The 72089-nt window shown below is 43.4% G+C and overlaps 1 protein-coding gene and 1 long non-coding RNA gene across 4 annotated transcripts; both read right to left on the minus strand.

Annotated features, from left to right (window-relative positions):
• Positions 1-9545: 9545 nt before the first annotated feature.
• LOC311420911 lies at positions 9546-15712 on the minus strand. Its single transcript, XR_014684615.1, has 2 exons — positions 15297-15712; positions 9546-14622 (listed from the first exon to the last, which is right to left on the minus strand). It is a non-coding gene; the product is annotated as an uncharacterized lncRNA (long non-coding RNA).
• Positions 15713-23204: 7492 nt separating this feature from the next.
• Positions 23205-38127, minus strand: DYRK2 (dual specificity tyrosine phosphorylation regulated kinase 2). 3 transcript variants are annotated; one of them, XM_084514618.1, is made up of 3 exons: positions 37770-38127; positions 37279-37415; positions 23205-29061 (listed from the first exon to the last, which is right to left on the minus strand). In XM_084514618.1, exons 1-3 carry the CDS (start codon positions 37828-37830, stop codon positions 27460-27462), a joined length of 1800 nt encoding a protein of 599 aa, XP_084370744.1. In that variant the 5' UTR covers positions 37831-38127; the 3' UTR covers positions 23205-27459. The 3 variants fall into 3 exon arrangements, with proteins under 3 accessions (XP_084370744.1, XP_084370743.1, XP_084370745.1); XM_084514617.1 differs by lacking the exon at positions 37770-38127 and adding an exon at positions 37568-37641; XM_084514619.1 differs by lacking the exon at positions 37279-37415.
• Positions 38128-72089: the final 33962 nt, after the last annotated feature.

The following is a 72089-nucleotide window of genomic DNA, read 5'->3' on the forward strand; positions in this document are numbered from 1 at the left end:
GAGCCTGCTATGAAGCGCAGTGAAAGACAGGCAGTGCTAGGCAACAAAGAGGACAACACGCAGGGAGCCAGCCTTCAGGTTGGAACAGGCTGCGAGCCATGAACGCAACCTTTCCAACTTTCGAGGAGCTCTGAATTTACTCACACACAGATTAGTAACCAAGCATTATTCTTAAAAAGGCTTACAGCTAGCCGAGCTCGGTCTTGAAGGTCTTTGATGCCAAAGCAGAGCTTTCCTTTCCATCCACAACTGTGCGCAGAGAAGATGACAAATTAAATTAGCTATTGTTTGTCCAGTGGTTTGCTGGGACTAAGAGCATGTTTTTGAGGGAAAAAAAAAAAAAAAAAACACTCCAGAATTTAACAATGAAACAAAACCAGCCCCATTTCAATATTTGTACACATAAACTCCAAAAAAGAATTCACTTCCATTTGTGCATTGCTCCCTCCCTACTCCCACCCCAATTAATGAATATACATCAACTAGCTGAATGATCTGTTGTCCAAGGCTCTGGATTTTTGGCTTAGCACTGATATGCTTGGCATTGATCACACTAATTTAGAAGTTATTTGGATGTTCTAGCTTGCCATTATTCCATTATTTTTAAAGTGAAACCCTGAAAAATTGCTAATGCTCCAAGGAGAGGCTGAACAGCTTTAAAAATCTGACCAAAGAATTAAAAAACAATGAGATTGTTGCACTCTGAAGAGAAGAGCTCATGATGTCCTTGCCCAGGCTTGCTTCCCCAGAAAGAAAGCGCACATTGAAGCTGTTGACGTGGGTGGCTTCTTCCTCATTGCCAAGTCTCTGGGTTCCTGCGCTGAGAGAGTGGAGGTGGAAAGCACACAGAAGGAAACTCCAGCATTGCTACTTCAACTTCAAGACCCCAGAGACCTGGCAAATTACTACTACAAGTCAGAGGGCTGTCCCAGGAGACAGAAGAAGACCAAGAAAACAACTGTGGAAAGGCTTCTTGGTAAGGAAAAACAGAAAGGTAGCCAAGACCTGTAGATGAGGAGTGTTGGTGGGGCCAGCATTTGCTGCTCCACAACAACAAGCTCCTGCACAAGAAGGGCTGCAAAGCAGACGGAGGCTCCTCTGAACTTCTGGAAATTGTTCCCAAAGAGGTCTTGCCATAGACCTGTATTCCCCCATCCCATCTCCAGGAGGAACCCACATCTTGCATGAACTTCAGATGCATCTCCCAGCTCAGTTTTCTCCTGCAGCAGGGCTACAACCAGTCCTGCACTTATATTCTTGGCAGGAAGACTTGCTCTATAAACAAGTGCTTGAAAAGAAGAAGCAGATGCTCTCCTCCTGCATGTAACTAAAGTGAGGAGCATAATCAGAGACTGATTATGAGACTGATTTCCGCTCCGTAATTTAATACATGGTGCAGGTAATGGCATGTATTGTACACCATGTGCCATATAGCACGCGTTCAGGTTGTACCACATCACAACCTCAGCTCTGAGAAGGCAGGGCTTTTTCAGCAGCATTTCCCATTTCTGGGCAAGTTCTTTTCAGCCTATGAGCGATGGAATAATGTCCTTATTCCACCTGCAACAAAATGCATGTTCTGAGAACATAATCCATAGTTCATAGGCTTAGAAGATCAGAAACCCAGGAGGACCAGGCAATTTCACATTATCCACTGTGAAAATGTCAGCATCCGCACAGTTTGTTCCAATGGCAAGAAGCTAAACCAGGGTGTTCAAACATAGCGATTTAATCACTCCAATGATAACCCTCATTATATTGTCTAAACGGTGGCACAAGTTACACTATTGCAGGAGCAGAAAGGGTATTGAAAATGGAAGATAACCAAAGCTGTATTTTATTTAATCACCATTCTGAGCAAAGAAAAGGAGAAGATGAGGTGCAGTTTCTGTGGGAAATATTTGAGGTTGCTGTTTAGAAATGGACAATGAAATAATAAACAAAATATAAGCTCAACACAACACAGCCCTAGCACTGTAAATCAATGAGGGGCAAAGAGGCACAGTGCTTTTGAAGCTTGTTAAGCCATGCTAAACAGCCAGCCTGTTGCTGTTGTGCCTTGGTAGGGGGACCTGCATGAAATGTAAGGGAGCTGCTGTAAGGAGCAGAAATGCTTTGCCAGCAACCAGGCAGAGAAGCTGCACAAGCCAAAGGAATGTGAAGATAAATAAATGCTACTTAGAAAGAAAAGCTCTGGGTTTTGTTGCATTTTTAAACATATAATGCTTCAACAATTTAGGTCCTGCTCCACAGAGCTTGCTCTTCATTCTTAGCTTTTCAGATGCAAACGATTTCAGCAGGGTGGTTATGTCCTTCAGCATCTCTGCTTTTCCCCCATCAGGGCAGGAACAGAATTGTGATCCGTCTTTGAGGCCTGCATCCTGGTCTCATCTTCAAGTTCTCCCTTCCACCAAATACTCGCGTTCAGGCTGCAATATACAGCTGTTGTTTTGTCCAACTGCAAAACCGTCTCCCCTCAACCCACCAAATTTTCACCTCTTCCATGCTCTTGACTGTTATTTTTTCCTCCTCTGTGGCAACTGTTCTGGAAACACTGCTGTCCTTTCCTTTGACATCATGATCACCATAAGCATAAATATAAATATAAAAGATATATATATATATATATATATAAAAGAAATATTGCTGCTAAGATCATTTTTTCTATACTTCCTTCCTGACTCTTTCAAGTCACTCCACTGGTTTCACCTTCCACCACATCAAACACATGCTTTCAGCCCTCTCTCTCTAAACCCCTGCCATGTCATATCATTCAGAGCAATGTCATATCACCACTCCATAACCAGGAGCACCCCAGACACCCAAATCTCCATTCCTCCCACAAGCCCTTTTGCTTGCTTTCTCCCTCTTGACTCCTTATAGGTTTCCAAAATTCCTTCCAGCACCCACAGAAGCAGCTTTCCCCACCCACCTCAAAGCCTGCTGTCACCACAAACTATCCAGAAGAAACAATCTGAGGAAGGATGGTCATGCAGCGAGCTGGCTCTTCCACTCCCAAGAGAGGAAAAAGGTGTTCATGCTGTCCTCTTCCTGCTTCCTTTTTTTTCGCATGTTGCACACACAAGACTGAGAATTTGACTTGCTACACATTGCACATTGCGCGAGACCTCCACCTTGCCCAGCTTCAGCTAAGTACCTCTAAGTGAAAATATTGCAAGTAGATTAATTCTAGTAAGGAGACTTAGGTTAAGGAAAAAATTCCCTCACTTTTTACATCATCTTGCCACCTTGATCTAAGCCACATTAAGAATTTATATTCCCTTTAACCAATGTCTGTGAAAGACTTCAGAATTTAGAGTCACAGCCAAGGCTGCCACATGCCATCGGTGTATGTGTGTATGCTCATGCATATACACATCAAGACCTTCAGTACCGAACCTCATGTGTTCTCTTACTAAAAAATAAGACCCAGTTTTGATAAAGATTTTTCATCAGAATTCACCAAGATCATGCAAGAATTTTAATATTTAGTTAAAAGAACTGTGACCTTTTAGACTCTCATTCAGTGTTTATTACATTTCTCTATCTAAATTGTAATGGCTTTAATTTTAAGGGTTTATTGTTGTTATAAAGATGAGGAATGGGAGGGTACAGTCAATTGTAACACAGCAGAATGCAGTAAATATGGTTTAGTGCAGAGAATGAATGAGGTGACCCACCTACGTACAATGCAGAACAAAAGCTTTTTCAAAAAGAAAGAATAGCAACTCACTCTCAGCAAGTGAAAGAACTGGGGAAGGTGCACAGGGAAGTTTCAGTTTCCCTCTTTGTCACCCTCCAGAAAGCCAGTAAGGAAGGGGAAGGGTGAAGGCTTGGGCATCAGGCAGTTTGAGCAACCCTCATGGACATCCTGGTGTCAGCACATCCCAGGTGTGTTTGTGCCTGCATCAGCCAACCAATGTACGCACTGAAGTGCTTCATTAGATTTACAAAAATGGTTTCTCAAATATATATATATTTTTTAAATTCAATTTTATTTCCTCTTTCTTTCAAAACCCAGGAGGTTTGAGGCAGTCTGGCAGGAAGCCAGCTGGGTTTCTGGCCACGTTTCGGCAGAGATTCACTGACACATCTCTGCAAAGCATTTTGGCTTTCTTGCAGCGTTGCTGGGTAGCTCTGACCAAGTGCTACCTGCTTGCTTCCCTTACCACTTCCCACAGAAACTCAGCTCCATGTGGCAATACAGAGGGAACACATACTCATTCTGGCTACAGGAAAGAAGCCTTTCCAGGGGAAAAGGCTCTTGTGTGTCCTGGGAAGTCTTCCTCGCCCCTGGGAGAAGGCTTGGCCCCAAGACGTAGCTTGACCTCCCCTCTGGCTCTGGCTCTCAGCACAGCAGCTGTAGCCTGCTTTGGGAAGTCTTTCGCTGCAGATTGCCAGTGCTCAGGAGCTGCAAGTGGATCTGTTTACTGAATATTTAGAATCCCCATGTGCTACGCAGCTTGACTCTCCAACATCAGTACTCATTTGGTACAGAAGATAATAGCTTGCAGAGAAGAGAGCCACCCCTGACAAATCTAACAACTGGAGTTTCACCTCCCCTTCCATATTACAAGCACAATACCATATTTTTAAATTCTCATCTGTCGATCAGGATATTTGCTATGTTCTCTATTTATCCCCAGGGCTTCTGAGCACTCACTTACCAAAGCATTTGTCTGTAAAGTGGGAAAGGGATATCCATTTAATTCTGACCTTTAAAGAAAGGGGGGAAAGGCTTAATGGGCAGGCTGGATTGCAAACAGGGCAGAGAGCCCTTGCCCTTTGGACTGCCATCTGAAATGAGTAGCTTGCGGAGGTCTTTGGTGAACTCGGTCAAATTTGCAGCAGGCAGCTGTCTGGGTTGCATCAGGCACGTTGCAGTAGCTGTGAAAGGGCTGAAATTCAGCTATCACTCGTTCCTTCCTGAGGAGGGACTACTCCAAGAGTCACTGAGACTGCTCGGTGAGAAACTGTAAGATATCACTCTGAAAAACACAGAGCTGGGGCTTTGGCATTTATTTTCCAGAGCTCAGTCTAGGGGTCAAACAGCCCTGTGAAAGGACAGAGCAAGAGACAAGTTATTCCTAGGATTGTGAATGCCTTCTTGCATTTCAAAGCATGAAGTTTAATTTCCTCCTCACACCTCCGATATAATTTTGCAGCATTCAGCACTCTGTGGTGATTGTTGATATATAAATAACTAATTAGATAAGGCTCTGTTTATCTGAGAGAGCCACATCCTTCTGATGGCAGGCTCACAGCAGAGCTCAGACTGCACGAGCTCTATAATACGCTGCTGGTTTTTGAAGGAAAGCCAGGCCAAGTCCTGTATTGCTTTGTTGACTGAAGGCATACTTTTCCAAAAAAAAAAAAAAAAATCAAAGCTTAAGTTGGATTCCCGAGCCTGTGTTTAAGCTTCAGAAGTGCAGCTGGATTTTCAGCCTACCAACACCCTTGAAGTCAGCGTATGTTCCAAGAGTGCTGGAAGTCAGAGCAGCTATGCAGGAGCCAAGGTCTGGCAGCACAGCCAAGATGTCCAGAAAGCTCCTCAGTGTTTCAGAAGCATGCAGGAGGCCATAGCTACAAATCCCAGCCAAGACCCAGGGAATCATCATGTTTTGATTCCCTTCCCTAACACAAGAAGCATTTCAGTGAAAAGAGTGCTGTGACTATCTTCTGCACTCGTTGTCCTGAGGACATCCACCTCTGCTGTTGATTAGCCTGCAGGGTTTGTTCTCCATCAGTGTTTCTGATGGATTCCTAGGCTTGACCCTGGGACGTTAGAAACACAGGGTGCAATGGGAAAAGGAAAAGATGGAAAAGCATCCATTAAAGATGCTTTAGAAGACAAACCTGGCAGCTACCAAGCAAGATTAGCCATATATTTACGTCACAAAAGAGATTTCTCTTTCCCCAAAAAACAGTCTTGAGAAGACCCACCTCTTATTAAATGTCCTCCCTGCTGTCAGAAAATGGTGCGCTCAGTAAGAGGAAAAAATCCCTCCCACTCCCAGAGAAGAAGGTATTCCTTATGGAGAAAAAAAATTGCTCTGTTTATTTTCGTGGACAAGGCAGCAACTGATCCTCCCTCTGGTCTTTAAAGACAGGTCTATGGCAACAGGAGTGCCTGAAATCAAGGGCACTTTCTGTCTTTCTGTCAGTTCTCAGTAATGAAAATAAAACAAATGGTATTAGGTCCCAAGGATGTCTACCTAGAGACATTTTCAAAGGATCCAGAGGTGGAATGGGTCTCAAGGCAACCTACAAATACCACTTTTCATGCTGGAATCAGCAGAATTGGGGAAAGACCAGACACCTTTCTACAAAGGGCAAGTAGCCAAGAGACATCCTGCACCTTCAGAGCAAAGCTAATGTTGTCAGAGCTTACCCTAAGAAACTGTCCAGAATCAGGGCCTTACAGGCAAATGTAATTTTCAGTAAGAAAATTCTCTCTCCTGGATTTTCTATTTCCTATATAGACGCAGAACACTCACTCAGCCATGATGCCTATGTGCCTGGTGTACTGCAGTGGCTGTTGGTATCTACCTTCACATATTCCTTGAACATTTTCTAGAGATTATTATTTTATTTTATTTTATTTTATTTTATTTTATTTTATTTTATTTTATTTTATTTTATTTTATTTTATTTTATTTTATTTTATTTTATTTTATTTTATTTTATTTTATTTTATTTTATTTTATTTTATTTTATTTTATTTTAAACACTATGTTACCATGATGATGAGGGTATCCCATCCCTTGTTTTTCCTGTTTTGCGTCACTGCACAGTCTCTTGTTATCGTAAAGAACAAGGTAGTCTAAAGCTGAAGAAATGAGGACCAAATTTGTCATGGCAAAATTAAAATACAGTGTGACTGTGGTTGAACACAGCTGGACTGCAGAATCTGCATTGGTGTCTGTCTTAAGGGAATCTCTAGAGCCCTTGCATGTAATCATATGGCTAAGGTGAAAATATTGGGGTAAAGTTTGGTCCAAGAAGGCCAGTCCCATAATCTTCAAGATGAAGTGTGTGGAGTCATTAAAACACGCCAGAACCCGATGGCGTGTTATTGCTGGCACCCTTCCAAAGAGCAAATGAGGGTACTGGCACTTTGCAGAAGGCAGGCTGGTGGGTAGGTGGGGCACAGTGGGTCCGCAGCTGGTCTGTTCCCTCACCGCACAGAGGTGTGTGGGATGGGATGGGGAGGGTATTGCCAGCACCATGCTGGTGCTGGGCTAGTGCTGGGCCTGATGGATGAGACAGATGGGCTGGGAGAAGGGTCTGTGCCTCAGAGCACCAGTTTGGCAGCAGTCGCTGGGGCTCGGTGAGTGCACAAAGCCAGACTCATGTTCACACAGTGTGATGCGCTGGCAAAGGGCACCCATCCCCTTAGCAAGAGACAGAACTCAGGGCAGGCACCACCAAAGCACTGGTGGCTACCAGCCAGCATCCCTTGAGCCTGTCTGGAAAGAGCACTGTTGGTCATGAAGAGGCTGGTTTTGCTTGTCCTTTCAGCCCTTATCATCTTTGTTCGGTCTGCTCGAACAGATGAAGAGCTGTTCAAATGACCTTGGCAGCTCTGTGACACAGGTGCCATTCCTGGACTGAGACCAACCATGAACTTCAAGCAGTCCAAGCAGCCTATAAAAGTTACAGAACCTCTAATTTCACTGGTACAGACATAGCAAATGAAACCTGATGTCACTTTCATCCACACCTTTCATCCAGCAAGTTTACCCAGACGGTATACGTGAGTTGCAACAAAAGAAATTCCAATTAGGCATTAGGGGAAAAAAGGTGATGCTGAACATCAAGGGTGAACAAAATGGACCAGCCGCCCAGAGAGGCTGTGGAGCCTCCAGCCTTGGAGATGTCTAAAACCCAACCAAACACAGCCCCAAACAATGTGATCTAAGCTTGCCCGGCTCCAAGCAGGCTTTGGATCAGGCGATCTCCAGAGGTCCTGTCCAACCTAAACTAGTCTGTGATTCTGTAGTTCTTCTATAATTTCTTAAAGTCTCGTGATAAAATTACCTAGGCTTCAAGTAGACAGCTTGAGGATACTGGGGCTTTCTTGTACTCCTTTTTGATAAGTTCAGCCTTAGAGAACACTTATCTAGCCTAAAGGCAGTTATATGATGAGAAGGTCTGTGGTTAAACAACTGTAGTAAAACAAATAAGAATTATGCTACAGGAGAGAATCGAGAATTATCTTTTTTTAACATATGCTATTATAAAGTGTGAATGCTGATGGGACGATGCCTTCAATGTTATGTTCATTGTGTAAGTCACTGCCTCTCATCACAAAGTGGGGTAGAAAGGAGAGGGTCACAAAAGGAGGAAATTACTTCAGATACTGTATTTGGGATGCTGAGATGGGACTACACAGTAGGCGACATTTAACAAGCCACCCATCGAAACAGGGTGTTCACCCCCCTACTGCCACTTGGAGCTGCCTGCTTGTCAAGAAATTTGACCAAGCTCAAATTCTGCCAAAATGTGGTTACTTGGCACCTCTGGAGAATCAGCATCTTGAACTATTTAGTTTGGAGGAGAGCTAAGGGAATATGAAACAGGCATTGCTATGTGCCATTTTCCACAATAAAGGAGGGAAGAGGGAAAGAAATACTCCAAATGAGAGAGGGAGACAGTAAGAGTTTTTAAAAGTCCGTATACATCTTGACATGAAGTAACTAACCTATTGATTTCTCTTGTTGCATATAGTTAGGGATTAGGGATTAGTATTCATTTTTAAAGGTGCCTTTTTTCAGTCAAAACTAATAATATAAATGGGTCAAACCTTTGTGCACAAAAATGTCAACTTACAGACATGAAAAAACATCTGTGCAGAAAGCACTGCAAAATGCCATGCAGTTTTGACCAAAGGGATTTTTAATGTCTGCTGCCCATTGCTGTCCGATCCTCACAGTCAACACCTCCCACATCCAAAGTTAAGGATCAGCAATGCAAGCATCACAATAAGCTACATGAAATTATATACAGGACTCACAAAGTTACAGTTAGTAAACGCCTTGATTACAAAACACAGCATGAACAGCCTCTGGATGACGAAATCCCTTCCAGCAGAGCTATGCCAAAAAGCTAACCAGGACCTTGATCTGAGCAGTTAAAGCAAACCACAGCATAGTTTTATTGCACTCACCACCCTCAAAAGATTCAATTCAGTTGCCAAAAAGATTGCAGTGCTCAATGGATGAGAACATGTTTTTCCTCTGCAATTAAAGTGTCTTAAAAACAAAAGTTGCTCTGTGCCACTGTGTCATATACTGCTTTGATTCCACCACCCATCACTCATTACTAATACCTTCATTAAACTATATCAATCTGAGAAGCAGATTTGATGTTCATCTATTGAAAATAGGCTTAAGTGAAAAATTTAACAAAATTAATTTCATCATTTTGTGCCATTCCTAAAAGCTTATTTTCATTTAGTATCTTCTGAAAACAAGACATCCTGATGTATGGGACCAGAGGTCTAAGGTTGCCAGTTAACAAGAATCCACATGGTAGCCAATAGATGCAATACAGTTTATTTCCACTCCAGGTATGTACAGTCCCAAAAGATGCAACAGAAGCCCCAGCAGCCCTACCAGGGCAAGGGGAACAAGCAGATGTGGTGGAACATTACGTGGGCTAAGCTAGATGTGGTTGGGTACTTGAAATGTGCAAGAGAAGGTGATAAGTAAGAACAGCCCTTTGCCCATCACCTCACTCCTTGCAGAGTCTTGTGCAATGGCCCATTCACCTGAGCACAGATGTAGGTGGGAATTCACAGCAACAAAATGCCATCGTGTTTTGGTTTTCTTGAATCTGTTGTTTTTGACAATGCATTTGTGTTCAAAGAATCATCTAGGTTGGAAAAGACCTTTGAGATCAAGTCCAACCATCAACCTGACCTACTGAATCCCATCACTGAACATGTGTCATAGTGCCACAGTTTTGTATTGGTCTACCACATAGCTACAGACACTAAGGCCTGAGCTTGGTGAAAAACAGCTGTTCACATACATTCTGGCAAGAAAATTCCATATTTGTGCACATTTCAGTAATTCAGAGAGGGTTGTTTTTTATTGTTGATTGTCTGATATTTTAAAACACTTTGATCAAAAAATAGCATAGCAGATTGCAAAACTGTAGTTACGTAAACTGTGTAATATTTAATGGAATAATTATGCCACATTTTAGATATGATACTAATGAACAGCTAAAGATCAGGGTGATGAAGGGTGTCCAAAATTGTTGTTTGCAGCAGAGATGTTTATTCCATATACTTTTGTTTGTGTTTTTTGTTGTTGTTGGTTTGGTTTGGTTTGGTTTGTTGTTCTTTTTTTGTACCATCCTTATCATCAAAACATCGTTAAAAAGAAATTAACACCTTCCATGATTTTGCTTTTCTTATCCTCTCCTCACAGAAGATTATATTCATTTCATACAGTTTTGTTCTAATGATGATTATTTTTATGTTTTCTGCTGTTAACATTTTCCTCACTTTTTCGCACTTATGCTGATATAAGAAGGCAGTCACCTGGAGTGATCTGGTCCCAGGTCACTCACTTGGGTCAGGCAAGACTTGGGGAAGCTGAGGGTGAATGCTCAGTCCTGGAGCATTGCAAGCAGAGCAAGCGGAGCCCGTTGGAGCTCCTGGGCTGTCTGTCACAGGAGGTAAAGGTAGTGAGATGTTACATAATTATGGCTTCACATGAAGTAATTTCTTTCCACATTGAGAATAAACATGTAATGAGCATGATACACTTTGTGGAGTCTGGTTTAACACATACTTAAAATTGACTGAGTGTGGAACTTTAGGGTAATGCTAACATTACTATGAAATGCCATTACAATCCTAAATCCTAAGTACCTACTGCTTTGCAGAATGAATTGCAAGGTCTTCAAAGTACATATCAAAATAGCCCTGGGGGGAAAAAAAGTAATGACATGGTGCTATTTGCTGGTGTCTGTGTGCTCTCAGGTCACCCTAGCCAGTGTGCTAACATTCTGCGTGGCACACCAAGAACCTCGCTGAGTTTCAGATAAAATGTGGCACCACATTGCAATATGGATTTTATTGTCTCATCTTTCAGAAGCAGCAGGAGGCACTGAGAGAATCTGCCGTACAGTTAAAACCACTCGATATCTAATAGAGCACTTTATTAGATCTTTCCTTATGGGAGTCTTCTGTTAAACACTGGAAATATAATGTATTGCCTTAGATAAATATGTAATAGGAATTGGGAGTTATTAATGCATCGTAAAAAATCTATTCCAGCAAGGGCAGTTACCTTATTAATTAGGAATAGCAATACTGAAGATTCAGTTATTTATATGATTCTAATTTAGTTCCAATTCTAAATGAAAGTTTAATTATAATTGTACCTAATTCACCCAGAGGATGAAGGGGTCCATTTAACACAGGACACTCTGGCTTCATTAAATGATTACAAAAGGAATGAGGAATTGATGGTATTTTACAATATTGTTCCAAATCCCAGGGGATTTGCATCGGATATGCTACATAACATTTAGAAAGATCAATTCTGGAACCCTAGTGAATGAATCCATAAATTACCCTTTAATATCTCAAAGTGCTGCCTTCCCCAGGTGGAATTTGTCACTCCAGGGATCAATAGGGAGAGTAAACCAGGCAGCATCTTTATTCCATGTTCCAGTGGGTCACACCGGCAGCCAGCAGACACCCCTGTCATGGGGTGAAGCCTGGATAGACCACTTTGCTACAGGTTAATCCTAGGTTTCAGAGGAAATAATAGTACCATTAAACAAACCTGACAAATACGTGTACACAAGCAACACACATAAAAATTACTGAAGCACTGAACATTTTGTAGAGTGGCTGCCATGGTCTCAGCACACAAGTCAAAGCGAATACTCATTCTCAGCACCAACTCATTAAACAAGTATCAAAGAGGCTTGCTCTCTGGAGAATTACATGAGCAAAATTGCCTATGATAGATATCTGGACATTACTTGAGAGCAGGTGGACAGTTGGTATAAACCATAAAGCTTGTGGCATCCCTGTGTTTAGCAACCCTGGCAGCAAGAGCAGGATGCCACACGGGGTTTATTCAACAGGAGTGTTGGGTTTTTGATAGGCAGTCTTGTATGGGGACTCCAGAGAGAAACACTTCATGTCAGAGGCACTGCATGTGGGTGATGCCAGCAGCCCTGGTGGGGACAGTGGGACACATTGCCACCTCTGTGCTGGCACCGAGTCAGACAGCCAGGAGCATGGGATTCCTACACAAAAACATAAGATGGATCACATCCTGCATCTGGGAAATGGCAGGACATATCCACCTGTCTGACCCCAAAAGGAAGAACAGCATTGTGTTTCCTCACTGTGAGGGCAGAAAGGGAAAGGGTGTCATGGGCTGGAGAGAGATAAAAGAAGAAATGACCCCTACCCTGTGCACTGTGGGGTCCTGCCACCACCCTGTGCACCAGCAGGGCTGCACAGTGGTTTCCAACCTGTTGCTTTTGGACACCGCTGGTATCACATAAGATCAGCAAAAGCTGGCACTGCTGTGCCTTGTGGTACAAGAGCTGAAAGTTTCCATTCTTTATCCTCATGCACATCTGCAAAATTGTCAGTCAATGCCTGGTTTGTTGCATGAGAAAATGTGAGAACAGCTTGCTGGTGCCTTCCCAGCAAGCGGCCTTGCTTCTCTCCCTGCTGCATCCTTGGTCCAGAACATGCCCTCCTCATCAGCAACAGCAGGCGTCCCTTGCTCAACCTCCTCTTTCAGTCTGAAGAGAGATGCACAGCTTTTCCTGCTTCTTTATTTTCTGGGTTATACCACCACAAATGTGATGCCCAGTACAAAAGGCATTATTTATAATGCCAGTGTTTCTCATCTGGCTCTGGAAATTGCAGTACAGCTGACAGCAGGGTTGCTTTTTTTATGTCTTAAATGAAAAAACAAACAAACAAACAAACAAAAAAAAAACCTACTGTGTCCCCTGTGATTTTTCAGCCCCCTTTAATTATACCTGAACCCAGCATGGATTCAGTAGTGAGACAACATTAATCCCCCGATCATCACAGTTCACCAGGATATTCTTTCATTTATTTTTGGAAACTGGTGCCTTACCACACGTGCAACTTTTTTCCTTAAATCACAGTAAAACCTCTGCACGTAAGACAGAACATCACATTTTAACTTGTTATCAGGTCACGCTTCCCTGTGAAAAGGCAGTCAAGAGGAAAATGTGGTGAGAAAGTGGCAAGCTCCCTGCCTTTTGCAAGGTTAGCACAAAAAATAATTAAACACTTCAAACATTTTGTGTTCTGGCTGTTCTTCACCCTGTTCCCCTCATCCCATTCAGTTCGAAGGAGATTCCTTTGGGTTACTCAGCTAAACAGGGGTAAGAAGCACTGAAGTCAACTTTTTCATTGTGGCTCTGCACACAGCGAGGTTGCAGCCAGGCTCCTGTCACTGCACAACAAACACACGTGGCTGCTTTGGATAAGGGATCGTCTTTCTCCCGCACCACTCTGCTTTAAAATACTCGCGGTGGTTAAAGTGGCTCTCCTTTTAGTCTCACAGCTGTTGTCTGCAAGTGATTACAGAGGAAAATAAAGCCTTTCCTTTTTTTTTTTTCTTCTGAGCCCAGATGCTTTTGCATCTGTGGCGATAACAAAGTCAGTGGAAAAGAAAGTTTCCCAGAGTCAGGGAGCACAAAGCTTACAGCCAGGGCCAACGTTTTACCCAGGGGAACGAGCAGTCCCCGGCTGTGACCATGGAGGAATGCACAAGGCACAGGGCAAGGGCTGCTGCTCGCCACGAGGCAGAGCCCGCTGGAGAAGCTATTCCTGGGGCTGCCAAGCGCTCAGACTCAGGGGCAGGCGGTATCACTGCAGGGCAGCCTCCAGCCATCTAAATTTGGATACCCAAAATTAGAGACCGCTTTTGAAAATATGAGCCTGTGTGGAAAATTTTGCGCTGCGCATAAGCAACATGCCATTTTCACGGGCTTATAACAGCTTACTCCTAAGCCGGCATTTCTTCAAATATGACAAAAATACCCCTTTTCAGTCAGCATTTACAAAGTAAGGCAAACAAAACCCAAACACAAATAGTGGCAGAATTATAGTCTTGTATGTGGAAAAATAGCCACCTTGTGCTGGGCGAGCTCAAACAGAGCTCCACCAGGAGATGTTTTTGCAGGCAGGCTCGGAGCACCAGCCCTTACATTTTCTCAGTGTAAGTATGGTGTTCCTTGGGGAGCTCCTGCTGAAGTGCTGAACGAAGCGTGACGGCTTTCCTTGTCCTTGAACACCAGCTTCTGAGGGTGTTTTTGGAGGTAAATGGCCTCACTGTGGGGAACCCAAAACATTTTGGGAGGGGACACGGCACCCATCGCAGTGCACACTGCTGGTGCACCAGCTCAGCATGGATGGGGCACCTCAGCTCAGATGAACACTGCTGCCCAATTTCAGCTACTGGGTTTTCCTTAATCATCACTCCTTTTGTTTTTAAGTCTCATGTCTCTGTTATTTTGGCTCCAGGTAACAGGAACAACGTCAATTTCTTCATTTACATTTCATTTGCTTGCATTCCCTCCTCCCCGCCAGGAGGCCTGTACAAAAACAGCCCATCAATTCCTCCCTCAGAGAACTAATGCTCAGGCTCGCTTCAATTTCTTCTGACCCCTGCTATAAAATTCATTGTGATGAATTATTGATGCGTGAAGCTCCCCAGGGAATTATCATTTGTATCTCCTCTGGTCCCTGCCTGTCACCGGCTATGACTGAGTTACACCAGCTGGGCAGCAGCTGCCGCCCATCACACCGGGTCCCTCCTCTGCCCGTGCTCTTTGCATCACCCAGCAGGCACAAGCTGGCCAGCTCCTGCAGCAGGTTGTCCGAAAAACCCACCCCCTTGCCCATTTTGAAGGTTAAAGTTGGGTTGATTTCATTTCCTAATAGCCTTGGTGTGCAAGGCAGCAATAAAGAAAAAAATAGATGCTGCCTCTTCTGTGTGTTTAGATGGGCAAATAATACCAAAAACAAAATCTATCCCAACCTCTTACCAGAATAATGTTGTACCTGAATATGGTCATTGTCAGGCAAATACAACTGCATTCTCCTAAACTGACTAAATTCAAGAGTCTTCTTCAAGGCAGGAAACTTACCTACAAGATCCCTAAACCTTCCCTGAAAAAAAATAAGGTAAAAATTAAGAAAAAGGGAGGGGAAAAAAATAAAAATTAAGGGAAAAAATGATTAAAAAGACTTGGGCGTGAGCATGTACCTATCCAGCAAAGGCCTCAGTTGTCAACTCCTCAGTCATTCATCCAACGCCAGACGTTAATATTGCTGTATTTTCTAGTTACACAAGAAGTGAGTTCTTCTGGGCTTAAGATCCTGGACGTTAGATCTTCCAGCAATTAAAAGCTTCACAGAAGTGCTTTGAACATGACTTCTAATCCACCCTGGCAATATTAAATGTTTATGTGTATTAAGCTAAACAGGTACTGAAATCTTTATAGGATTGGAGTTTTAGTCAGCTACAACTTCTGTGTACAGAAAATCCAGATGCTAGACCTGTCTCATTTCTTTTTATCTGATTTTTTTTTTTTCAGTTAATTTTCTGTGCGTCTGAAAATGAAAGTTCTATGCAAACTTTTGCAGCATTTTCAGTTTCACATTTAAACTGATTTCCTCTAGCTTCTTTCATTTTTAAACTCCTTTCTCCTTCTCTCCAGGTTCCTGTGGCAACATAAGTGAGTGCTGAAAAGGAGAGAAAGACAGAATTGTGAAGCTTGGAAAGAAAAACAGAAGGGAAACCTAACATTTAAAAATCACGCTTTTGAAAAAAATCAAAATAAATATTCAGAATGTTCTTGAAAAAAAACGTTTTTCCCAGCTTAAAAGCAGTCACCCATGATACTTTCCTGCCCTTCCATTCATTGTGGTCTCTTAGTTTGTCCAGAAAACTTTGTACTGAAGGAAAGCCCAGAAGCAATCCCAAGCAGAAGCCCTTTGCAAAAAAACTCCATTCATCTTTACAGGATGGAATTCGCTGTTAAAGGGAATAAAAAAGATAGGTAGTGAAAACTTATTCTGAGATAACCCACATGGGCGTTGATTTTTTTAGAAAAATACCTACGTTTGGGATGCACACCATGCAGAACAGCCAGCACTATGGGCCAATACAATATAAGCATACCACCTTTGAAGACATCCCTGGAACCCTTGTGAACCCCATCAAACCCCACGATTCAGCACATTTGGGCCTTCTCACCAGCTACTGCCCTTTTAGGAGTGACACATAAGTGGGAAATGGCAGGGGACAGTCTGTTTCTCTCCTTCACCCTCATTATTAGTTCTGATTGGCACTAAATTCACCCTAGCAATTCTAAACAGTCCCTACTCCCTGCAGTTTTCCTTCAAATCATATTATTGCACATGCTATTGATAGCACCAAGGACACTGAACACTAAGAAAACCTTCACAATATTGATATGTGTCCTGCAAATTCATTAGTCTGGAACTTAAATCTGCTTTCTTTTTCTAACGTGTTCCTTTTAAATTCATAGGAATTGTTTTGTGGATTTGAGGTTTAGAGCAAACTTCTTTTCAGATACAGCTCTGAGTCTCGAAACTTGTATTCACTAAAAGGTCAGAAAATATAACTATTGTAATTCTAGGAGCGAGGATTTGAGGAAAAACATGAGTTGAAATGCTGACAGTTGGCAGCATAATAATCAAAAAATTTTTGTTGTTGTTTTAGTGTAATGGCAACACCATGATCCTTCTATGTTGATTACAGCCAACTGCATTACATCCTGAGACACTTCATTGAAAACTGAATGCCAAATGTGAATACTTTTTCTTACAGTCATATCATTTCTAATGCTTTCCTAAAAGCCCCAGCTTCTCAAATAATACATACTCATGAGAGTCACAGGGTTTCATTCCTTGCAGTGAGACGATGGAGATTTAACAGAGCAAGCCAGCCACGTGAAGTTTTGCTGTACCTTGTGTCTCATCTTTAAGTGACAGAGGGAGTGCAAAGGGTACAGCAGAGTGACCGAGGAATGCCCGTGAGCTGCCTGCACAGCACAGGGCAGAAAATCCCTGGGATGCCCGGGGGAAGTACCCTAGCAGGCAGGGAGAGGCATTCTCTGTACCGTACATGTCCCTGGTGGGAGCATGACCAGAAGGCTGCCCACAGCTCCCACACGGCACAGCTCCAGCCAGAACAGGTGCAGAGACTGAGTAGGATGGGAACGGGGAGTCAGTTTTATAGATGGGACAAATATAGCTTAATGGGGTGAGCCTAGCAAAATACAGGCTGAGAGAGATGCGGTTACATTTTATAAATACATTCCTAAATACCGGCAGGGCTGAGGAATCACTGAAGCTATAAGACAATGTTGGCACAAGAACAAATAGCATGAAAAAAAAAAAAGTCACTAGCTATTTTAAACTAAAAGCACATTTCTAAGCATCAGAGAAATAGTGTTTTGTAAAAGCCTTCCAACAGAAGCAGTAGGAGCTAGTAAGCTAACTACTTTTATAGCAGAAAAATAGTAAATTTATGTAAGGGAAATTTATGACATGCTGTAACAGTGCATGTCCCATAGGCTTTGTGATCCTGGAAAGGTTCTGGCTGTCACAGTTAGAGGGAAGGAAAAAAATAGATAAATGCGAACCCTGAAAGCTGAGATACTTGAAGGCAATCTAACAGAAGTCCACTGGTAACTTTATTTATTTATTTATTTACCTATTTATTTAGTCAATTATTTAAATCTCCTGATTTTATGTTGCTTTAATCCTTTCTTCAAGGTACTTCTCACTCAGGCAGGTGGTTGTCTACTGACACGCAAGTCTGTTGCAACAGAAGGCTGAATGAAACCAGTGACAGAAAACCAGAAATCCCCTCGTTTACTGCTTGTCGCCCTCTCTGTGCAACCACCACGCTCCCTGGCTCTCTGGTCTGCCTGCTTACAAGCAGGCTGGCTCACGAGGATTTCCTCAGCTTTGGCCAAAAGCAGAGCTTCCCTGACCACTACTGCCAGGCCTACCTCAGTGAAGGGAAAACCAGAAAAAATAGGAATGAACAGCCTTAGGCTGGTCCTCCCCTGTGGCCAGGAACTGATCTTGTTCCCTGATCCTTCCTGCTCAGAGCACCCCAGGGGCCTGTCATGCCATGGCTTTGTCTGAGGGGGAAAAAATCTTGCATCTCCTCGAAGCCCTGTAGCAGCCAGCTCTCTCCTAGGGAGGCCTTTTCAGCAAGCAGGCTGTGGCCTCTACCAGGTGGGGAAAGGTTTCTGCTCCACATCCTTCAAGGACAGAGGCACACGTGCCCTCACACCTCATTCGCAGGCTGTGAACAGGCTGCCAGCACCACCACCTCCACACAGCAGGTCATAAATCGCTGAGCAGGTACTGAAGGCCCTCCGAGGGCAACCCGGTGACTCCCGTAGAGTCATTGGCCATAAAGATAATTTGTCTGAGTCAGTACCAGGGGAAGAAGGAAATTTGGGGTTGAAAGGTATCTGCTGTGAGAACACACCAGCGTGCCTTTCTGGCAGCTCTGCCCGCGCTGACTTGCTGCAGGCAATTCTCATTCAGCGTATGAGGAGCACTGGCAGGAGCTACCTCCTAATTATAAATCATTTAGTCAATCAAAATACAGCTCCTCAGCTACGCAAAGATCTCATTTCATCTCCAGAGCCTTACATGGAAAGAAAAATGAAAATGCTGTACTGAGAGGAGGGGCAAAGCTTTATTTAAAAGCGACAAAAATGGAAGTTTCAGGATCCCATTTGTGGTGTAACTTACAGCAACTTAGGTACTTGTCAAAGCTAATTAAGACAGGCCATCTGCGAATGCTTATGACAGGAAACATCACCCCCCACTGCAGCAGTACGGCGTGTTACAGCCTCCTTGCATCTTACCCTAACCAGCACCAGGTCCTGATGCTCCCAGCCCTCTGCTAGGGACCGTTTTCTCCTGCAGCAACAGGAGCACCACCTGAGCTTCACCCTCCATTTCTGCCAGGCAGGACAGGCCAAGCATCGCTGCCCCATGCCCACTGTTAGTGACAGGAGCACCCTGAGGGGAGCAGGGCCATTGCTACCCTCACACAGCTCCAGGACAGAGCCTGCTCCCAGGCCAGCTCCCACCAGTGGGCTGGCAGGCCCTGCTGGTGTACCCTCTGGAGCAGCTCCATCTCCAAAGCACCGTACTAGCAATTCACAGCCTTTGGCAAGCAATTTGCAGGCAGGGCCACCATCTGTCCTTTGCCTTCCTATAGCCAGGCTGTCCTGGGCAAAGCGGTTTCTTCTTAAACATCTTTGTGCCACCTTGGAAGTGCCACAGTTGGACATGACGAGTACTGGGATATTTAGAAAGCCATTTTTGTTTTGGCTGTGGGCTTTACAAATTCTGCCTTTGCCTTAAGATTTCTTCCTCTGTATCAAGCCAATATAAGTAGATGGACTCAGGCTTTAACTCCAAAGTAGCAATTTCAGTTGCCAAGCAGGATAGGCTACAAAACAGCTCTCCCAGGATGAATGCCCATTTCAGAAAAAGTGAGAAGGAGCACCTGTCCTTGGGGTAACATCCACCTCCTGCTCACGGCAGGAGTGGAGAGTCCCCCTCTGCACAGCCTGCCAGTGAAACAGGGATCCCAGCAGGGAGGCTGTGCTTTGACACGTGTGTGACACTGAGATGTTGGGCTTGTACTGAGCCTTCAAAGAGGCGAGGGGAAAATGAAGCCACATCTCTTTCCTCTGTAAGGCACTACAAAGAAAGCTCACAGAGTTTTTGGGCTTGGTTTTCACAGGATCATATATATATATATACATGTATACACACATGCATGCATGCACTTCTTTCTTTTTTTTCAAGTTCTAAGTCTAAGTCTTTCTTAAGTTTAGATCCCATTCACTGTCAAGAAATGATGTCTCTACACCTAGATGGCTTGAGAAGAGAATATTTGTAGTGTCTGATGGCACCTCACACACCTGGAGAAAAATAAATTTAATGCTACTAAAAATTAATAAATTTTTGCTACTTTGGAGCTGAAGTAAAGGTAAATTTTAGTGTTACCTTTTATAAAATGCATTAGTATTATACCTGAAAAATGTGTTTGGCCCAAAGAGTCTAGAATACAATTGTCAACTGTTTTTTCTTTTCTGCTAAGTGGATGCTTCTCTCCCACATTATGCTTAATCAAGGTTTAATACCTCACTGCACCTCTATCTTGCAATGCTTTGCAGTTAGAAACTCATACCTTTATGGACTCTGTGGGTGCTATGCATGGGGCACCGTCAGGTCAGCCAGGCTCCAAATGGTTTTCCCAGGGCCAATGTTAGTTATAAAATAACACCTTGGCATTTGTACCTACACTGGACAGTATCTCTAGGTGCATAAGGTATGCATGGTCATGTGCTGCTTGCAGATAACCAAGGCAAAGCAAATACCATCTACAACGAGGGGAAAACAGCGGCTGCTCTGTTAGTGGGAACGCTGCATTTGCCACCACCCACAGAGGCATGCAGAGCTGCCAGCACAAAAACTTCTCAGCAGGACCTCTCCCTAACTCCAGCTATGTCCCAAACCTCCAAAAAGATGTCATAATCTGGCTTTAGCAGTCTCTTCTTCCTGTCAAGCAGTGGACACGGGCTATTTAATTCTGTAGTACTTGGCATTTCTTTTGAACTTCATACAGAGGTTATAGGACCAGGCTAAAGGCTGCTTTGGATACTGGAACCCTGCAGTTGGAAGTAGATGTGCATCTCTTGTCTTTGGAGTTTGGTACTAAATTAGATTTTCTGTTTATTGTTTGGAAAAAGATAGAGAAAAAAATATTTTTACAGTATTTTCTATCCCAGATTCTGAAGTGCTTGACAGGCGGCAGAAGTCCAAGACTCACCACAGTCAGAGGGTGGAAAGCGCTTCCTAAACACAAACAAATGAACAAGCAGGCAAACAACAGACATAAAACCAAATAGGGAAAATGACACAGAGAAACCCCAGCTCCAGGAGTCGCGGAGGATTTCTGTGAAGGAGCAAAACCCAGTGCTATCAATGCCACTTTTATTCTGCTGCAGCATATTTGGTGGCTGGGAGACCGTGTGCTCAGGGCAAGGACTAGGAATATTCTTTGTCTCAGAAAATTGAAAATATAAAACACAAGACTATGCTAGCAGCATATTCCCATTATTAATTAAACTTTTGAAACAGAAGTCTAATATTGAAATTAAAATTCTACCCAGAGAAAAGACCCTTTAGTGTTATTTTTAATTACCACAGCTTAAAATGACAAGCCCTCAAAGAATGAAGATCTTTTTTCTACCGACATAATAGATTATCAATGGTTTTTAGACACTGAGATGCATTGAACATTTACCTAATTCAACCTGATATTTAACTCTTGAACCTTCAATGGATGGAGGAAAGATCAAGTTTACCTCAAAATTGACCCTATTAATCTTGCAGATGTCTTTTTTCCTCTAAATACCAGATCCTAACCATAGACAGCCCTATGCAAATCCTATGCAAATACTTCCCTTATTTACCTGTTTTTTTTTTGTTTTTTTTTTTTTAATTATTATTATTTCTCAAGGTCTGATAAAAAGTAAAATTAATACTGGATCTTTCAGTAAGCAGATCAAAAAAAAAACCAACAAAAAAACGTGGGGGGGGGGGAACAAAAAGATGGTATTTTTAAGAAAAGCAGCAGCACTTAGAAGAGAAAAACATGGTACCTGATCATGATTGCACTTCTCACGTTCTTTACTTGGCTTGCTCTAAAAACAAATACAGCAAACCTGAGCTGCACAGCTGAAAGCCAGAGGAAGCCACAGTTACCCTGCAGAAGGAAGCACTGCAGAGATAACAGCACCCAAAGACAAGCACAGGGTGGGATTTGAGATTGTGAGCACCTCTTTTAAGGCAGGCACCTAAGCTGGGTTAGGTACCACTGGCTGTCTCGGGGGTGGAAGCCTTGCTGGCACAGGGCAACTCCGTTCCCCACCAGCCACAGGTAAAGTCTCAGCAAATGGCATAGGTCCAAAATCCAGCTTCCAGACCTCTGAAATCAGGTGAATGACCCCTTCCCTTCTTCAAATGAAAAAACAGATGTAACAGAAGTGTACAAGGCACAGGTAGCTGGGGGAGAGGGTGAGAGAAACAGGTTAGAATGAAAAGAAAAACCATTAAAACAAATAAAAAGAACTTAAAAAACATGCTCTTTTTTTCCTCAAAGGAACACAGTAATTAACAAATAGGGTTTAATCCACACAGATATAATTTTTGGCTCACTGCTCTTTTGGGGCTGTAACCAGTATTTATCTATATTTAATCTTGATGCTTTTCATGGCCTGGAATCTCCTGACTGTGCTGGATAGCAGACACAGAAGGGCTGTTAAAATCCCTTGATTTCAGCCTGTGCTCGCTTCAGTCAGGGAGGCTTTTCAATAAAGCTGCTCTGGGCATTGGCATTACCAAGAAGAGAATGTGGCCAGTTACTCACAGTAACTGCACTAAGCAGTGAAATTACTCTGGATTTATATGTGACAAGAGTTTTAGCCCAATGTACCAATCCAAACTCTCAGTATCCTGGGACTTCACAAAGTCAGACAAGTTCTGAAGTCAGTCTGACCCAAATGTCAGTGCAGAAATCTGTTTTTAAAGCAGTTTTCAAAGAAATAAATCACATACTCTCCCTCTTTCTCAGGAAAAAAAAAAAAAAAAAATCTTATAAAACCAGATCTACTTTTATTTTGAAAAACTGTTCAAGTCAGTTAAAAACAAGCAAACAAAAACCAAACCAAAACAAAGACATGACACGTTTAAATATCAGTGCAGGCAAAACTCCTGCCAAGGATGGTTTCTCTAGGCAAATAAACCAAGAAATGTATCACTTTCTAAGTCCGGAGAAGAACTTTAGAAACTCCAGGCCAAAAGCAGCCTTTGGGCAATATTCAAGGCTGTCAAGACACATAAAGCAGCATTAAAATAATCCTCCAGCATTAAGTAAATACTAAATGCAGGTACCATAGGCATTTCTGGGGGACAAAGGCATGGCTGGCACTGACTTCAGTGGGCTAGGAAAAGGCTTTTCCACGATTAAGGACTGCCATCACTCCAAGGGCTCTCTTTATGACCAGAAAAAAAAAAAAAAAACTACAATGGAGAGAAGTAAAGTAGGACATAAAATTTTATTCTGAAATGATCTCTGGCCACAACAATAAAATGTAACAAATATTCACTAGAACAGTCTTAACTCCTGTCATCAGCTGTACAATACATACAGTATCATAAAACTGGCCACTAGGATTAAAACCCCACTACAACATCTTTAATGTTAAGTGGCAACAGCAGCATCTCACAGAAAAGTATACATACATATATACACAGTCCACATTCAATCGTTTTTCACATGTTTTCAGTACACACAGTTGCAGCATATTACAGTCACGTGTCTAAGTCGTTGCCCAATAAAACCCCAAGCTACTGCTTAGACGTCGTTGTAGAGCAGTCGAACTGAGTAATTACAATTTGTAGCAGAGATGTACAAGCCCCTCGAAACAATAATTCACAAATGTTTTTGTTTTATTTAAATGCTACCGTAGCGTTAAACTGGGCAATATTCTAATCTTTACCGACTGGAAAAAGATAAAGTGTTCTTTTTGTACGTATCACAAATATCGATGGAAAAAAATACTAAAAAATGGAGAGCATTAAATAATGCACACCCTTTCCAAAAGATTCTAATATTGCCCAATGCTACTTGTGTCTAAAGTGTTTCCAACGTTCCCATGAAGTCATTTATAACTTCAAACCACCCACCAAGTTAAAAGTGGCTTAAGTGCCTTGCACCCAAATTGTAAAAATCCCTGGCCACCTTTATAAGAGCCAGGCACATATAAAAGGAATGCACTTTGGTTCATACCAAATGCCCTGGGATTAAATCACACTATAAAACTAAAGAGTCTGAGGTAAATTTTTACAAATACAGTTGATTTCTGTCTAGTGTTACCGTAACAAAAATTTATTAAAAAAAAAAAATCAATTTGATGTTAAAGTACAACCAATGAGGAAGGGCCGTCTTTAACCCCTTAGCGAGACGTCCTACAAGAACAGAGTGTCCTTTCCACCCCAGCAGTGTGATTGCCTTATTGTTTCTGTTAAGGCCTCGATAATCTACAGGATGTTTTAAAACAGGTTCGGCGTTTAAAAATAGGTTTCATCCCTACGCTCCAGTATTCAAAGGGTTAAAGAGGCCAAGATGCATGCCCTACAACATGGCATTGGTAACAAAAGGCACATTGTTAACACCAAGGGCACAATCCATCCTCTATTGTTAATCTACACATCTTGCATCACTCTGTTGTTCCAATACACTTCAGTGGTAATGAACACTCCAGTGGTGCAAGAAACTGAGCCAAGTGAGACTGCAACCAAAGACAAGACAACACTGTGCTATTACTAAATCTGAAAATAGCTCAGACATCTCCAGACAATGGTAACATGTGAGACTAAGCACTGTTTCCAAGCCAACTTCTATCAGCCTAATTATCAGAGCCCTTATAATAAAATCACACCAAAGCAAGAGGCAACGTCTTCTCCCCCCCGCCCCCCTCCTTTTTTACACGTATAAATAAGCTACAATAAAAAGCAGCCACATAACTTAGAAACCTTGATGTAGCTGCTTCTTTAGTATAGAGGAAGTTCCACTATATCTGGGTTAAAAAAATAGCTCTGCACACTATATTTTGGCCTTAAAGTTTCCGGTAGCATTTATGAAGAAGGTTGGTCATAAATGCGTTATTGGCATTACGAACTGGTTACATGTAAAAGAAAATTTAGTGGTTTTAGCCCATTAATGACCCATGAACCTTATGAACATTTTCATCTTCAATTGTCATGAAAGGCAGGAACACGTATCAAGGTTATCTTCAAAATATACTAAGGGGGAGGCGATTCTTTTTCCACCCCTCACGTAAGTAACCCCATTTCTTAACTTTTGCGGGAAGAGCTAAGGTAGAAAGGAGTGGTAAAGCCAAGTAGTTGGTAGAGGAAGTAAAGAATCCCAGTTACTGTAAAAAAATACACAGTACTGTATTCCCACAGTCATGGGAGTCAGCTAATTTTATAGGAAAATTAATATATCTCTTTTCCAGACTTAGAATTTACTGACCATAACTTACTGGATATTCATATTCCAAAAGCCACTTCTCTTAGCTGTATTACTATATTTCATTTTTAACATGATTTCACACATGTTTACATATTGCACTTACACACATTGTATAAAGTTGTGAACATTTAACACTAAATAATTTACTTTGACTAGAGGCAGGAAATGATCTTTTTTTTTTATATATATATATAAAAAAAGTAATAAAGATGGTTGATTGATGCTCTAATTTTTACAGTTATCAATCAACAAATACCATCCTCTACTCAGAAATTATTTTTGGAGCTTCTTTAGGTGTTGACTTTTTGGCAAGAAGTTGAGTGATATGTTTCCTGAGAATTCTGTCGTTTCATACTTCTATCCCTCCCCCAGTCTTACATTAAATTAAAAGACAAACCAAAACAAACAAACAAACAAAATTAGGCTGTAAGTGGTAAATCTTAATGAACATGAAGAACAACTTAACCGGAAACTTTCTTGGCCTCTCAGGGGACCATGCTTTAAGTGTTTTTCATAATTTGTACACGTAACTTAGTAAGATCTGTGCATATAAAGGTTGCCTATAGTAAAGTTATTGAGGTTTTATGCAATCCATTCTAGTCTCTCTCATCCTAACATCCATAAACCCTTCTAGATTATATTCTACGTTGTTTAAAATTCCCTTTTCATATGCTGTTTTATACATCTAATGTAGACCACAGTCATTGCATGTGATGAGATACCAGTCTTAGATTTCAAACTGTTCCTGTTGAAAACATGCTACAATGTGTAAATATTTCTCACGTAGGTCTAGATATTACTCCTCAGTAAAGACCATCTTTCTTCCATGAATATAACTAAAAGTAAAAAAATGAAAAACCAAACATCAGCACACGCACACATGAACAAATCTATACATATCTCTAACTGCTCCTTCAAAATCATTTTCAGCTACAAGCGCCAAAGATTGAGCCAAATTCCAGTCATTTACCTTTTCTTTGATATTTCTCCTGTGTTAGTAAATATCTAAGGTGGTGCCTGCCAAGTGAAATGCTTTCCAAAGCAGATCTTTGCATCTACACCTACGCTGTCTAAAGAAAGGTACCTGTCTACAGAAAACCATACAGTAACATAGTGTTTGCCCCTACGTACAGATTTGATCTGAAGTGTAAATGTACCAGAGAGGTCACAATCGCTCAGATAGACATTGTCAGAAGAAATAAAAACAACCTATGAAATTCATGTAGCATTAACAGTCTGGAAGTTACAGTATAAAACTGACAAAACAAGCACTTCTGCCTATGTGATTCAGGGAAGCCAAGCTGCACATGAGGAGAGAAAATAGAAAAAACAAAACAAAACAAACAAACAAACAAACAAAAAACAGAGAGAAACCCAGTGTGAATCCTCAGTGTTATATACCTGAAATGAAGTCCAGAATGTTTTGCTTTACCTGACTTCAGGTTTAGGAAGCAACTCATCGGTCACTTTCAGATTTAGAGGAACAGACATACTTTCAGCTTCATTCTTTCAGGCCTGTTCCTCTCACTCTAGCACATGGCATGTACAGTAGAAAGTCTATTTTAGCCCTAGAAGTTTTATTTTTTTTTTTTTTGCATTACATATGAACGATCATTTTAATCAAAAACATTACTGTCTAATAGAGAAACCATTCCACAGGTGGTGACTGTATCATTACTAGGTGATACCACTACTTTTTCTGGGCTACCATACAGCAAATGACAATATTACATGCTATGGCTCCATTTCAGATAACAAGTTTGCAGGTGCTTAACTGTATTTCTTTGAGAATTCTCCCTGGAGTCCAGTCAGGCATGGGTATTAGTGTTTGCAGGATCAAGACCCATACCCGTAAACTCCGGAAGAGCCTTACGAATTTACCCCAGGTGAAACTTAATATGAACCATGGAAGAGAAAGGTTAATACCTTTGACACCACGCTGCAATGCATGACAATCATGTTGTAACCAGTGGCCTGCCACTGATGTTTATTACTGTGTCACACTAGTTACAGTAAGGCTAATTGTACTGTAGAAGACAAACATTTTAAAAAATAAGTATAAAAACTTAAAGCATTGTCCCCGTGTTTTTATAAAAACAAAATCAACATTTCTTACATTTAAAATGAGTGCTGAAAGATACAAATGAATAAAGTTACTGAGCAAATAAAAATGTATTATCTGAGCTACTTTTTCATACAAATAAGGCTCAGCCACATTGTATCTCTTGTATTAACAGCATTGGGTTTTTCAAACTCAGCTAACGAGTTTTGGCAACACTGTTCTTTGCTGAATATTCCCATTGGCATCTGTCATCTGTGCCAAATTAGTCCTCAGTTTTGAAGCTGAGCTTGAAGTCGGAGGTAACTTGGAAATCGATGTTATAGCACCAGTGCTCTCTGTAATTCTCTTTGCCGAGGCTTTCTCCCCAGTTGGAGGCTTTGGCAACCGTCTCCTTAGCCAGGGATGCCGCAAAGCCTGGCTGGGTGTCATACGGATAGCGGGATCCCATTCTAAACACTGTTTTAAAAAGTCAAGGAAGAGGGGATCATCACATCCCTTTAATGCATTACCCCATTCTCTGCTCTCTGGCGGGCCGCGTAGTTTTCCCCTCCGAGAGCGTCCACCGTTAAGTATTACAGAACCATCAGACAAGGTTGTGATGGTGCAGTAGCGGGGATAACCCTTCGAGCTCACAAAGTTTTTGGCTCGCTTGGATGAATCCAGGAGTTTTGGGGAAGGCATGCCCAATAGCTCGATCATACAAGCCAGCTGGTCTCCTTCATCTTCTCCAGGCAAAAGTGGGTAACCGGTGAGAAGTTCTGCTAGAATACACCCCAAGCTCCACATGTCTATGGGCATCCCATAACGAGCACCAAGGATGACTTCAGGCGCACGGTAAAAACGCGACTGAATGTAAGTGTAGACACGCTGGTGCTCATAACAACTTGAGCCAAAATCGATCACTTTAATACCACTTCTACCCTGTTGCTTTAACAGAATGTTCTCAGGCTTAAGGTCACAGTGAATGATTCTATTTTTGTGCAAAGCATCCAAGCACTGTAAAATTGAGTGGGCAAACTTGCGGACCAAAGGCAGGCTAAAGCCCTGAAACTTGTTTTTCTTTATTAATTCGTACAGGTTCATGCTCAGCAATTCAAATGTCATGCAGATATGGCTGCGGAATGTGAAGTTTTCCAACATGTGAATAACATTCATGTTGTTATCCTTATCTTGTTTCCGGAGGTGCTCCAGAATCCTAATTTCTTCCGCAGCTTGGCGGTGGAAACGCTTTTCATTTCTCACCATTTTTAGTGCCACATGCTGATGCATCTTGTGATCGTAGGCCTTCACCACCTGCCCAAAGCTTCCTTTCCCTATAACTTTCAGGACTTCGTATCTGTACGCAATGTGATCGTGGGGCACTTGCACGTAAGACCCCTGGTCATCATCGTACCCGCCGTTGTTTGGACCACCAATCACACCTTGCCGCTTCTTTGCATTTGGACCCAAAAAGTATATTTCAGGGTAGCAAAAAATCTCGTGATGCTCAAAAGCTGTTAATTTTTGCATGTATTGCTTCATTGCCTGCTCTGGTGTCATAACGGAGGCTTTCACCTTCCCTGTTCCATCCGTAGATTTTAAAGAGCTGGAGCTCCCTTGTCGTCTGTGAGCACTCTCTGACTGTCTGTCCTGAACCACTGGCAATCCAGATTTGCCCAGCGTTGTAAGTCCATTCGGCTGCGTTGTCAGAACCGTCCTCTTGTTACTGTTATCTTCAAACAGCTGTTGAACCTGGATTTGTCCATGGCTACCAACATGGAGGTGCTCATTCATCGTATGCTTACTGCCTCCAACCTAAAATTGGAAATAAATACATACCCAGTTAACAAGAAAGGCATAAATTCTTCTACACTTCACCATTCATTCTGAACTCAAAACCTCAAAACAAAGTATTTTCTTAAAATTCAGCTGTCTACAGCTAATGTAAACAATACAACACACATACCACAACACTACTAGATGCTACTACATCCTCCAGATCCTACTTTCTCAAATTCCACCTTGGTGATTCTCTGAAATGTTTGTAACAAGGCAGTCAATGGTGTGCTACAACATTAAGCGAACAATTCCTCCAAGGAACCTTCAAGACAACAGTCCTGTTACACCAGGAAGTATGCTTGAGGGATATTAAATCAGATTTCATAGTAGCAGTTTTATTTATGCTGAAGATCAATATATAATGCCTGCTAGAGCTTACATAGCTAGGGCTCTCCCAGTCATCTGTTCTCAGAAATCAAAATTTTAACTTGTTCTAAAACTAGCTGGATATCAAAAGCACCAGACACAATTTTAAACAGTGAGGAATGTGCTGGGACCTGCACAAAGAGGAGAAGAACCTGGACATTTCTCAAGTTTGAGAGAAGCCATTCCCTGCTTGCGATTGAGACAGTCCCTATTCAGCAAAGCACTCAAATCAATGTATAAGCGTAAGTACATCCCTCAGCACTTTGCCACGCCAGCCTTATAATGACTTTTAACCAAGATGAGATCTGGGGCCTGATACAGACTTGAATGGGAAGAAGATCGTTGCCTTGAAGAACATATATGCAACTTTATTTTATAGGGATGGAGAAAGTATTTAGTTGATTCTACAGATTACATTTGTTCTTTACAGTTTTCACAAGGGAGAAGAAGCACTCAGCATTTTCAAGCAAAGAAATACTGGAGAATGAAAACAGCAAGTAACCTGTTACTTTTAAGGAGAAACAGGAAATTTACAAGCATATACTTGCCACAAAAATAGCTGTCCTTAAAATTCCTCATTTGCTCTAAAGTAGAGGATAATTAGTCTGTCTTTTCTGCCTGGTCTTAGACAGACGTGGGAAGAATTCCCCTGCTGTCTCTCCAGCTGATTCACCAGCCTTAATATTTATGCCAAATTACCATCCCAAAGTTCACAGATACTGTCAGACAGATGATCAAGTCAGGGTTGAGAGCGCTTTTAATCTGAACCTTATTTTTTCTATGCAGCTAAGGAAAACACGTTCCCTGTTCACTTCAGGTCGCTGAAATGAAATCAGAAAACGACGATTGTGTGCAGTGATACGAGGCACTGAAATCTGTCCTGCAACTGCAGAGGTGCCTCCTAATGAAAAAGCCAGGACAAGCAATGCAGATTCTAGCACCATTTTTGCTTCTGTTACGGTATCAGTCAGATATGGTAGGAACTTGGTTTTGTCATTTCATTAAATTGCTCCCAAGGAGTATCCAACTTGCAAAGGTTTCGCCTTTGGATAATATTTTGAAATTTGCAGCTCATAAGCTCACACAATGCAAGAACAAGAGCTCTCAGGGACTGTTTCTGCTGAGTTCACTGTTCTCCTGTTTCCATTTTGACTCACGCTGAATGACTGGTCCGTTTTATTTCATCACTGCAGTCGGACTGCGTAGGTTTATTTGCAGAGCAATTTCAGCTCGTGCAATCAGATTTGATTGATCTCATAGAAAGTGCCACCACACAATGGCAATTCAGAGCAAAGGCACCTGCAACATTCAAGCACAAGGAAGATATATAGGATATTGACATTAATTGTCTTCCTGGTTTGATGTCTCAAAAGCACCAGGGAATTGCCTACAGGGATTCCTGCAGGCCAAGTTTGAAGCACACTCCTGCAACAGTCTCGTTAAGGTTGTCCTGATCCTGTATATGCAGCAGTGACTGAACCTAAGAGAATTTGGCCCCAAGAGCTGCTATGAGGTGCACCTCAGAAGAACTGGATCTGGTTTGTAAGATGTGTTTGGAGGTTCAGCACATGCTGCATGGCAAAATTCCCTGTGAGAGAAATGCACAACAAAGCAGCAGAGTAACTGTACAGACCACAAATACTTCAGCCAAGAAACTCCAGGTACAAACACTTCTTCTGCAGGGCTGCTTGACCAGCAAGGCAGCACATACCTAGATAAACTGGGAGCAGATTATACTAACGTATGGCCAATGAGAAAGAAAAAGCACAGGGAGAAAAACATCTCTCAGAATTTCTTAACACAAGTGCTCATTGACACAGTTCACATTTTGAATTAATTCTCTTTTTATTTCCACTTGAGTCGCCTGTTTTCGCAGTTAGCTATTTTCTTCCCTTCCCAAGCACTGCACGTTTCAATAGATGTGCTGCGTAATTCTTCAAACTTCAGTTGTTTGCTTTGTACCAGGGCTTTGGAATAAAAAAAAACCAACAAAACACAAACATTTGTCCACTTTCAAAAGTCCGCTGGGACTAAGGAGTTCTTCTTCCTAAAAAGCACGTTTGTAAACACATCTCTAAAGTGTAAACCATGTAGCTCTGCTTCCTGTACCTTGAGGCAGCCTCTTTGTTTCCCTTGCTGCTCATAGGGTTGTTGTTTTTTTGCAAGCAGCAGAATGAAATCAGCAGCATTATCCCAGCTTCACCCCAAATCTACAGTGACCGGTTCTGCCAGTTGCAGTCAGCTGCTGCTGGGGAATGCAAATGCAGATGCAGACGGTAGCACTGGTTTTCTTTGTGGAAGAAAAGCCACTAAATCAGCACAGGCTCTGCTCCAAAGCTTGTGGGGGAGATGACAGCTCCCTTTCTTTCAAAAACCCCAGCGGGAGTTTCAGAGGTATCGGACACATCGCAGCAGAAGAACCACCACCTTTTCTTCTCTCTCCTATCAGGACGAGCCGAGGGCTGGATTCTCACCAGCCCTTTGCTCTGCCTATCTGCTTCTGCCTACCAGCTGCCTGAGATTTGCTGTCAAGTTGGGGCTTGCACTGCTCACACGCTCCGCAGGCTTCACCGGTGACGCTCCAAGTTCCCCAAACCACAGCTAATGGGCTTGGGAAGCTACAAAGGGCTACAGCCCTCTCCGTCCTGCAGCAAACTGCTCACGGCTCTCAGGATCTCCATCAGCCTTTCATCTGAAACCACGAGCCCGAGAGGTTTATAATGCGTCTCCCTTCTGCATCTGGGCCCATAAATTCCAGAACCAACAACCTATGTACACAGCCAACAGCCTGCACGCACTTACACACCTTCCTTACTACAATATTTGATCGTCTATGCTCAGACCCATACACGCCTTCTTAGATTTGCATGTTTTTAGAGCACGCAGCTTCAAAAACGTCTTGATGTGCACACTTCTACATAAACATATTGAAATACCAGGTAAGCTTGAACTCGAAGAGCTAATATTGAATGTTCTAGCAACATCAACTGTAAAACAGCAAATATTACAAGGTTTTTTCCTCTCACTGCAGTGTTTCGTAACTTCAAAATCACTGCTATGATTCTGCTTTAACTTGGGTTTGCTCAGTTTATGGAAATAGATGGCTAAGCTGAAAACAATTCATGCAATCTTTGAAACAAAGACACCAAGAAAAACGCAAGCAAAAATTATTTTCTTCTTTTTCTTTCTCCTCCCTCCCTGCCCCTCCCGAAATGGATTTAAAGACAGAAGCGGACTACAGAACTACGCCTAGATGACAAAGGTGTGACGACACGGTGGTGGCATAAAACTGAGTCCTGCCTGCTAACAAGAAGGTAAACTGACAATTCTCCTGGGGTGCCGCTCAGCCAGCTCAGTGGTCTGTCTCAAAACCTCCTACAAGACTGGAATGGCTGTCTGTAGGATCCAGTGCCATCTTACTTAACCAATCTGATAAGTATCAAATACTTATTCTGCGTGGTGTCTTCCAAAACCATTAACACATTATGCAGTTGTACCACATCCCATCTTTTCTGTAAAACGAAACAAAACCAAATAAATTAAAATAAAATAAAACCCATACTCGGTGTGCTATTAACACCCTATAAAAGTATTCAAGACTGACCCGTGCTTCAGTTTATCATTTTATTTTGAGCAAAACCCCAGAAAAAAAGACTTTCCTATCAGTCAGAATCTAGAAGGATTTGTAAAATGAATCCCAATAATAAAGCAATCGTATGATGTCCTGCAGAAATACTGCACGGGAATAAGATGTCTTCATCTGCTGTTACTCTGTACAGATGAAAAACACCATGCCAAAGTAATAATTTATTTAAAGAATAAATGCTGCACTCTAAACCCCTTTCTTTACAGTACTTCCAGGCACGCCAGTTTCAGCCCCAGTGAGCCTACCACGCTCGAGGCATATGGTATCAGGTGTAGCATGCTTCACTGCCTATTTTGGTGACTACAGCCTGAATAAATGTACAAAAGGCCCTTTTTCCTTGATAAATGAATTCAACAGCATTCCTCTGTTCAGAACTAAAAATAGCTGCTAATTAGCACGATAACAATAATGCAGGATTATCATAACGGTTTTATTATGAGTGTGGGTTTTATACACTGAAAAAGACTAAGCCCTTGTCCTAAAGAGCTTGTGTTCAACAAGAGCTGTAGAAAAAAAAAAAAAAAAGAAAAAAAAACAACAAATCATTTGGATTTTTCGTTGCTGTCACACACGGCCAACATAAGCTTATTTTTGAAAAGTTAACATTGACTTTACACTGCAAATATTTTCAGAGACAGAGCTATGCTTCAGGAGCGATACTGATTCATAAATTCCCTTCCACCTGTCTGGGCTATGCTGTCCATATGCAGTGGGCCTGGATACTCAAGGGACACCTCTGTGTATTACCCACGTTGAAATCAACAAGGACACTCCCTGCACACTACATCCAACCTTCAGGGTAGCTGATGTGCACATGTAGGAGAGATGTGCCCAGATGTTCTGCACTCCCCATGGCACAGCCACCAACTGTCAGAGCCCAAGTTTCAGATGTCCTCCCAAAGAAATTGAGGTAGCTTCACTTTCCCCTAAGCCAAAGTTTCATGCAGAAGAATCACCCAAAGAAACCTAGGCAGAGCAAGGTCGTGACTGTATACTTATTTCCACTCAAAGATGACAGCATTTCTGTGGCAATTTATTACACAAACATATCAGAATAGGAAGATGTTTTCTTTGTTTCTTCTTGCTTTAAAAACAGCAGCACGCAACAAAAAAAAATTGCAGCATGTGACCCACCAGATCTTCAGGTAACAGACTCCAGGGATCTCTGTTCCATCATAAATTATTATTTTTTAATTATATAATTTCAAGATTAAGGCTGAATGATGCAAAAGTATATGGCTACACTTGTCCCTGGTGGCAAAAGAAAACAGGCCTGCTGCAGGGAAATCTTGGAAAGGCCTTGAAGAAAGAGGGCACTGAATGAGGCACTGTAAATGGGTTGTTGTTACAGTCCTAGACAGGAGGAGAAAAAGATTAAGACTGCTTTACTGCAAGAGAAACAGGAAGAGTGCAGAACGCAGGGACATGTGCCAAATAAGAAAGAACAGAGATGGAGGTAGGCAGGAGACAAGAGTCTGGGAGAGAGACTCACAGACGGGTGGGGATTTACACAAGCAAAGCAGCAGGCAAGCAAGATAATCTCTACTGCAGCATGTCAAGTGGATGCAAGCACACCGTAATGAAACAGGACAGAGCAAATAGGAAACGATTCCAATCATCAATGCAAAAACTTAGGGCTTCAAAAGAGAAAACAATGACAAGGAGAGGAAAACAAGGAGGGCGAGGGATTGGGAACGAGTTCACGTTTTCCATCGCAAGCATCCAAAAAGATAAAGTCACGGATCGAGACAGGCAAGAAAATGCCCAGGATGAAGCCCCAGATCTTTGAAAATAAACAAAACCTTTCCCTGGTACAACACACAACAGTCTGCTTAGCAACAAAGGCTGCTGCGACTGCAGAGACTGCAGCCAAAACCTCTGCCCTGTTACATGAAGCCCGTGCATCTCCCCGCTTCGCCCCCCCCCAGGCTGCTGTGCCCTGCCAAACACCAAACGTCACTAGAAAGAGGGAGACAACAGCTCTGCTACAGGCTAGATCACACAACTGCTGCAAGAAAACACGGCAGGTAGCGGACTTCTTGTCTGTCTGAATTCAAAGAAAAACTTTTTGGCTTAAAGAAAAAGCTCTCTTCCATCTCAGTCTCTCCTCACAATCAGTGTATACACGATGCACACGTGCACAGGCAGCCACAGGCAAGTTCAGCCACTTAAGCAAACTATACCTCTGAGAGTCTGAAACACAGAAGAGAAATATCCGTTTCATTTTTAGCTATTAGAGAAGTTAAAATGACACAACAGGGATGAAAACACAGTACGCAGACAAATACAAGGAAAGAAAATGATTTAGGAAAACCGAAATGTTCCATTTCAAATAGGTTTGATTGGAGGAAGCAGTGGGACACAAAAGTCACTGCGTTTCAGCCGGTGTCAGCTGAGGTCAGTAGGCCTGAAGTTTAGAGAATGCTCGTATAACATCTATAACCATTTTTTTGGTTAAAATCCAGCATTCTGATGTCACATCTGATCCTTACCGCAAAAAGTTATGTTAGCCAACCACAAAATAACAACCTACACAACTCACAGAGGCAGTCTGAGGTATTTCTGTAATAGTACCCAAGGCTAAATAAATACTGTAGAGTAGAAACGTATCGCAAAGGCAAGGCTGGCTCTGCAACAGTCAGAATCCAGAGGGCCTTGAAACACAGCAGTATAACGCTCCATCACCCTTGAGTGCTTCCATTAGGTATTCCATCTGTACGTACGTATATGCACACGCATATATGCTGAATATAAACATATGCATGCATACACAGTGAAATATGTATAAAAATACTGGAAACAGAAATATAACGCTCAAACACTCCTTGCATGCTTTCATAAAGACATCACCTTTATATACGTACGTACATAAAAATGTGTGCATCTATCTATAGACACTATACATTACATACACACATACATGTACGTATAAAAATACCAGGGTCCTGCGCTTCCAAAATTAGCCGGTAGTCCCAGATACACAGCTGGATCACTGGGCTTTCTCAAATCCTAAATTAAGTCTGGGCTCTGCTACATGTGGGCCCCTGCTATTTGTGGGCCTGTCTCCATGTACAATTTCATGACTGGTGCCCAGGCTGTTGGTACTATGTTTATTTTCTGTTTTTAAAGAAAAATTAAACCACTGTTCCGCTTCTAAAATTGACCAGCACCTAACTGGAATGCAAATGTGCAAAACCCTGCCTTCGATAGCAATGAACTATTCAAATAAATATCCTAGCTACATAAATATACACTGATGTTGATCTTAAGTATGCAGCTCCACCTCGAATCTGCAGAATATTCATCATTCCTTTTGAGAACATCCAACGTACACTTGCATTTTTTTTAATTTAAGCCAATTCTTTCTATAAATGGATTTGAGTAAGACGCTTTTACCCCTGAAGCTACACGGAAAGTCACCGAAACACTAATATCTAAATGCATAGTTTCACCTTCCACCAGCCCGTAATCACATTACCATTTAAAGCCCTGCCATATGTTTACGAAGATAGTATGTGAGCATCCACCAAGAACTCATTAATTCTGAGAAAAGTATGCCATCAATGCCTCTCAGGGTCAGCCTGAGATCTTTCCTAATTTAAAAGGAAATGTATGCAATAAAAATTTCAGACATTTAGTGTTAACATGACAGCCTATAGACCCCTCTCTCCACGCCGTCGTGCCTCCAGGACAAGAGATACCCTCTCTCATCCATATATAGTGGCATACTCGGGAAGTTTCATTCCTGCTAGATTAACCAGGAGTGGGAGATAACGTGAGATAGCCCAGAACCGGAAAATAACATCCTTTTCATGCCATCGGTGCTCATTTCTTTAGGTAAACCACCGCAGCCATAAAGCCGGAGCCACCCGAGCGTTGCCCCTGCACCCAGCGGGAGCTGTTTCCAGGCAGGCAGCGCTCGGCCCGCGCTCCCCACACAGACAAGGGGAGCACAAAACACCCTCAGCTCGAAAAATGCGGTTACCAGAACAGCCCCTCTTTGGGAAGGGGGGTGATTTGGGAGTGAAAAACGAGCTGTAAAGCCGGACCCAAGAGGGGCAGAGGGGTGCGCCAGCCTCCCCTCAGCGCACCCGGGGGGTGCCCAGCTCGCACCCAGCCCCTCAGCCGCCCCCCCAACGACCCCCAGCGCCCCGTGCCCCCCGCCCCGAGCCCGTGCTCACCGTGTGCGAGGCGTTGCTGGCCCTGAGCGGCGGCAATGCGAGGGGTGACGGCGGCCCGGTCCCAGCTCCTGCCCGGGCCCCCCCGGCTCCGCTGCCCGGGGAAGACTGCAGCGGGCGGCCGCTGTCCCCTGCCCTGCCTGCGGAGAGCACAGGGGTGAGCGCGGAGGGCCTCGCCCGGACCCCTGCTCCTTTATTTTTATTTATTTAGCCCCCTCACCTTCCTCCTCCCGTCTTCCCCAGCCGTCCCCGCGTTTATTTCTCGCTCCCCTTCTCCCCGCCGCCAACTCACCGCCCCGCGCAACAGCCGCAGCCCGCAGCCCCCCGCCGGCCCCCCGGGCTCCGTTGCCGGGCGGGGGCCGGAGCATTGTTCCGGCACGAACGGCCCCGCGGCCGCCTCCTCCTCCTCCTCTCCTTCCTCCTTCTCCTTTCTCCTCCTCCTCCTCCTCCTCCCCGCGCCCCACACAGCCCGGCCGGGGCGGCCCCCTCCTTACCGGCTGGGTAGGCGGCGGCGGCGGCGGCGGCGCTGCTGGCGGAGGGTTTCTTGGTTAACATGGCCGCTGGAGAGGAGGCAGAGGAACACGCGTGCCAGGGCGCCTCTCCTCCGCTCCCCCTCGGCCTCTCCGCTCGGCTCCTGCCTCTCGGCCCCGATCAGCTACAGCGGCACCCAGACGCGTCCTCCGCCGCATCCCCCTGGCCCCGGGCCCGCCGGGCAGAGCCTCCCAGGGCTCGCCGCCTCCTCCCGCAGCAGCAGCAGCAGCAGCGGCGCTGCCACCGCAGCAGCCCCCGGCCCAAGCTCATCACCGCCCCAGCCCCCGCCCCGGTGGCCGCGGTCCCCTCGCGCGGAGGAGGGGGCAGCAGAAGGGCGGCCGGACGGGGCCCTCCTCCTCCTCCTCCTCCTCCTCCTCCTCCTTCTTCTGGGAGCAGCTCGCTGCGGGGGCAATGCCCGCCCCGCCGGCCGCCTCCCTCCGCTCCGCTCCTCCCTCGGCTCCCTCCGTGCCGCCACCCGCCCGGCCCCACAACGGCCCCGTGTGGAGCTCACACCCCAAACACTCCCCCCATGGACACCTCATCCCATACAGCCGCTCCTCATCCCATACACCCGCTCCTCCTCCGTCCCGCAGCGCCCGCCCGGCCGGCGGTGCCCCCCCGGGCACAGCCATCTTGGGACACGGCTTCTCCCCGTCAGGGGGGGCACCGAAAAATGGGGGGCACCGGCGGCTGTAGGGGCAAAGTTGGCACCCAGGGTGTGGACACACGGCACCCGGAATGTTTAATGGGGTGGAAACTGGAAAATGGCGGAGGGAGGAGAGGGTTTTGGCGGTGCCCCGAGCCCGCAGGAGGGGAGCGGGGTGTGGGGGTGTGTGAGGGGACAGCCGCCCCGCTGCCCCGAGCACGGTGCTTTGGGTGCCTGGTTTGTCAGCACGAGCGGCATTCCTGCCAAAAATAGGTGGCCGAGGAGTTGCTGGGCTTGGGACGGCGCTGAAAGGAGCTCTCCTACCTACGTAGCACAGCCCTCGTTCAAAAATCCGTGCAGGCCGCGCGTGTTTGCCTTTTGGAAACAGCTGGTGGCTCTGGAGACAGAGCGCCCTTCATCCCCTTCCACAGAAAAATAAACCTCCCCTTTCCCTGTGCCTAAGCAAAAAAAAAAAAAAAATTAAAAAAAAAAAATCCATCCCTGCAGCCAGAAAGACTTTGCCTCTTCCAGTTCCACAGATACATGATAAACAAAGACATTTCCTGTACTGGTACAGAGAAATAAACACTTTCCCTTAGCCCCTCCTGTCACAGAGAAAACAATCGTACCTTCTCCTGCCCACACCCACCCAATCTTTCCCTTCACTGCTGCAGAAAGCAAGCTTTGTCTTCCTCAACATCCCCCCAGATGGTCACAGACACCCCGAATTTCCCTCCCCTTCACTGCCAGTCATATAAATGCTTTCTGGTGACTCCCAGAATTTTCCTGTCATTTTCACAAGCGGCATACGCACATCAAAAGTATTTGAATAACGTTGTCATAATATTTGCATTTTTTGTGAGATACCTTCAACATTTAAGGAACGGTCAAGGAAAATATGCTTTTCTAGTTAGCCTAAGGAGGGGAAGGGGAAGGAAGCTTGTTCACATTCAAGCTTGATACGAAAAGCTGAAATTGATATAAAATAATCTTTTCCTAGGGCTTGCAGGATTTCTTACTTCACTATCTTAAATGTTGAGTTCTCTGACTGTCAGAGTCACAGATGGCTTCGTGCATGTTCTGGGATTAGTTACACCTAAACACTGAGACGAGAGAAAGCCTGTTAAGTGTCCTGTTTCAACTCCTTTCTAGTCAGGTGCACCATTCACAATTTGCTTCCACTGTTTGTTCAAGCAATCTTGGGCTACTATGAAAAATATGTGTGAAAAAAAAAAAAAAAGAAAAAAGAGTCTATCATGTAACAAGCAGCCTTGTAATTAAATCAGAGGGAACACATTGCATTGGTACCTGTGTGCATTGTAAGCTTTCAGCGTGAGCCTTTGAACCTTGGGCCTGCCTACATGCCTCTCTTTCTCTCTTTTCCCATCTGCAATCCATCCTGGCAGCTGCTAGTGAGGATAGTTCTACCTGATGGAGTCTGAAGTGAAGCTCAGGATGAGGACAAGCTCATCTTGATTCCCTCTGAATGCAATACAAAAAACTTCAATTTAAAAGCCTCTTTCATGCAAGATTTAGGTTGACAAAGAGGAGGAACATACTAATATAGTTGTAAAGTACCTTGGCTGCAAATACTAATTCCTTTACCAGCCTTCTGCAAAATCATAGTCACAGATCTACAAAGAAAAAAAAATACAAAGAAAAAAAAAAAAAAGAAAGAAAGAAGAAAAAAGGGGCTAAATACTCAAAAGCAAAGATTGCTTTTTTTTCGTGCCAAGTGTTATACTCAGGAATCTGAACTATGTCTCGCTGAGTGGCCACAAAACTTTCTTCTTTCTGACACTGGCCAACTGAACATATATATCAGCACTTTCCAGACCATTGCTGCACATAGATGAAATCAACAGACTTCAGCTCCCAGGACAAAAATATGTATTAGAAACCTGGCAGGAGAAGGTATACAGTGCTCAGAAATCAGAGGGCAAAGTGAATTAGGATTTTCTTGATCCATTTGCCTGCCCCCTCAGCTTTTATTACCCAAGAGCATGAACTGACTCTTCATGACAGAAGATTAGTCTTCCCTTACTTGCAAATAAATGTACAGTGTGTTCATGAGTGTCAGACCATTTGCCAGGGGCTTGTAAAGCAGTGGCATCAAATCACTTGTTTTTAAAAAGAATAATCTGAGGATGGTTTTTCCAGATGGGCACCCAAAAAGTCCTGCAGACTCATAAGTGCCTGCTCAGTGGGACACAGGCAGTACTGGTTCTTCACCACAGTGGTCACCTAAGGAAGAGGGGGAGCAGGTCAGCAGTTGGGGATGCAGGTGGGATCAGAAAGCTACTTGCTGCAAAGGAAAGCCAATAAAGTGTCTGTCTTGATGAGGCTTAGGCTGGGCTATTAAAGGTATCATCCTCCTGTGATAAACTGTACAAAGCGTTCTAGAACAAAGCTTAGCAACTATTGGTAAAAATAAAGTGGTTAAATCACATCCATTGAATGAGAGAATTAAGGTATAGTTTAAAAAAACAGAACCAGAATAGTCTAGAATAAAACATCTTATCTGTAAAACTTTGTCTAAAAGTATTCCTGCCCACATAGTACATTAAAATGCATTATTGAAGATAATACGCTAGTACAGTGAGGAGAGGTACAGAGCATGCCGTGTTTCATGAGCCATTCAGTCAGGGCTCTGCCTTGATCAGGGCTCTGCCTTGTGACCAAGAGAGGGCAATTCCAAGCAAATTACGAGGGACCACCAAGGTCGGTTTTGCCAGGCTGCCTCGGGACACGGCTCATATCTAATTGCCCTGTTTGTGCATTGCACCTCGTAAGCATCACTGTGAAATTCCCCCTGTCAATCTTTTTGCCTCCCCAAGGTGGATGCTAGTTAATTATCTGGGACTTCGGTATGTAGTTTTAGGGCGGGAGAGTAGGGCCAGTCAGTCACACGGCATCTCTGCCACCGTGGTATTAGCAAACGCTTACGTGGTCAGCCACCAGGGAATTCCTGAGACGCCACGCATGTTCGAAGCTGAGATGATGGCTCTGGGGGCTCCCACAGTGACGGGCGCAGCGGGTGCTCAGCGCCTTGCTATGCTCTGACTGTTCGCACCTGGCACAGCAAATGATTTGGGCTTTGGATAAATGACCCGTACGTAAAGCAAATCCAAGGCTACTCAAAGATATGATGAGGATGAAGGAAGTGGAAAAAAAAAAAAAAAAAAAAAAAAAGAGAGAAAACTGGCCTACAACATAGAAAGCAAAAAATTGGCTTATTGTTGCTTTTTCATCATCCTCTCATGCTAAGCAGAGTTTGCACAGAAGGAGAATGTACACACACTTTCAGCATCTTTTAAAATGCTCCAGGGTATAAGCCATTTAAATATCTCTGTTTTTCCCACTGTTTTTGTGAAGCAGGCCTTACATTCTGAGCTTGAAATATTAAAACCCTTTGGATATATCTCACCAGCAATTGAAGATAGGTCCAAGCCTGTTCTCTCAACCGGTAATCCATATTTTAAAAGTAAACCCAGTAAGAGGTTGTGTCAGGAGGTCCTGAACACAGTCGGCACCAGGGTCTCATTAATGCGTTGTGGATAATTTAGGCATGAGCAGGGCTGAGTACACGTCAACGTGGTCCTTCCAGCAGATTGGGCTGAGCACAGCAAAGGCACTTCAGAACCAAAATACAGCAACCTACTAAAGCAACCTCACAGCACACAGGTCAAGGCTCAGCTAATTCTCAGACATGCACTTCACTGCATGGTACACATGTAAGGTTTGCAACTCCTCCCTCTCTCTAACCTCTGAGGGAAAAAAAATATATATATATATATATAAAATTAAAATAAAAAAAATCCCAGCAGAGGATCAATTTTATCTTAGGATAAAATTGTATTTCAATACAATTATAAAAAATGCGGTTATATATTCAGAGCAAGAGTGTGGAGAGTCACAGCCACAAATCAGTTCACTACTATGTGTTCATACTGACACGAGCATATATGAAGCTAAAGTGGCTTGCTAGGCTTAGATTTTTGTTGGCCTTTATTCCAATGCGTGTTCTACTGTGGCTAAACTTTATTCTGTGTTCAGAGATTTGCACTTTCTGCCATTTAAGAACACATAAATCACCGCTTCTATTACAGTATTAAGACAACAAAGGGTGTTTTATTGGTCAGTGAAGAGACTCTGAGCTCCTATGCATCAGTCTGCAAGAATACAAGTTATTTTTTATTGTCCTGCTATTACAGCTATTTTGCAGGAGATTATCTCACAACATATTTATATTTTAGTGCTGGTAAATCACACATCAAGGAAAATGTTTTCCCTTTTCACCAGACCATGCCAGTGTTTCTAAGTGTCTATATTATATATTTTCTGTATCATTTCTGGATTCTTTTAGCATTAATATTCATTAGAACATTAGACCTATTCCTTTGTGTACACTCCCATCATGCATAATGGGAGGAGAAAGGTTCCTGTTTTCCTCTCGTGTACAACCGAAGCAATTGTGATGGAGTCAGCGGAGTGGCATTAATACAAAACTAATCTCAGGGAAAAGCCTAATGGTGGCTGATTCTTTTCAGTCACTGGCACACCCTTCAGCGTGCACTCAGAGAAAAGGAACCTCGGGAACAAGAAAAGAAGGAAATCTGTGTGCCGTTGGCCATTCTGGTGTTGTGCCTTCCCACCTCACTTGTGAAGCCCCTCCATTCCCCCAGCTATGCAAACAAGGGAGATGTGAGGAGACCGAAAGCATCATTTAAAACTGCTGGCTCTCTTGTCACTTGAGTGTTGGACTTTCCTGAAAAAAAGTCCTGTGAAATAACTGTTACTGCAAGATTAGCATGCAGTTGGTCATTAGGATTTCTACCAAACCATTTTGGAGAGAAACCACAAGGTTGTGAAGCACCGTGTCATTCTTTGAATTCAGTTTCCTCTTCTAACCACCTCGAAGATCAATACAGAAACTCGGTGTAATCTTGCATGTGCTCGTTGTGTGGGCCACTCAGTTTCAAGCCCAGCTGTTCACACACAGGGTTAGTCCCAGCTGTCGAAACTCCGGTAACCTTTGCTCATCCAATTCTATATGTAAAACCGAAAGAGACTGAACATTAAAGGGTTTATGGGAGCCTCTCACTCTCCACAGCAGCGTTTTATGGGAGCTGAGTTTATAACTCCGCCAGGTGCTGAGAGGTGTCAGCTCTCTGGGGTCAGGGAGCCCAGTATCTCACAGGGAGCACTGCAACTGGGAAATTATATACCTCACTCACTCGTGATAAAGCTCATTAATATCATTAAAATCACCACTCTACCAAAGCACAAAATGAGACATAATTAAAAGATAATGTGTCAGAAGGACTCAGAATCAAAAAAAAATCCAGCCAAGTTCTTTTCCTCGCCTGGGCTTTCACTGGGCAGAATTTATTAATAATAAAAGGAAAATGAATCATTAAGTTGAAGTCTCAGGGCCTGAGTGTTATATTATTAACTAGTATAATCTACTGTCGGGATTTACATGGTGACTTTGGAGTTAAACCACGAGCCACCTGCTGAAAAGCAAATTTAAGGCTACATGCTGGGAAAGAACTTTCTCATTAAAATGTAACCAGGGTTTGTTAGGGCAACAAGGAAAGAACCAACCTGATGTACTGAGTTAAACCAAGCTCTCCTCAAACTGGGAGCTGGAGGTATCAGAGAGCTGTGGAGAGTTCTTCAGCTCCCCACTTCACAGGGTGTAAGTCCCAAGTTGACTTACTGGGAGAAAGGCCATTGTATTTATATTAGGGAGGGAAAGTTAAAAGTGAATTCCCTAACACCCCCTGCAGTACCTTACTGCTGGTCCTTTGGTGTGGAAATACCCTAAGCCGCTCAGCCTCATTTAGATTGCTGCCTGAATGCTTGGTGGTTGTGTGTGTATTCGTACGTGATAGAGGGAGGGAAGAAAATCAGCAAATACATGACATGAAAAGGAACTGGAAGCTTTAGCTCACTGTCCTCATTTGTAATCTCCTTCCAAAGGAATAAACGGGCACATTAACACACAAGCACTTCACTGTCAATTCAGAAAAGTGCAACATAAAGTCATTCCAGAATTTGGAAAATCGAGTAAACAAAGGAGAGCTCCTACAGATGCTCTACAAATAGAGAAAAAGAAAAAGGGCCCAAGAGAGCCCTTCAGTATGTGTACTGCTTTCCTAGTGAAATTAATCCCAGTGATTTCAAAAGGAGCACTCACATACAGCTCCACCTGCGATTAGGATCCAGGCTTTAAATCGAAAACCAAATTATTTTCTTACCTCTCATTTTAATTTGCAGAAAGGTCAAATTTGCTAACTATAGGCAAATCCTTATAAACTGAGATTTAGTTAAGTACGAAATGGGTAACATAAAGCATTTGGGGATACCTCTAATAAGTGCCTAGCTCATAAAAGGAAATCATATACAGCAGCAAGATAGGTGCCAGCATTTATTCCAGCACTTGGAAAACTGTGCTGTGAAGTGGTGTCAAAGCAGACAGACACAAACCACAGATAACTGGATAGCCCTAATTTTTTACTCTCCAACATGCACAAGCTGGCGAGCTCAAGAACATCTCCTGGGGATGTCATCTGCTTATTCTTTCAAGAAAAAAATGTCACTGTCATCATAGAGATGACATGTCCCCTTCTGTAGAGTCAGCTAATAGCAAAAGAAGTCATTTGGGAAAGCTCGGTGCCTCTCCATCCTTCAGCCCCTGAAGGTGTGCAGAACACTACAAGCTACAGCATCTGCAGAGAAGATTCATAACGCACTGGGACAGAGTTACAGAGCTGAAATTAAAGAAGTAAAGAAGAAAAGACTGTTACTGTGAGGTTAGAGAAGGGAAATCCTTAAAGTATTTTTTTTGAAATGTCGCATACAGTCGCATACAGTCATGTTCTGTCTCCCCAGTCAGGCGATGTGCAGGCTTTGTCTGGGTTTAGAAACAGAACGAGTACTTTCACATAGAGGTCAGCTTCCGTTTGTAAAGCTTAATGATCTATTTCTGTAAACAGAAAACGCACTGAAAAACAGGCAATAAATACCAAAGAGACAGGAAAGGAAGTCAGAATACAGTAGGAAATATATGAAAAATATTATGGAGAGCAACATAGAGTAAAGAGGATGAAGCTCAGAAGCAAAAACATAATCTTTTTATTATTATTTACTTATTTTCTGGCATTCACTTCCTGGTAGCGTGACCTTTGTCTTTTTCTGTCTCTCCGTTCATTGCCGTTTCCACTTATGCTCTCCCGTTTTAAGTCAACATTTTGCCTACTACTTCTTCTTGCCTGTTGCTCTCTTCGGTTGTTTTTCAGTCAATGGGGAGGCTGCAGATGGACCCAGCCCTGGCCATCCACACCTCCTAGCTGGGGCTGTCCATCTCCCAGCAAACTTTGGGACATAAGCTGGGAGAAAGGAGAGCTGGAAGCATGAGAGGATGACTGGAAATGTTTGGTGGGCTTAAGTCTGCCCAGGGCTTGTCTGAATGGAAATAGCTCACTGTTCCCCCAGTTTCTTTTCTGCAGGCTCTGTGCTAGTCCAACCCCTGCAGCTGCAGAATTTGTGTCTGGGGCACCTACCCCAGGGGAGCAGAAGAAGGAAACCTAGGGGAATGGGCTAGTGGAACTGGGGCCCTGACAGGTAAATTCAAAAATAAAAATAATAAAGTTTTTGTTTTGTTTTGTTTGTTGTTGTTGTTGTTTATGTTTTTTTTTGTTTGTTTTTTTTTTTAGTGAACAGACTTCTTCAAACTTCATTAGTTTCAAGACAGTCATTTTTTTTGTGAAATCCATATTTGATTTTACCTCATTTTCCATTTATTTCTAGGTCCTCCCTTCCCCCCAATCCATACATTTATCCAGATTTCAACTGCAGCGGTAAATTCTTCTCATACACTGAGGTCTTCCTCAGCTATGCTTTTTATTGTCGTGGAGGTCTATAAAATCAATCAGGTGTTGGTTGTTGCAACATCATTGCACTTAGCTTTCTGTATAAGATTTTCACCTTGCTCACCTCCAGTTGTTCAGTGGCTTCTTATCACTGTGAGATAAGCTGTGTAGCATGATTGTCTCCGCTCCTGGGAAGTGCTTTATTGCAAGCTGACAAAAATTCCAAGCTTCTGAAGGTGGTGGCACCTTGAAATGGCATGGTTGAAGGAACCACTAAATACATAAAGATTCATCTGGGTAGCAAAAAGATGCTGTGTGTACTGAAAATAAATGTATGTCTTCTTCTGGAAGTTTTGATGGGGTGCCAGACTGGTTCCTGTAGCTAAAATGGAGTTTCAAGGGTATGTGCTAAATTGTCTGTTTCTCAGAGGTTACACAGGACTCGTGCGATGTGAAGTCACAGCTCAGGTCTAACTGAGACAAATTCAGTGAACTGGGAAGTGCCACTGAACATAACAGAGAAGCAAAAGGTAGTAATTTATTTTTTTTTTTCCATAGCAAATATGTTTTATTGCTCAGGCTTTTTAGTGAAGTAATTCAGTATAAATATGTGCTACTTTTTTTTTTTTTTTTTCTTTGTTTTTTTGGTGGAGAGAGAGAGAGAGAGAGAAAATGTCTCTGTTGGCAAACTGCCAGAACTACAGGAAGCAAACCAGAGGGCCAGAGGCACAAGAGCTGATGAAGAATAGACCACACGCCTTCCAAGGATAGCTGATTTATTGTTCTTCTCTCCCTATATATATATATATATATATATATATATATGTAATTTTCCTCATTTGGCCTTTAGCCAAAGTTGTAGTTGCTGCTTCCAAGACTTTGAGTGGAAAGTCCACACTCCTCCACAGCTTCTCCCAAATCCTGGAAGGATATAAAATCTTTTGGTTTATTCTCTAGAGTATTCACAAGGCATTCAGTTCAAAAGGGATTTTTCTTTTCAAGCTGAAGGTATGAGTACAAGAAGAAGTACACATAGAGGAAAATCATTGCTTTATATGTGCAAGTATTTATTTTGTAAATGGAAAGATAAATGATCCAACATGTTGATTCCTTGAGAAGATAAGGCTTTTGAGTAAATATTCATATATCATAGCATTAGGTGAGCTGTAACAGCATCTACTGTCTGTAACAGATCCCACATGCTCACTTCTAGGGAGCTGAAAGCAGTGGAGAGGAAATTGTTTGAGGAGAAGCCCATTGATAGTGGCCATCACTGTGTTGGCAGATGATCAGTAAACCCTGGGGGGAAAGAAGTATGACACCTGACTGCTTCATGCCCTTTACAGAGAAAGAAAAATTCTTAGAAGTTTGCTTTGCAGACAACCACGGAGAGAGAAAGAAACTTCCTCTGTTTAGTTTGAATTATCCTCATGAGAGTTTGAACATTTTCTTTGCTCCCATGGAGCAAAATCCTCCAAAATCTACATGAGAGGATAACTGAAGGATCAACAGAATATCACAGCCAGGAAACATGACCATCTTTGAACACACTTCCAGTTGAGAAGAAACATTTGTTTGAGAAAGAAAAAGAAATGTTGACCTCAAGCAAGCCGATCTCCCACAAGGAGGCCTTTTCATTTCCCATCTTCCCCAAGCACTGTGATGTGAAGTCTTTGAAATGACAGTAGTTGCAAAATAATAAAGAACCAGTACAGGGGCCCAGGCAGACAACGTGCCCTAGGGACACACTGTGGCTGTGAGGAAGACATCAACTTATAAACCAGCACCCAGTGCAGCACCTCTGCCTTGAGCAGCACATGGATTCACAAAACCCCAGCCATCTACAACCAATGTAGTAAGAATGTTTATCAGTTGCATAAACACCATTCACACAACTCACTGATTAAAACAAAATCGCCTTATTCATTTATCTACAACCATAAAGCACCCTACGGTGAGAACAGGTACCTCACTAAACTCTGAACATCACATGCTTGTTCTCACACATTGCCCTGTCTTCTGATTATTGTATATTTTAATGACAGAGTACCACTGAGGTCCAGTTTTCTTTAAAAGCAGACTTAAAATATGACAACTTCTACTTCTGAAAGTAGATTGCTTCAGACACCTCTGGGCCTTGTTGTAAATACAAATCACCCATGCAGTATGCTTGTCAGCTTAGTCCAGACATGTCATACAAGAGTTGTTTCTTGTTGGTGGTGTTGGTTTGTGTTTTTTTTTTTTTTTTATTTTTTTATTTTTTTATTTATTTGTTTTGTTTTTCCACCCAGATATAAGCAAATTTTAATGTAGAAACTTGAAAAACAACCAGACTACTGTCATCTTTATTTGAGAGGAAGCAACAGAAGCACTATGCTTAAGCCCTTCTTTCCCATATGGCTCGTAAAATGTCAGGACTGCCATTTTATTACCCTGAAGAGATTTTGGGGGTAATTTCCATTTTGATACAGATCCCAAGGAAGTAGACGGAAAATCCTGACACTGCTTTGCAAATAGGAGAAGAAGGACCTGGTGTAAGACTGACTCATAAGTACCAGGCGTTATGGAAAACACAGAATCCTCCCCACCCTCAGTGGGAATGCTCAGTATCAGCAAAATCCTGGTAGATCTTTAAACAAATGTGGTCTTCATTCAGCTCTCATTAGGAAATATGACTTTGTTGTGCTGTTCCCGGTGATATTACACAAGATCAACAGAGTTACCTTCTAATATCTGCATCTTAAAGTTCTGTTACAAGACAGTGATGTGATGTCCATTGGCTCATAGCTCATGTAGCCAGTGCTTGCAAAAAATAAAAAAATAAAAAAATAGCATTGTATCTTTAAGGGTTGCATGTTTCCTTTGAGACTGACACTAATTTCTGCAGTGCCCTAGGCAAGAATAACATGAGCTCTGCAAGCCTCCATGGGGCTCCATCCTCTGCAGTGCTGTGGAGACAGCATCTTTGCACATTCATGACAAGCCCTAACCTTTCCTCCTGCCCTCAGCTGTCTGTGACTTTGCCCCCTCAGGCTGTGATTGCCCCATCTTTTCATTTTTGAGGCTTTGCAGTCTTTGATGCTATTATAAACAGTGCTGGAAGCCAGGAGCAGGGAAAGGATGTGGTAAAGAGAAGGATGTGATGAGACTGAGAGGGAAACTAGGGAATCCAGCGTCTGCCACAGCCTGCCAGTGCCAAGTCAGTGCACAGTGTGGATGGGGTGCTGAGGACTGACGTAGATGGATGTGTTTGTGGAGCAGAGCCCTGGGAACAGGGGGCTTTGTGGGTAAATTGAAGGCACACTACTGTTAAGGTTTCTTATTCTGTTTAGTAATAGCAAGGCATCTTTGTCGGTTCCTGCAGACTGTTTCAGAACATATGGAGTACCCTCTTCATATGCAGCATCAAAGAATCTGGCAGGCACAAACAACTTCGGAAAGAAATGATGACCCTGACTGCAAAAGAATGGCTTGGTATAAACACTGCAGGCTGTAAGAATGGGCCCATGAGGCTCATTCTCAGTTTTGAGGTGAAGGGAATTAACTACTTGGATCTCCAGGAACCTCCCATCGTACACAAGCAACAAACAAAGCTGACAGTTCTGTTTCGTAAAGTTTTGTCTTCCCGTAGGTTTCATCTTTCCAGCCAATCTGTCAAAAAGACTCAAAATGTACACATTTAACAAGATGTTAAAGGAGAGACAGATAGAGCTGTAGACAAGAATTAGTCAAGACTGCACTACCTGCTGAGTCTGATCTCCTCCGTTACCACTGCGTTCACCTTGCTAGCTCTCCTAAACAATGCTCTTTTATCAGAGTCCCGTCCTTGTTCTGTATTTGAAGATCAGCTGCGATATCCTCAGTGTAACCAATCTATCAGCTGGATCTAGATTACCCATTCTATTTTCAGCCCACAGGCATTTTTCTTGTTAGACAGCTGAAGAGCAGCTTCCAAATCTAGCCTGCCTCTTCAAAGTTCACCTTGTACAACAGCATCTCAACTGCAAGCGAGAGAAAAGGATAGGGGGAAACGCAGCTATTGTCAGAAAAGGAGACAACTGCAAAAGTGGGTCGTGAGCATATTCTACAGCAGAAGTTCTGCATCTCAGAAATGGGTCAAAATGTAAATTATCCCATAACTTTCAGCATCTACCTGGGACAAGCACCTATCTGCACCTTGTTTTCAAAGTTGCTTTAACGTGCAGATTCCTGGATTTTAAGTCCAGATGGCTATACAGTGATCTCCCCATCTGAAATCCCATGTCTTACAGGCCTTAGGATTCAGTAAAACAAAATCTTTCTTTAGATCCCATGCCAGTGATTGAAATGGAGCATATCTTTAAAAAAAGTATTAATAATTTGCTTTTCCAGTGGGGGAGAATTCACCCTCAGCCCTGTGTGTTGTACTTCAATGACCATCCCCACTGCTACAACAGTTTGTTTTTATTTCTAGTCTGAATTTGTCCTGCTTCAGCATCCAGAAATTAGTTCTTGTCTGAAGCATTTTGTGCCTGTTTTGAGTGCCCTCTGCTACCAAACTGCAGCTCTCCCCAGACCAGACCAAAGGCCTGGTCTACCCACACATACATCTCAAATATTGTTTACATTTGGTCAGTGGGTAGAAAGCCAGTTTCACAATGTAGAAATTCATTACAAATAATACATATTTCAAGATTAATTAATACAATATTGCAGAATATATTTGCAGAATATATATGCAGAAAAAAAGCAAAATCACCAACCCAAAAACCTCATTACATTTACCTTACAGCTGGCTTATATTTCACCATCCATAGCAGAAAATAAATACGTAATTCAGAAATTAACAATAGAGACACAAATCTTGCCTCCCAGAACCATTTATTTCTGAGCATAACCTTATTTATTTTTGTAACCCTTTCCTTGATTTCAAAATAAATGTATGATATTGTAGCTAATTACATCCTGATATCAGAGCTAATTTACCTTCCCTTTACATGTAGCATGATTTATCTGGAGTAGATTGTTTTGTTCAGATAAAGTTATGGTCAAAGTGGTAATGATATTCTGCATATTTACCATGTTTCCACTGCAACATGGAGCCAACTAATTGCATTCTGTGCTTTACATTTGTCAGGTCTGATCCCATTACATGTTACTTTGTCAGGGATAGTCTAGCTCCTAATGACACCAGCACCAGAGATTTTAGGCAATGCATTAAAATACTGCCAGTGGAGAGGAGAAGCACTTTGCAGTCTCTCTGAGACCAAAACAGGTACAGAAAATAAAAGATGGAGCAAAACCAGGCTCGGTGAGATTATTCATGTGACTGTGCTAATGGAACTGGATCTTTCAAAGTGCCTTTGGATTCTTTTGGATGAAGTGAGTTATACGCAGGTAAACATAACTTACTAGTATGGAATTGATTTATATTTTTCTTGATGACTCCAAAAGACTTCTGGCAACACAACAGTAAATTAAAAAAGTGAATAAATTCACTTGGCTGACGTTCAGGTCTAAACAGTGAAAAATATGTAAGTTTCATACTGCCCAGGCTAGAGTTTAGATGTACTTTTCTTTAAATCATTGTTTACCTGACCAGTGAAATGAAATCCATGTTTATACAAAATAAAATAACATTTTAATATCTAGTTTACATAAGATTTACTATATAACAGCCACACTACAAAGCTATTGAGAGTAATGGCATACAAATGTGCAGTGTACGTGGTGTAACTGTACATAATTGCATGACGTGTGTTCAAAAAATTCCAGGCAAAGAGAGCACAGCAAATCTTTCCAAAGAGCACAGGGCCCACCATAACGTAAGTTAAAATGCACTTATCTAGATAAAATATTTTTGTGTTGTTGGTGGTGGTTTTCCTCCTTTATTTTTTTTATCTTTATTTTTTATTTATTTTTTCCCATTGCCCTTGGAAAAATCTGTATAACACCAAGGCAGTTTTAGGTAAATGTACAAGGACACATGGAAAAATCTATAGGGTTATATGAGCTAAAAACAATTAAAAGGGACAACAGCAACAAAAAGAGCAAATAGTTCCTCTTCCATGTTTCCAGTAGCATTTTTTAGTGCAGAATGAAAGTAGACGTTCAAAGCCATGTGCTTCACGGGTGAAAACTAGATTGATTAACACACCAACTTCATTTGCCAATGTTTGTGGACATGCATGGGACCAGAAAAGGTACACTGAGGCCACTTCATGGGACTTCACGCAAGTGTGGCAGCGAGGAAGATCATAGCAGAGGCTTTATTCATTATTTATGACCTTATTCAGACTGCTCTTCACAGCCAGGAGAGAGGTTAATATGAATGAGAGTTAGACTTAAAAGTACCCACAGGCAAACCAGGCAAACATGAATAGAAATAAGATATGTGAAGAAGGGAATCTGGTGTGCCTAATCCCAAAATTACAAATGTGTTTCACAGCAGGTAGTTACGGATTAATAATGTGCTATTGGCTATTCAGGTGCATTATCCTGAAATAACAGGGAAATAAGAGAATACAGCCCCATGTCCAGATTGCTTGGGCTTTTTCTCTTTATCTGCATCAAGGTGCCAGGCATCAGCAGACCCCAGGTGCTGAAAGGCCCCACCAGCTGCCAGAGCTTGTCCCACCTTGGGGCACAGGTGACAGCAGGAACAGAGCATGATGCTCACTAACAGGACAAGAGGGGACCTTGCCACATGAGAGGAAGATCTACAGGTCTCCCAAGTGAGTTTTCTGCTTGTTCTCAAAGGGTCTGAGTGTTTCTTATCGAGCCTGGCCAAGCTTGGCAGGGAAAGGGCATGGCTGTCCAGCCCTTGTGGGTGCTCCAGCAACATTCTGGCAGATTGGCACAGAAAGTCCCTGGGGATGTGCTTCTGGGTGCAGACCAAAACATAGCTGGGAACCTCAGTCTTGAGGTGCACAGCTTGAAAAGCCTTGTTTTATGACAGTGAATTTCTGATATGAATGTCTCCAGATAGGAAGCTCAAGCTGGGGACACAGCAAGGCAGCCATCCTTGTTATCCATAGACACATGAAAGATGCACAACTGCTGTTACTTTATTTTATGGCGTGTAGCAGTTTCCCCTCTAGTGAACATAGCGTTGGGCTCTGAGTCTGGTATTCAGGTAAATAAGTATATGTTCAGCACTTCAACCTTTTGTCTCTTGGGGTTGGGTAGGAAGATCAGAAGTTTTGCTCAGCATTAGGTTACTCCTAGGGGCTTTGGCCCAGTACACTTGTAAATAAACCATGGAAGCAGTGGATACAGTGTGGACCTAAAATTACAGACACACAGGATAGACATCAGAGTATTGCACTTCAAAACGGGGAAGATCTTGAAGGCATACTAATGATGGTAATGAATGTGAAGGAAATCCTGTCCATTCTGTGCATTACTAAATGTGCTCAGTAACTACAGACCAGGCAAAGAATAAAATCTGTCTGAAGAAGCTATCACAGGTACAGACACAGAAATGATGGTTGAGCTTCAAGTTATGGCTATCAAATCTGAAAGGAGAGTTTCTTCTCACAAGTTCTGACTGGGACTTCTTTTCTTAGATCTTCTGTTGCCAACGCCTGTCTAAGAGGAGAGCACAAAGTGGCACAGCTCCAAGCACCAGCATGGCTGGCTGGAACATGGTATTAGGTTTGCTGTTGGAAAGGACCTGCTTGGATAGTAAGTAAAATCAGTTCATAATGCAAAATGTTTGGCACCACTCATTATGAATAGTTGGGTGTAAACATTTAAAAATTCATCCTCATGACTTTATGCAGCCACTTTCTAGGGCTGGCCACAGTTACAGGCTATGGTGGATATCATCTAGTAATTCTTCTGCAGGAAATCATTTTTCTTTTTATTGTTTCTGGGTTGCTGAACAACATCTCAAAGTTCTCTGTGAAGGATATCCTGTATCTTCCTGACACAGAAGCAGGAGAGCTGGAGTTTTAGTCATCAGGAGCAGTAGTGCTGTCTGCTAACATTCACCATCTTAGCGTTCAGTTCACATTATAAATTAAGCTTCTGGTTTTCTTCCCTTATCAAGGAAGAGACATAAGCTCCTCTAGAAAACCTCTCCAGTGCATAAGACTGGTTTTGTTTGTTTGTTTGTTTGCTTTTTGCAGTCATATCTCCAGAGATTTAATAATCTACAAAGACGTAACTTCCCTTGGAGTGACCAGCCTATACTATTTCCACTGGCTAGAGTCAGCTCAGCAAGTGTAATGAACCAGGGAATTTCAAAGAGAAGTCTGAAGTAAAAGGTTGGTTTCATTTTGTTTGGGACAGGGATATCTTCCTTCTTGTGCTTCATGGCTGACACAAAATAGATTGCCTGCAAATCAAAAACATTTCCAAATATAGCTCTCCTCTTGGCTGGGAGGTTGCTTGTGACACGAGAACATGGCACGGCTTCCAGCACTATTTCGATGACATAATGAAATGTCTCCCAGCTGAAAAGTTACTCACAGGATTAAATCTCCAAGATTAAAACAAGTTTAGCAACCCTTTTTCTAGGACAAAACAGTTCTTAGCATGCAGCCCTGATAAAACTGTACAGTTTTAAAATCAGTGATTTTCGGTAGGCTAGTTTGGGAGTTTGATACCATGGTGTATATTGAGCTGGATATATATTTTTTTTTTCTTCAGTAAAACTGCCAGTTTGTTCATTAGCCCTGCAGTGGTTTGTTAAAAACTAACCTTCTATTTTTGTGCATGAAGTTTCTGCAGATTGTTTTCTCTCTCATCTGTGTTTTTCAGGCTAGGCATATCGCATCTAAAGTTTGAGGTAGGTTTTCTGGGGCATGTTATCTGGGACATTTTGTTTCATTTACACTTACAGTCCTATTATCTTATCTTATAAGAAATATCTTATAAATACTTCTAACAGTTCTGTATACATAAGTGTAAAGGTATCAGCCATTTCCCTGTTATAATCTTAATTTTGTAACAGACAGGTCTCCAGGCTGCTTAGCCTGTGCTCAATACATAAATGTGCTCCCGTTGTGGGCAGCTATACACATTCATCACCTCTATGCATGGCCTCCAAGCACAAAGCAGTTACTGCTTCAGAGCAGCTGGTCATGCATGATTATAAGCAGATACAGTTCTACTTTCATCCTGTCTTCAATCTTGATGGATCTGTCCTCTGCTGAAAATGAGTAACACGGCTTCATGACAATTCAAGTGTCATCACACTGTGTTAACAAGGACTTCGGATCAGCATCGGGAGGAAACGTGTTGACACCCTGTTTACAACCCTCCTCTGCTGACGTCAAGAACTGACTCTCCTTTCACTCACACCTATTTTACACTGGTGTAATTCCATTGATTTTACAGACGCTTTTCCTTGGTAGCCATCTGAGAAGCAAGGCAGACTCTGAATATTCACCAGATCTACTTATTCCAGGGTTGCATGTTTGTTTAAGATCCTAGACCTGCAAAATATTTTGAATGGCTCCATGCATAGTTGCTTTAAATGTACAAGTATAAAGCATAATAGTGTAGTTTTAAAGGTAAAAAAATATATATTTTAAATGTACAGGTGTAACCAAAATGAAGCATAATATTCATGTGAGCCATTGTTTTTTGCATCCCTGAATGCCTGGAATTACCAGTTTGGCCTGACCTTGAGATATCAGCTAGTGATTTGAATTTTAGGCCCCTGATATGATAGATTGAGACTTGAGATTTATTTATTTTTTTCTCAGTGTTTAAAACTTACTCTATTTTTAAAGTATTATGGGCGAGGTGCATCTAGAAATAAATCACAAAAATACTGACTCTACAGGATCATGCCAGCTCCTCTGTTTCTTTCTCTGGTGTCACTTCTATCACAATCTCTGGCCTCAGAGGCTTCAGCATCCACCAAGACATCCCCACTACCTGTTAACCATGTGCTTATGGTCTTTGGCTTGCCATTTCATCCCAGGCCATTGGGTGATACTCACCTAATTCCTTAGGTACCGCTCCCACTCCAGTTTTGAGGGTTTCTGCCTTTCGTCTTTCAAAGACTGTGTTCTCCAGTCACAGAAATCTCTGCCTTCACAGCTGTAAGTGTCCTCCTCTCTCTCTTACATTGACATTCCACATTCCCTCTGCTTTTCTCACACCTTCTTCACTCCTCTTCCCTCATCACATCTGTTCCTCTCTACATTTTTGCCCTCCTCTTTTTTTACCACAGCCATCCATGTTGCTGCTGCACCATGGCTTTGGAGAGAAAACGACAAGGCTTCCCGTTACCCCACTCCTCCCCACAGGATTCGCCTGGTTCTTTTAACAAAAATAAATCAGGGAGGAGGGAAAGGTGGGCAGCTGAACTGTAATCTTCACTAGCAGGAGTTCAGTGGCCTCAGCTTTTCTGTACTGTAATACCTCTGTTATCCTTGTCTGACTCATACAAACCACGCGTGTTAATATCATCTTCCTTGCGCGTCTTGCCAACCCCGTCATCCCTCAGTACGATGCCTGCTAGGGATTTCCCTCTCCTCTCTTTCCAGTATGTTAAAGCTCCTTGATTTTGCCATCATGTATAGATGTGTATGTCTGTATTTACATGCATGTGTTGTACTTTCCTGTGCTCATGTGCACGTATACCCTCACACGTGGAAACCACTGCAGTCCCCCTTCTTTCTTGCTTGCTTCCACAGGACACGCTAGCACGCTTGCTTGAGATATTGGCAGGACACACCAGTTTAATCTGCCTGTGTCAAATCATTATTGGAGGAAAATTACACTTTTGCATGTGAGTCTGTGTGTTTGCATTGTACAGACTTGGCTGAAGCAGTTTTTTCCAAACGCCTTCCACGTCATATCTCTCTCAATTCTTACACTGAGTCAAGGTTTGGCTTTTCATACCTGTGGGCAGCCCAGGGAGGTTCCAAACCCTACTGGTGCAGGCAAGATACATTTTAATAATAAATTATTCTTCAAAATATGGACTTCAAACAAAAATAATGCAGATGTTTCTGGGGTCCCAGGCTTTTAGGAACACTCACTATGCAGTGGAAAAAGAGACCAGCTGAATATACTACAAGTGTGTTCAATGCAGCTTTAAAATGTTGTGCCTTGGCCAACGTGCTGTAATTTTTCACAGGCGTTGCTGTGCTGTGGGAAAGAAGGGGGAACACAGATGAGCATTTCTTTGTGCAGGAGGCTAGGCTGGGTGTTTCTCGGCAGTTCTGTCCTCCTTTAGGCTGCTCGCTCACAAGCTTGACTCCTTGCCTGAGGCTGGCAAGAGGCAAGTCTCCTTCTCTTGCGTTTCTTTTTTTCTCTCTCCCACATCTTCACAAACCCACGGAGGAGCTCCACCCCTGCATTCTCACGCTTCTTAATGCGACTATAAACAGCGCCTTAGTCTCTGCCAAGTTGAGTTATCTGCATAGGTCATTTCAACCTAACTTTTGTGCCAATCCCATTTTAATTCAGCCTGAATACTGGCAACAACCTCTTCCTTTCCCTGGATTGCAGGAATGCTGCCCAAAAAGTATCTGCTATTTCAGAAACAAGAAATGACTTAATGTTAAAATGCCGATCTCTAAAGGGATGACTGCACTGGGGAAACAGCTTGTGTTTTTCCCTTGGCTGCACAGTCTTGAGATTTGTCTCCACTGGATCTTAATTCACGAGCATCAAGGTTTCCGTACAAAATCCCTTGTGAAGAAACAATTGATATCATGATCACTATCATTTTCACTGCCCAAATCCCAAGGCAGACTAGAACTTGCCCAAGATTACTTATTAGGAGCTTATACCACAACTCTTTAGCTACAAAAGCCAGAAGAAGAAATGCAAATCTATTCAAAACCAAATCAGCTCTTTTAACCTAGAACATGCAGATACGACCCCCTCATAACTGATGATTTCCCATATCTTCAAAAAAGCCACAATGAATAAATTGACTTATTCCTGTTACCTCCAAAGCAGCCCTGTCATCAGAACAGACACTCCCTTTTGGCAACAGGGATGCATTTTGTTACAGCTTGATTACTGGGATGTACTTCTACCCTCTAAAAACACAATAACCAGGGAGCCCAGGGTAATAAGCAACTGTATATCTGACTTCCAAACTAGCCCATGCACCAAATGGTGCACCTTGATCATACCACGGAGATACTCCACTATTCTGCTCCTTTCTCCTTACCTGCTCGTGTTCCTCAGCTGTTTTCCTTCTGCACCTGCCATCTCTATTCTAAATCAGCTGCCAGTCATGAGGGCCCTTTTGTCTGGCTGTCCCTACAAAGGTCCCTGTGGCTTTGTTACAGCTATCACACCAAGAGCCCAACCCAGATGGCTACTAGCCTCCCATATTATATCCAGTTCACTGCTGTAAATAATTAAAGGAGAATCCACTAACAGAAATCAGCAATAGCTCAGATCACCTTTTCACCAATGCTTTTAAAGGTTTTCAAATAATTAGGAGCCACACCTTGTGCCTATAGTAATTTATACAAACAGTTATCCTTTGCCATTTCTCTGTCTGCTCCACCTTTGCCGCGTACTCTCCTTCTTCACTATTTTTTAAAAGCCCCAGTATGGGCAAAATGATACCTGCTCAGGTTTTTTTGTTGGTGCTGGTGGGTTTGGTTTTTGTTTGTTTGTTTATATGCAATCTGAAGCAGGGGATCCTGGTTAAGATCAAGGCTTTTGGCCATACAGTGCAAGTAAGTCAGATAAAGCACTACTGCTGATAATAAGGAACACAGTGGTGATATCTGGATGATATTTTGGATGCTTTTTTTTTCAAGTATTAACAATCTGAAGGTACCAGATAATTGCAAGATAATAATGTATGGTCATGAGGGGAAATTACAGAACTCTAATAATTAAACAGTCTTTCCAGGGATCTTTATGGCATGGAGGACTCAAGGTTCAAAGATAGTCTATGGCCAGGAGATGAACTCCTTGTACTGCGCACAGAAAAGCACCGTGTGTCCTCTGCAGGCAGCCCTTGCCATGGGGAAGGTCAGCAGAAAAACTGCACATGGATTGTCCCTGACAAAGAAAATGATGTACATTTGGATTTCTTCAGGGCTTAAATATAGAAAGTCTTAGATGTGCTTCATTGTTGGACCCTGGCAGGCTGCTTCAGATAGAAGCTGCCAGTGTGGCCTCTTGTGAACTCACTGGCCAGCCATCCCACACTCCACAGACTCCTGAAGGCATGCAGGAAGGCAGGGAGCCTCAGGTGTTAAGTTTAGCTTCAAGACAGATGTCCAAGGCTCCTAGTTCAAATCACTGATGTATCGTTATATTTCAGCTAAGCACTGAAATCTGGGACACTGTGCAGATTAGAGAGCTACGTGTTAGACTGCTGGAATACAGTGTTGATGCTTTGGCAGTATTCTGAGGAGGGTAAAATGCAAGAAAAAATAAGAGATCACTTGTTAAAGTGACTGATTCAATTAACACTGGTGACAAAGTACAAAAACTCCCATTGGAAAAGGAAAATGGGAGGTTAGAAAGTAATTGGGTAATCTAGGTGTGTGCAGATTGGCTGTACCTGGTGAAATCCACCCAGCAGGCTGAAGGATGTGGCTGAGATGATACTAAAGCTGTTTTCTTTCATTATAAAAGAGCTGTGGCTGAGCAGTGAACTTCCATGACACTGAAAGGGGGCAACCCTGCTGCCTACTCAAGAGACAGCAAGTCACCAGTCTGGAAAAATAAACAATCAGACCATTTGTGGCCATCTCAAAGAACACAAAACAGTAACAACTGAGGTAGATTTGAAAAAAATCTGCTCTCATCCAGCCCAAACAACCTAATTTCACATTACAAGAAGCGGTCAGATTACTGCTGTTTCTCAAGTTGCTGTCAGCAGAGGTGAGTGGCATATGCTTGAGCCACCCCGTTTGCAAAGCAAGCCTATGCCTATAAGGAAAGGTATTAATAGTTATATTTTTTCCTTGCAATTTGTAGGAGGTAAAAGGGGCACAGAGAAAAGCTGGTTTTGTTTTATTTTGTTTTGCTGTTCCTTTTACTTTAGAGAACAGAAGATTTTCCATCAGTTGCAGCAAAGAGAAAGGGAATAACCTGATCTCCACATGTACTATTAAAAAGATAAGAATAGCCACAGCTCACTGTAGTTGGGGCTGATCTCTGGTGCCTGTGCTGTAATGAATAAGGCTGAAGGAAGAGAAGGAAGAGGAATTCAGCGCAGTGTAATGCCTGGGGGATGCAGCTCACTACCAGATAAGCACTTAGCTCTCTGGATGCACCGGTAGCCTCCGTGCACATTCAGCAAGTGTTGCTTTAGAAAACTCTCCCTGCCTGCTGCACAAGTGCTGCTGGCAGGACAGGGCAGCAGGCTGGAAGCTCGATGTTCTCACCATGCACCTTCAGCACCAGCGTCTTTAGGAAGTTTTGTTGAGCCAACGCTGCTAATGAACAACCTGCCTTGTAAAGAATACAGCCAAGGCAGCTGTAGAGACTGAGTGAGCAATTTGTTTAGTCTGGTACTGATGTTTCCCTCCTATTATGAACTACTTTCCTCTCCCCCCGAGTTTCGTGTATTGTTTTCTATGAAGCTCCAGGCTCAGCTGGAGGCAGGAGCTCAGGCAGGGGATGATGCTGTCCTCTGGGGAAATGGTGTAACAGGGAAATGCGTGTGGCAAAACTTGACCTTTTGCATCTACCCTCTATTTTGCTCAGCAAATCTCTGTAAAATCAAATCCACTCTACAGGATTAGCTGGAAACTGTCTCTAGAGTTGACGAAGTTGAGCGTCTCTCAGGAAATTCCAGCTGAGAGCCGTGCAAGGTTCTTTCCTATTAGTTTCAACTGGAAATCAGATTGTAAAACACGAGTAATCCATTTAAAATTAGTCTTTGCAGATTGGTCTTCCAGCAGAAAATAATAGTAGCAACTGTAATCCCCAGAGACCAGCACAGGTTCCTGCAGAGCCTAGTGAAATTTCCATTAAGCAGATGACAATTGTCCTGAATTAGCCGTCTCTGTCATAGGCAGGGAGAAGCTCTTTTTACAGGTGCAGCCCTATCAATTACCAAACTGATCATTCAGAAAGAGGGGTTAGTGACTGGTGTTTAGGTGAGAAGTGGTGCTAAGCAAGCCGGATAGAAGCGCTTTATAGAAGGGAAATTGAAAATACGGAACAGGCTGCACCAAGGGGAAACCTGAAACAGGCAGCTGTAAGCAGCAACAGGCAGGAATAATGAGAGGTGGGAGATGCCAAGGAGCACATTAATTTCCCATTCCTTGAAGTGTACCTGCTATAGGACAGCCTCAGTAACCCCTTCTGACCCTTACATGCTCCCAGGTAACAGTGAGCTTTCTCCACTGAGCTCATTCACTGCTTTAGAGCTCATTCCCTTCTTCTCACCTTCTGCCTTTCAAATTGTTTTCAAAAGGTCTCCCTGAAGGGTGCTCGATCCGTCAGTGTCGTGTATGTTATCCATAGGGAATACCAGAGTGCAAACAGCTGCTTCTGCTCGCGGTATGCTCCTCTCTTCAGGCCTGCTGCTGATGACCTCTACAGTACATGTGTTGAAATCTAAAATATTTATACATTGGGGTGACACTGTTCTTCTAATTAGTGCAAATGATGTTCCGTGTCTTTCATATCATCTCCTGAGACAGCATATGTGATCAGCTGTAGTAATAAATTTGTTCTCTCTCCTTCTGCTGTGCTTAAAGCTGGCTTTATTCTTGCCTGAAAACCCTTCCATTTAGCACTGTCACATTTACTGAGTATCTCAGAGTAAAACTTGATCATGTTCTCTCCAGGGAACCAAGTAAATGTCTTTATAATAAGAGTGTTGCTAAAGCACGAGGAATAGTACAACACCCCCAGTGCTGTTAAGGTGGAAGACGTGCTATTGAGTTTATTTAGGACGCCACTTCTCAGATGCTGTTCCTCCAAGTGATCTGTATGACAGCGGGCAGGGCGGTTGGAAATGAAAGCAAAATAAGTGATTGCATTAAGGCTCATGCTCTGGAAGGAGCTCAAAGCTCTGCACCGATTTGGTGTTTCATGAGCTTGAGCTTTCTTTTTGGCTCTGACTCAGGATCTGGCTGAACTCTCTCACTCCTGGCAGCCTGGAGCTCTTCCTTGGGCCCCTGCAAACTCTGTGATCGACCCTGAATAAAATGTGAATGTGCTTAACACTGCCAGGTGTCATGGGTAATATTAAATTCCCATATAACTCTCCAAAAGACCAAGAGAGAAAATAAGCAGACCTCAAGTGGATGCCATTCCAGCTGCTCATTGAAAAGCATTTATAACACTTTCCTCAACACCGTGCAAATACAAAATCCTCCTGTGAGTAGCCCTCAGAGGCTATTGCACGTGGCAGCAGCTGGGTGCTGCTGGTGCCCAGGGGTGGCTGTGATGGGCTGGCATGATGAGGCTGTGCTGCCCTGGGTCTGTGTTGTAGGAGCACAGAGGTGCTTCCAGACTTTTCATTCTGTGGCAGGCAGTTTGCTGAGGTTGCCTGACTTCATCCAAAATCCATTTTTAAAGGTTGTGGTTGAACAGATGTATTTAAGTCAGCCAGGATTTTGCCAGTGATCCCACTTCTTCCCAGTTTGCCCCAGTTGAAGCTTTATCGGGAAATGCAGTCAACCTTTTCCATGCCCCAGATCTTTTCAGTCCTGCGCTGGTATGTGCTGATTGTGTCTTCATGGGTCAAGCCATGTGCAGCTGTAGCTGTGCAGCCCTGCTGGGATGCTCCAGGGGGCACAGGCCAGGGCGAGAAGTCGGGGTCTGGCCGTGTCCCTGCAGGGCCACCGTGGGTCCATCTGCGCTGCTGGCACTGCTCACCCCGCTCTCTGTGCCATGGACAGCTGTCAGGCGGTGGCAGCTTCTGGGCCACTTCCAGTCCGGGCCAGCTCTAAATCGATGATTAGAATCGATTTTTTTTTTTTTTTTTTAATTTGGAATTTATTCTGCTTGGCTAGGTGGTGCTGGTGCTGGTTACAGCGACCAGAGAGAGCCAGGCAGGCTGAGCTAACCAGCCCTGCAGGTTTCGCTCTGCACAAATGCCTGTAAATCACAAAGACTGGGTGTGTGCAGCAGTTGCTCTAAACCACATCCCTGCTCGCTGCAGTCCTGACTGCAAAGGTCACAAAGCATGCAAATGAAGGCTATTTCTAATTATTATCCCTGAGTACAAAAGAAAAAAAAAAATCATGCACGCAATCATTCATGCAGAAGTGACAGAAGGAAAATATGTCTCATACAGAGTAACAGCTTCGGGATTCGCTTGACTTTGTGTGTGCATATGTAGGTGCAATGCTGGCTGGAAAATGCTTTTTCTGTTGGAATTGGTGTTGTTCATGGATTTGCTTCCTGTTTGTTCTTGACTGGAGGAAAAAAAAAAAAAAAGAGAGAGAGATTTCCAGTAAGTCTGAATGCCTCACTTAGACATCTTCAAAAAGAAGTGTCAAATTCTCATTTCAAAAGAAAAAGTTTAGTGTGATTATCAGTCAGTCATTTAAAAAAAAAAAAAAAAAAAAAAAAAAAGAGTTTAAAGGGGGAGGAATAAGAAGCTGAAGAAAAAAAAAAAAAAAAAAAAAAAAAAAAAGAAGCAGCTGACCTAAAACTAAATTTGTCAGAATTTCTAAATTTGGCCATCTGACTGACTGATTCCCTCTTTCACACAGCCCCTTCGCAGAGGAGGTGAAGCGTGATCAAGCCATTCAGGGTGAGTCTTTCACTCAGAACTTGTCTGATGGAGAAGCCTCTGCATAGCACTGAGATGAAAGTAGGCCAATCTTTGCCCTTTAGAGAGACACCTGAAGCTATATCACTGAGAATTAAAATCTTCTGGGACTCTTCTCCAAGGTGGACAGATGGCAACTCCAAATAACAATAAAAGCCTCCTTGCCAAATAAATGAAGGACAATTAGTCACCTCCCACATAGCAGGAGACCCTAATCCAAGCAGCCAGCATCTGATGGGGACTGAAGAGAGATCAGACAAGCTGCTCTGAAGCTATACTTTCTCTGCAACATACGGAGGGTGGAATTTAGGGTTGTGCATGCAAATAACATTTTTTTTTTTTTTTGTTCTGCAACTGAATAGCAAAATTGAAAATACGAAATTACAACTTGGGTTGAATTCTAGGTTTTCACCTTTTTTCCTCACTGAAACAAGACTAAAAATATTTACATATTTACAACAGATCCCATTTATTTCATTTCACTCTCAGCCATGTAAATACATGGTCCTGCTAAGAAACACTGTTAATGTCCCTCTATTATTGCAATATTAGCAATGACAGTGTTCACTCAGGATGTGAGATACCACCACTGAATTTCCATAGCTACATATGGGTCTATCAGTGTGCTTTTTCTAGACATGGCTCTTGCCATGGGGGTGTCCTGGAGCTTGCCCCACCAACATTGTTCTATTTATTTGTATTTCTAAGCAGTTGCTCAAGTGCAGACTGCACCCAGCAGGCTCACTGGGAGGGCAGTCCCAGGGCATCAAGGCTGGGTGCTGGTCCATCCTGGTGGCAGCAGGTATGTCAGGGGTGCCAGGGTCGTGACACAGGATGGAGCCTGCAGCCACATGGCACCACAGCCCACCACAGAAGCACAGAAGGGCTGAGGCTGCCAGGGACCTCTGCAGCCCATCTGGTCCAATTCCCTGCTCAAGCAGGTCCACCCAGAGCAGGCTGCCCAGGACCATGTCCAGGGAGCTTTTGAAGATCTCCACAACCTCTCTTAGCAGCCTGTTCCTGTGCTGTCACCCCCACAGTGAAGCGGTGCTTCCTGATATGCAGACAAAACCTCCTGTGTTCCTGTTACGCCCTTTGCCTCTTGTCCTGGCACTGGGCACTGCTGAAATGAGCCCGGTTCTGTCTTTGCTCCCTCCCTTCAAGTATTCGTAGTCTCTTACAAGTATTTTTAAGATCCTCCCTGAGAGTTGGACTTGATGATCCTTAAGGGTCCCTTCCAACTCAGGATATTCTATGATTCTATGATTCTATGAGCCTCCTCTTCTCCAGGCTGACCAGGCCCAGCCCTCTGCCTCCCCTCACAGGGGAAGTGCTCCAGGCCCTCACCACCTTGGTGTCCTCGTGCTGGACTCTCACCAGTATGCCCACATCTCTGCTGTACTGGGAGGCCCAGAACTGGACCCAGCACTGCAGGTGGGACCTCACCAGTGCTGTGTATAGGAGAAGGATCACCTCCCTGACCTGTGGTGATACTCTGCCTAATGCAGCCCAGGACACATTAGCCTTTTTAGAGGCAAGGGCATGTGGCTAATTCATGTTCAACCTGCTGTCCACCTTCAAGCACCTCTCCCTGCCGAGGGCCACAGTTTTATCCTTGTGCCATACTCCTCCTTCTGCAACTTCTTTCCTTTGCTCTTCTCCAGCCCAAAGCGCTACTACCAAAACTGCTTCAGCTTCAAATTGGTCTGACCACATCACACTTGTAAATCCCTTCAGGCTCCCAGAGGCATCTGCATCAGGTTCATCGAGCCTACTTGTTTTCAGCCAACCTCAGGGCTATTTACACTCTGCTGTTGTGCCTGCCCCATCCTTAAAGCATGAGCGCGGTCCCAGAACCCTGCCCCTCACTGCCCTTGGGGTTTTCTTCCATGCTGCTCACCAGGCTTTTCTCCTGCCACAGCTCCTGCTCAGATCAGTCTCATGCCTTTCTGCCACAAGTGGCCACATTGCCTCCAGTGCAGTCTCATGGCACAGTTACAGAGACTTGTTTTGTTCCTGCCTCAGGAAGCCTTGAGAATTTCACTTCCTAGAGGACAAATCCTTCCTGTGACTTACCAGGTGCAGGTTAGGGCAGTCAGTAAAATTTTAATACATGTTTCTTGCACACCTCCACCCAGTTTTACTGCACCAACTAGTGCAATTTTGCACCAACTTCTCATGGAAAAATTAATGAGTGAGTGACTTCCCTCTCTGTTTCTTCCCATCTCCAGTTCTTGAGCCTACACACTTACCAGGACAGTGTTGTCTCCCAGTGTAGTGTCTGGCACAAAGGGGCTCTGATCTCCACAGATCTAAGTTCTGCTGTATCAATGGCTAATTAAAGTGGTTTGTTTTTGTTTGTTTGTTTGTTTTTGGTTTTGTTTTGTTTTCCCCATATTTAGGACCCTAGGTATCCTGTTACTAACAGACAGCACTGTGAAATCACAGCGATTTTAGAAAATAACTGACCAGACTGAACTCATCAAATATCTTCTGACTTGCTTCACTTTGCCTCCCTTATCTGAACCGCATGGGTGGAATTTAGCTCCTCTATTTTTAATCCTGTAACTCAGACTTTGACCTCTTTACTGCAGTCACCCTGGGTTCCCTTTACAGTCCAAGAAGAGAGAGGCACTTTCTAGGGTGCAGTCTGCTTGGCCTACTTTTGTGGTCTTCTTTAGGGCAAGATGAAAGGGACCCCAGAAAAGTCTATTTCTCTTCACTGACTATAAAGGGAGCCCTGACAATCATGCCACATGCCTACAATGTCAAGCAAAACTGAACCTAATGGCTACGAGATGCATTTTGTACACTATTGTGCACACTGTTAGCTCTGAATAAGGGGATTATACATAGCATATGTAGTATGTTATATTACATATGCACTATATGTATACAGTATATAATAGCATGGCCATGCATTCATATATTACTAGGAAGATAATCAACAGTGGTAATTTCCATTGTAACATTTTTTTTTACTGTTTCTTAGATGAGAAATCAAACCATTAAAAAGTGTTTACACCAGTCTAGGCTGTGCAGTGTATATATAGCTTTGTAGGACGTTGTTCTTGGGGGGGGGGGGGGGTGTCTTTGCATTTATGATGTTGAAACTACAGTGTCAGCCATAAAGCCAGAACTGCACTCAGGGGAATCTGGCTCGTGGCATTTCTTTAGGTCTTACCAGGGCTGCCCAGCAGCTAGCTGGGGAGGACAGCCAGAACTGGAAGCACTCTGTACTTGCAACATCCACCATGAATTCATTCCTTGCCTGGGCACAAGTTCCACTGAAACATTTGGAAGCAAGGGCTTCTTGTGTCAGTGTGATAAGCCAGGCAGCCCCCACCCTTTTGCCATAGCTGACCAAATGAGGTCTGGAGATTTGAATCTACATTTGACCCTACGTGCTGGTCATTTGATGCTGAGATCCACAATATTCAAAATTAGTAATCCACCAGTGCCCCTGGATCTGACTGACAGACCCTGTTAGCCACAGGCTACAGTGCAGCTAGTCCAAAGCTGGAGTTGAAATGTGCACAAAAGGAATTAAAAAAAAAAAAAAAGTACTAAAAATGGTACAGCCTGTGAGAATCAACCATGCTGGTGCACTTATTGCAGAAGATAAGAGGGTTTTTGAGGAGACAGGCCACTTACACCCAGACAGTATGTGCCCAGACAGTAGCTCTGAAGAAAGTTTTAATTTTCCAGTTAAAGTCACTCTGAGAGGAAGTAATTACTTGGCTTTTTTTTTTTTTTTTTTTTTCCTTCAGTGTTTGCCTGAGAAGCACCAGGATGGCAGGGGACACAGGATGGATTGCACAGGTGAGGGGAGAGTGCAGTCGTGCATCTAAACCAGACACAGGTTCTGGGAGTAGGCTCCGATATCACCAGTCCATGTAATTTATCGACAAGGTAACGAACGAGAATGGACGAGAGTAATCTGCCACGGGCATTTTTCAGCATCAGTAAGCTATTCAGTCCTGAGCACAAGTACTGCAGTAATGCCTGTGGGTGCAAGCAGCACTTTGTGGTAGATGATTCCATTTGTTTCCTTGAATTGGAGCTCTAATTAAATCTGTCAGTGGTTCTCCTGCCAAAGATCTGCTGCTACATCTGTGGGCAAAACCATATTAAATACCTTTCAGAGTCTGTAGCATTTCATTGATCAGATTTATAAAGGAAAGGTAACCAGGAAAAATACATCCTGTTATCTTCACACCTAGGAACATGATCTGATAGGCAGATTCTTAAGTGGATCAGTTTTTTGGCAGTGGGTCTTTCTGTATGGCAAATGAAAGTATCATGAATAATCTTAATCTTCCAGTGTATCTCTTTCCCACGATGAATTGCATTAAAAATGCATGGCAAAATATTTTCTCTTTCTTCTTAAGAGTCAGTGTAGCTGCTTTATTTTATGCTCAGTGAATTCTGCAGAAGCTATTCTGCTATCCTTCATGTGCTGCAGTCCTGGTACTCTCCCGCACCTTTACAAGAAAATTGGCCCAGCTGTACTGCATTTCTTATTGAAAGCCCCAGAGATCAGTATTCTCCTGGAGCACCCTCTGGAGATGAACCCAAACCATCCATCAATAGCTCGCTGCAGTTAGGAAGTGGGTTTCTCTTCAGGAGCAGAGCTTCTGGGGCTTATTAGCATTTCCCCTTTCTATACATCTGGCTTTATGCGTGGTCTGCGAAAGATGAATAGTTGGTGCTTCCACCTGAATCACTGCGATACGCCGAGCTGCAGCAAAGCTGCTCAAAGGCAGCTCCTGCGTAGGCCTGGGGCTTGCCGAATACTGTCCAGCACTGCACTGCCAGGCACGGAGTAGCCCTGCGTGTGGAGTTAATAACAAGAAGATATGTCACTTCAGTGTCAAACAGAACATTGGCCGAACACTCGGGCTTTAAATCACAAAGGCCTCGGTGAAAAATTGCATGATAAATCTTAGTGATGGGGAGAGCTATGTGGTTAGCATTACAGCTGAAGGCAAGCAGGGCTCGGATTAAAGTGGTACAAGTCCATGGATGTTAACAGAAGCTTTTCCATGGGCTCCAGAACCCCTCCAGCAGGTCCCATCTTCTCCCTGTACCAACACAGCATAACATGAGGAATCCTGCAGGGTGACAAGTGTCTGGGCGACAACTCCCTGCCATGCTGGACAAGCAGAGTGACACAGGGCACCTGCACAAATGTTTTTCTTTTGTGAACCAAAAGGCTGCTGGCACTTACAGCAAGGCATCTGTGAGTGTAGGCGTTAGACTGTGCCCCGTGGTGGTGGTGTTGGGACCACAGCATCCTCAGGAAAGTGCTTGTGCTGTAGTTACTGCACTCAGAAGGCTTTTATGCGGCTGAACTTGCACATTACGGGTTACTCCCTTCTTGGGAGCTTGTTTTGTGGCATTACACAGGCTTTCTGGCTTGCCCATGCACTTTCAGGTTTACAACAACTGTGCAAGCAAAATACATACAACTGGAGCCCAAGGCTGGCCAAGGCGCCGCGGTTGTCTCCTGTATTTAGTACCTCTGGGGATATCAGCACACCCTGGCAGTCCCCAGCATACCCGAGTACCTGGCACACTCCTTCTGCCCCTCAGGGTCACCACAGGTCCCCCAGGGCCTCCAGAGCAGCACCTGGGGCAGCGGGTGGTGCAGGCTGGGCTGGTGCATGGGGAAGGCACACGAGCAGCAAGAGCAAACCCAGCACTCCCACGTGGCCATGGCTCATCCCCAGCAGTAATTAGCTGCTCTTACGCCGGGCTGTGTGCTTGCATGTGAGCCCAGACGTGCTCTCTCCAGAGCAGCGGGGAGGAGAGAGGCAGTGCTGTGAGCTGGCTCCTGCCAGGGAGAGATGGCAGGTACAGACATACACCTCCCGCTGCAGCTGAAGAGGCTGCTGATAAAATAAAAAGATCTCATCTCTTAGGGGGCTGAAAACATACTGCCAGGTCAGGCAGGGTTAAGGCAGCTTTTCGCTGTTCTGTCTGATGCTCAGCTTCCTTGCCACTCCAGCTAGCAAAGCATGAGGATGCCTGGCTATATGAGGTAAAATCCTGCTGGTACCCTATAGCAGGTGCTCTGAGGGTAGCTCTGGGGAGTTCATACTGCCCAGAAATCCTACATTAAGCCAGAGCTATGGTCTGTTAAAGACATCTAAAACACCATGGGGTCCTGAGAGCAAAGGTCTGACCTGAAGGCTGTTATTTTCCCAGTGCAGCAAGCACGATTATTGTTCTTAGCTGGCCATCAGCAACGCAGACAATGGATCGGTGTGTCTGGACAGCAGCTGTTACCATGGATGGGACCAATATGCACCTGCCACGGCTCCGTGTTGTAAGAGGGACAAGACCGAGGCGCGGAGGGCTGCACGTAACGTGTCCCCTCCCCGCCGTTCCCGGTGAGAGGTTACTGGGTTATTTATTCCAGCATCTGACGCATCCCGCTAATCCACGGGAAATCAATCGGATCAGCTGGGAGAGGGCATCCAGCGATGACAGATCGAGTTAATGGTCTTGATCGCTGGTTCAGTGGCAGAGGCCTAATCCTGGTGCTTCTGCCCTGACACGCACAACAGAGCACACGTGTGAAGCACCGAGGCAGGTGAGGTAAGCACAAACACGCTTTGAACTTCTCACCCACCTGTCTGGGTGGGCTGGCACTGGGATAAATGCTTTTACTCCGTTTGCTATAGAAGGTCAGGACCGACAGAATGATGTTTATGTCTCCTGCCTCACCTCACCAATAGTGTTAGCAACTTACATGCACATATTTCCTGACCAAGACGCATCTATCTCATTCCTGAGATGTTCAACCTTCAGTCTTGGCTCCAGATATCTCAGGACTTTTCACATTATCACAGGTATCTAAATACCAGTAATGCCAGAGCTTGGTGCTGCCATATTCTGGGTTTTGTGTTATTTAATGTTGTGTTAATTTAAATATTGTTTAAGCTAAATGTTTAATTTTCTTTTTCTCCTTCAGCACTGACGCCTTTGTGCAAATGATGTGGTAGAGATCTTTGTAGAAGATGATGTGGTATTACAGTCTGTGTCCTCTGTTGCAGACTTCAAGGTTTGCTCCCCAAAGAGCAGAGGAAAATTTTCCAGTCATAATTGGGGATGTCTTGAATCTATTTATTTATTTATTTTTATGGGAAGTTAGGATACAGAACCCCAATCCAGACATTTAAAGTCTACTACTCATCTTTTAAAGATTCAATCACTTCCATGCTGCTTTACCTGTAATTTATCCCCACAGCTATTATCCTTCTCTAAAACAGGCCTTTGCATGTGAACAAAAGAAATATTAGTGAGGTAGATGATATGGGGAAGGCTAGCTAGATCAGACCTTAATATTCCATATCTAATCCCGTGAATATTGTGTTTATTAGGTCCCATATGCTCTGCTAATTCCAGCTTTATTCATAATACATGGCTTATTTCTTAGGATTAGGTTTAGATAACGATTGACAGTTCAACAAACAGTGCGCTGAAGCAGCCCAGCCCAGCAGCCAGAAGTGGCTTCTCCTGACTGGATCGTAAGAAAATATTTATCCTGCTTGATCTAAGTAATTGAAGCTCTCTGTGATGGAAGTTTTAGCCTCCTAATGGGACTTGCTTATTTGCAAGGCAATTCCTGATCTGCTCTTGCTGACCGCTTTGCCTCGGTGCAGGAGGACAGAGCCCTGCCCTCCCCCCGGGCCCTGGGTGACATCCTCCCCACAGCCATCTGGTCCCCAGCTCCTTCCCTGAGCCCCCTTTAAAGGCTTATTTTATCCTAAAATAAGCTTCTTGGCTCACGGATGCAGCAAGAAAGAGCAAGAACATGGTTATTAAACAAACAGACAAGACACAAGAGCAGATGAAGTATTGGTTCATTTACACATCATCTAATTAGCTCATTTTGTCCTCTGCCATTTCCATCACATGCCCAGGCAGACGTTACGGTGCTGCAGCTTTTCCTTTATATTCATAGCTTGCAGGATGGGTTTTTCCTTCTGCTGGTTCGTCTGCAGGACATGCCCACAGGCCCACCGCGAGACCTTGTGCATCCTTTGCCCAAGAACAGCCACCACCCTCATAGACAGGGATGGAGGAT

The sequence above is a fragment of the Aythya ferina genome (genome assembly GCF_964211825.1).
Source record: "Aythya ferina genome assembly, chromosome: 1".
NCBI lineage: Eukaryota > Metazoa > Chordata > Aves > Anseriformes > Anatidae > Aythya > Aythya ferina.

Excerpts from the sequence above, each read along its gene's own strand:
- DYRK2 (XM_084514618.1), bottom strand. The coding sequence starts at position 37,830 with ATGTTAACCAAGAAACCCTCCGCCAGCAGCGCCGCCGCCGCCGCCGCC. Across the intron at positions 37,416-37,769 it reads CGCCGCCGCCTACCCAGCCG|GCAGGGCAGGGGACAGCGGC; the intron begins GTAAGGAGGGGG and ends TGCTCTCCGCAG. Across the intron at positions 29,062-37,278 it reads CCAGCAACGCCTCGCACACG|GTTGGAGGCAGTAAGCATAC; the intron begins GTGAGCACGGGC and ends TTCCAATTTTAG.